At 36.6% G+C, this 72,089-nt stretch overlaps 2 protein-coding genes across 2 annotated transcripts; both read right to left on the reverse strand.

The window, feature by feature from the left end:
* Window positions 1–1,065: 1,065 nt before the first annotated feature.
* On the reverse strand, window positions 1,066–21,521 carry LOC146141402 (uncharacterized). Its single transcript, XM_083390105.1, has 17 exons — window positions 21,402–21,521; window positions 20,711–21,110; window positions 20,224–20,427; window positions 13,305–14,659; window positions 12,845–12,930; window positions 11,416–11,518; window positions 11,059–11,144; window positions 10,728–10,830; window positions 9,312–9,408; window positions 8,685–8,741; window positions 8,245–8,489; window positions 7,650–7,811; window positions 6,169–6,330; window positions 5,014–5,175; window positions 3,539–3,700; window positions 2,397–2,558; window positions 1,066–1,257 (listed from the first exon to the last, which is right to left on the reverse strand). Exons 1-17 carry the CDS (start codon window positions 21,495–21,497, stop codon window positions 1,066–1,068), a joined length of 3,834 nt encoding a protein of 1,277 aa, XP_083246231.1. The 5' UTR covers window positions 21,498–21,521.
* Window positions 21,522–50,105: 28,584 nt separating this feature from the next.
* Window positions 50,106–54,782, reverse strand: LOC146141403 (centrosomal protein of 104 kDa-like). The gene is made up of 12 exons (XM_083390106.1): window positions 54,750–54,782; window positions 53,889–54,042; window positions 53,103–53,251; window positions 52,669–52,843; window positions 52,384–52,573; window positions 52,011–52,119; window positions 51,785–51,842; window positions 51,406–51,484; window positions 51,208–51,316; window positions 50,955–51,093; window positions 50,632–50,775; window positions 50,106–50,293 (listed from the first exon to the last, which is right to left on the reverse strand). Exons 1-12 carry the CDS (start codon window positions 54,780–54,782, stop codon window positions 50,229–50,231), a joined length of 1,404 nt encoding a protein of 467 aa, XP_083246232.1. The 3' UTR covers window positions 50,106–50,228.
* Window positions 54,783–72,089: the final 17,307 nt, after the last annotated feature.

Here is a 72,089-nt window from a genome sequence, read left to right on the forward strand (position 1 = left end):
CGGAAGATAAGGAATTTATTTCCAATTTTGTTTGGCCTTTCCAAAGTGTGACGACCATTAATTTGTGAGTATTTCCATGAGAGTCATATAATTTAGCATCTAGTTTAGGTTGGCAAAAATAATGATCGTTTAAAAGATAGCATATTAGGCGAAATTAAAGTTTACAAAACTTTGATTAGGGTGTGCCGTGGTACGAACAAGGCCATGGATGCAAAGAGATTCAATAAACTAACAGCCGCGAAAAAACAAACAGGTTTTTGGGTAATACTTTTTTTAGTTGTAATAGTTACTGTTTCAAAATGATCACGGTTGCGCGCAGCTTTTTTCGAGTCATGATGACAAGTTATAGCTTAGATTTATCTGCGATAGGGATTACATTATTAAACGAACCTTAGGTTTCCGAGCCTTGAACTTAGATTTAATCGATGGATGGGAAACTTGAGTTGTTATTTAGAATGTGATTTATTAGCGAAAATTTGGTTTGAACTTATGTGGAAAATAAAGATTAAAATAAATTTACAAATAAAATGTGTGTTTTTTACAGATAATTTAGTGACTTTTCCTAATGCACATTTAATATGCTGTTCACGTATATTTATTTTGTAACATGGGAATTTTATCCATTTTTATCAGGGATTTATTTGCTGATATTTGGCTGAGTCATGCAAACTTTTGGAATAAAAACTACCATTTTTCCAAAGTGTTTTTAATATTATTCCAGAAACTGTCACTCCATGCCAAGATAAACAAAACTGCATTGGCTCAAAGCAACAAGTGTTTTTCTTGCGCTAGTAAATTAGTCGTAAAACATAAATATAAAAAGTTATGTTTTGCTCTTTAACACACTTTATATTTTAATTTTTGTTTCAGAGAAGTTTAACAACTACAGATATATTTATATTTTAGACGAAAAACCTAATTATTCCTTTTATCATAATAACAATATATTGTTCTCGCCCTTTTTTTATTTATTTCTTTTTTAGGCGCCTCTAGTGGTTGGTGTTAGACCAACTTACATTGTGACGTAACACAGTGGCTTCTCGTGTCAGTGATTTAGGTTTTTTATTATTTATTGTTGTTACTCACGTCACGTCCAAGTTCTCTCATTTTCGATCTGATCACCTCCCTGCCTTCGTCAGTGAAGCCACAACTAAACAAATCCTGGACCCACAACTGCTCGATGTTTGGGAGGACGCGAGAAAGCTCAAGAGCTCCTTCGTCGCCGATGCGGTTATAACTCAGATCCAGCAACTTGATCTGAAACAACGAAGTGACGAGCGGATTAGATTTAAAAGGTCGATTAATGTAAGCCACAAGGTCAAGGTCAAATCGTGCTTTCAACATGTTTTTAAGTAGAATATCAGATCCTTAGTTTCGAATCCAATTTAGACGTTTGTTTTAAAAGATAATCAATACAGAAACATGATATATGCAGCATTGCTCTACACGTTGTTCCCATAATTATTATTTCGTACCAACGCGGTTAGACACGATACAAAAACAGAAAAAATAAATAAATGAAAACATAAATAAAATATTGTTAAAATTAGGTGAGTTTATGGTTTGTTATTTTGTAGGGATGTTCAAAGTAGAATATGGGATCCTTAGAATATCGGGCTCCTCATCCTTATATTCGGATCCAATTTTGCCCTGTATGTCGGGTAATTGGAACCAATATAAATTACTCGTTTCACTGCAAGTTTGTAGCGGTGGCGAAAGAAATACTGCGCTTGCTTTAAATGTATTCATGTAGTGCGTTGTACGGGTTTTTGTGCGACCAATTACTTGCCAATAACCTTCGTGTATTGACTATTTGCAAGGCAAGTGTTATTGGGCGAGCGACTAACGTGTAATGCCAATGCAGGGATTTCGCAATTTCCTTGAATGCGACAAGTTGCAAAAGTAACATTCCATCGTAAAATGTGCAGGTTTTGGACAAAACGCGTTGCGAGGTTACTTAAGGTCAACTTTAGGCCAATATTCAGCGAAGTTACTCATAGCGTAATTGTTAAGTGATAACGCGTTACTAGCATTAACGACTTTATTCTTTACATCACAATGTTTGACCGTCTTATTGACAGATCACATTTGTAGTAAACTAAAACTAAATCACAACAATAACTTATAAATAACGAACAGAATTTGTGAAGAATTTATTAAGTTGTGTTTCATTTACTATATTGGCAAGTTATATGATTAATTGCTGAGTCGTTTAAGATTATATATATTATAAATATTTCACCAAAAAAACAAAAGGTAAATAATTTATTACAAATGCACAAGGATTCGAGACCTTTTATTCTAGAATACTTTTTTTTTGGGGGGGGGATTCCACTTTAAACATTCCTAGTCGCGGTAACATTGAACAATAAAATGCCGAAAATAAAGCACTTTACCTTGTGAGTCATTTTCCCGATTCCTTTGAAAATGTGTTCCAAACCTTGACTTGTCAGGTCGCAGTTCCCCAGATACAACCACTTGATGTTTGGGAGGACGCGAGAAAGCCCAAGAGCTCCTTCGTCGTCGATGAGGTTATAACTCAGATCCAGCAACATGATCTGAAAAAACAAAATGACGAGCGAGGTTAGATTTTAAATGGTAGGGTTACCATATTTTGAAACGACAAATTCTGGACAAACTTAATACGATTGAACTGGCAAACTCCAGATCAGAGGACGTCACAAGTTACGTCATAAAGTTACAAAACGCGACGTATTTATATTGAAAAGACGGAAAACACTCGCGTCACGCGTGTAAAACGAAAAATGGCTTCGTATAGTTGAACAAAATTTTTATTTTCGAGGGTGCGATGAGACACACGGCATTTCTATTGTAAAATTGGCAAAAAATTTAGTTCGTGGTGGGCCATGGATATACAGAACCGGGAAAAGTTTCTTTAGCAAAGATGACGTACAGTTCATTGAAAAAAATTATTGTGGTGCTTAACTGTGTGAAAAGCATAAGTACCGTCGTCAGCAGTGTTAGTAAAGCATTGCTGGCAGTAGAAGCTTTGTATTCTTTGCATCATAATATTTGGCCGGCTTATGGACGGAAGACGTTTGTAGTAAACTAAAACTAAATCACAATAATACCTTATAAAACGAACAGGATTTGTGAAGAATTTATTGTGTTGCATTTCACTTACTATATTAACTAAAAATTAAGTTGGGGCAACAACCTGGTTTGTATAATTATTATTTTTTTTTTGTTTTTTTCCTACAATAATGTATCGCAATTTAAACAACTGCTTTAAATGACAGTTGTTTAGAATGTAAATCATCTGTAATTTAATTTTTGCGATTACTATATCGATATGTCAGAAAAAAAATTTATAATTAATTGCTGATTTATATATTATAAATATTTCACAAAAAAAATAGAAGGTAAATAATTAATTACAATACACTAGAATTAAAAATTCTTTATTCGTTATTCTGTATTCGAAACCTTTTATTCTAGAATACTTCGGGATTCTACTTTGAACATTCCTAGTCGCGGTAACATTGAACAACAAAATGCCGACAATAAAGCACTTTACCTTGTGAGTCATTTTCCCGATTCCTTTGTAAATGTGTTTCAAACCTTGACTAGTCAGGTTGCAGTTCCTCAAATCCAACTCCTCGATGTTTGGGAGGACGCGAGAAAGCTCAAGAGCTACTTTGTCGTCGATGCGGTTAGCAGTCAGTTTCAGCCACTTGATCTGAAAAAACAAATTGACGGGCGAATTAGATTTTGAAAAGTAGGGTTGCCATATTTACTACGGTTGCATTAACCAACTCCGGATCAGAGGACGTCACTAGTTACGTAACAAAGTTACAAAACGTGACGTATTTATATCAAAAAGACAAAAAACACCCGCGTCACGCGTGTAGAGCGAAAATTGGCTTCGCATAGTTGACAAAAATTTTATTTTCGAGGGTGCGATGAGACACACGGCATTTCTATTGTAAAATTGGCAAAAAATTTAGTTCGTGGTGGGCCATGGATATACAGAACCGGGAAACGTTTTTTCAGCAAAGATGACGTACGATTCATTGATAAAAAGTTATTGTGGTGCTGAACTGTGTGGAAAGCATAACTACCCTCGTCAGCAGTGACGTCATCTTACGCCTTAATTCCTGTTGTGGCAAAATATTTCGTCACCTTAGCTGACCCTGAAACTCCTTTTACTGCTTTGCTTTGTTTATAACAACCAAGATGTGATTTAAGTGCGCGATATACCTTTGCATGAAACTGAGATAATTGTGGCTGGCTTGCAAACTAAACACTCTCCTTTCCATTAATTTTAATCATTTTTGAAGCATGAATATTTTGCAATTTCCTTAAATGCGACAAGTTGCAAAAGTAACATTCCATCGTAAAATGTGCTGGTTTTGGACAAAACGCGTTACGGGGTTACTTAAGGTCAACTTTAGGCCAGTATTCAGCGAGGTTACTCATAGCGTAATTGTTAAGTGATAACGCATTACTAGCATTAATGACTTTATTCTTTACATCATAATGTTTTACCGGCTTATTGACAGAAGACGTTTGTAGTAAACTAAAACTAAATCACAACAATACCTTATAAAAACGAACAGAATTTGTAAAGAATTTATTAAGTTGCATTTCACTTACTATATTTAATAAAAATTAAGTTGGGGCAACAACCTGTTTTTTATAATTATGTTTTTCTCTGTTGTTTTTTTTCTGCAGTTATGTATTACAATTTAAAAAACTGCTTCAAATGGCAGTTGTTTAGAGTGTAAATCATCTGCAATTTAATTTGTCGATCACTATATCGAGTTAGAAAACGTTTTATGATTGATTGCTGAGTCGCTAAAGACTGTATATATATTATGAATATTTTACCAAAAAAACAAAAGGTAAATAATTTATTACAAATGCACAAGGATTCGAAACCTTTTATTCTAGAATATTTTTTTTCTTTTTATTTATACTTGGGATTCTACTTTGAACATTCCTAGTCGCGGTAACATTGAACAATAAAATGTCGAAAATAAAGCACTTTACCTTGTGAGTCATTTTCCCGATTCCTTTGCAAATGTGTTCCAAACCTTGACTTGTCAGGTTGCATTTGAACAGATCCAACTCCACGATGTTTGGGAGGACGCGAGAAAGCTCAAGAGCTACTTCGTCGTCGATGTAGTTGAAACTCAGATTCAGCATCTTGATCTGAAACAACAAGTTGACGAGCGAGGTTAGATTTTAAATTGTAGGGTTGCCATATTTTGAAACGACAAATTCTGGACAAACTTAATACGATTGAACTGGCAAACTCCAGATCAGAGGACGTCACAAGTTACGTCATAAAGTTACAAAACGCGACGTATTTATATTGAAAAGACGGAAAACACTCACGCCCGCGTGTAAAACGAAAAATGGCTTCGTATAGTTTAACAAAATATTTATTTTCGAGGGTGCGATGAGACACACGGCATTTCTATTGTAAAATTGGCAAAAAATTTAGTTCGTGGTGGGCCATGGATATACAGAACCGGGAAACGTTTCTTCAGCAAAGATGACGTACAGTTCATTGAAAAAAAATTATTGTGGTGCTTAACTGTGTGAAAAGCACAAGTACCGTCGTCAGCAGTGTTAGTTACGCATTACTGGCATTAGAAGCTTTGTATTCTTTGCATCATAATGTTTGACCGGTTTATTGACGGAAGACGTTTGTAGTAAATGAAAACTAAATCACAACAATACCTTATAAAAACGAACAGAATTTGTAAAGAATTTATTGTGTTGCATTTCACTAACTATATTAACTAAAAATTAAGTTGGGGCAACAACCTGGTTTGTATAATTATTATTTTTTTTTGTTTTTTTCCTACAATAATGTATCGCAATTTAAAAAACTGCTTTAAATGACAGTTGTTTAGAATGTAAATCATCTGTAATTTAATTTTTCGATTGCTACATCGATATGTTAAAAAAAGTTTTTTGATTAATTACTGAGTCGGTAAAGGCTATATATATATTATAAATATTTCACCAAAAAAATAGAACGTAAATAATTTACGACAAATGCACTGGGATTCAAGACTCTTGATTCATTATTCTGGATTCGAAAGCTATTATTCTAGAATACTTTGGGATTCTACTTTGAACATTCCTAGTCGCGGTAACATTGAACAACAAAATGTCGACAATAAAGCACTTTACCTTGTGAGTTATTTTCCCGAATGCTTTGCAAATGTGTTTCAAACCTTGACTAGTCAGGTTGCAGTTGAACAGATCCAACCCCTCGATGTTTGGGAGGACGCGAGAAAGCTCAAGAGCTACTTCGTCGTCGATGCGGTTATTACTCAGTTTCAGCCGCTTGATCTGAAAAAACAAATTGACGAGCGGATTAGATTTTGAAAAGTAGGGTTGCCATATTTACTACGGTTGCATTAACCAACTCCGGATCAGAGGACGTCACTAGTTACGTAACAAAGTTACAAAACGTGACGTATTTATATCAAAAAGACAAAAAACACCCGCGTCACGCGTGTAGAGCGAAAATTGGCTTCGCATAGTTGACAAAAATTTTATTTTCGAGGGTGCGATGAGACACACGGCATTTCTATTGTAAAATTGGCAAAAATTTAGTTCGTGGGGAGTTATGGATATATATAATCGGCAAATGTTTTTTCAGCAAAGATGACGTACGATTCATTGATAAAAAGTTATTGTGGTGCTTAACTGTGTGAAAAGCACAAGTACCGTCGTCAGCAGTGACGTCATCTTACGCCTTAATTCCTGTTGTGGCAAAATATTTCGTCACCTTGGCTGACCCTGAAACACCTTTAACTGCTTTGCTATGTTTATAACAACCAAGATGTGATTTAAGTGCGCGATATACCTTTGCATGAAACTGAGATAATTGTGGCTGGCTTGCAAACTAAACACTCTCCTTTCCATTAATTTTAATCATTTTTGAAGCATGAATATTTTGCAATTTCCTTAAATGCGACAAGTTGCAAAAGTAACATTCCATCGTAAAATGTGCTGGTTTTGGACAAAACGCGTTACGGGGTTAATCAAGGTCAACTTTAGGCCAATATTCAGCGAAGTTACTCATAGCGTAATTGTTAAGTGATAACGCATTACTAGCATTAATGACTTTATTCTTTACATCACAATGTTTGACCGTCTTATTGACAGATCACATTTGTAGTAAACTAAAACTAAATCACAACAATACCTTATAAATAACGAACAGAATTTGTGAAGAATTCATTAAGTTGCATTTCACTTACTATATTTAATAAAAATTAAGTTGGGGCAACAACCTGTTTTTTATAATTATGTTTTTCTCTGTTGTTTTTTTTCTGCAGTTATGTATTACAATTTAAAAAACTGCTTCAAATGGCAGTTGTTTAGAATGTAAATCATCTGTAATTTAATTTGTCGATCACTATATCGAGTTAGAAAACGTTTTATGATTGATTGCTGAGTCGCTAAAGACTGTATATATATTATGAATATTTTACCAAAAAAATATAAGGTAAATAGTTAATTACAAATGCACTGGGATTCAAAATTCTGGTTCGTTATTCTGGATTCGAAACATATTGTTCAAGGATACTTTTTTTTTCACTTTGAACATTCCTAGTCGCGGTAACATTGAAGAACAAAATGTCGAAAATAATGCACTTTACCTTGTGAGTCATTTTCCCGATTCCTTTGAAAATGTGTTTCAAACCTTGACTTGTCAGGTTGCAGTTGTCCAGATACAACTCCACGATGTTTGGGAGGACGCGAGAAAGCTCAAGAGCTACTTCGTCTTCGATGCGGTTCCCACTCAGATCCAGCACCTCGATCTGAAAGGGAAACAAATTAACGAGCAGATTAAATTAACAAAGTGAGCCACAAGGTCGAATCGTGATTAATCATTTTAAAGCAATCAGAATTTTCTACTGATGGCAACCGACTTGAGTTTTTAGATGTTCTCCATGTTACCAAAACGTCTTCACAATGTAGTTTTATCACAAAGACTACACCACACCAACAGCCTTTGATCGATGTTTTATTATCTGTGGTTGTTACGTCATTTTGCTGACTACATTTTATTTAGTTGCGGCTTGCCCACTTGCCTAGAACAGGTGCTTTAGTTTTTTATTAGGGTTAATCTTAATTTATATTTTGTCATTTTTTACATACTGACGCCTAATCTTTATCATTGTTTAAAAGTAAAATATAAAAGTTGGTGGCGGTAATATTCAACAACAAAATGTCGACAATAAAGCACTTTACCTTGAGAGGCATTTTCCCGATTGCTTCGCAAATGTGTTCGCAACCTTGACTTGTCAGCTTGCAGTCCCTCAGAACCAACTCCTCGATTGGTTTGTCGACATGCTGGAGCATCCGCCCCAAAGCGTGGCATGAACTTGTACCGATGGTTCGGTTGTAAAAATCAGCCCTCACAGGGAAGTGCTTTGCGAAAGACTGGAACACTGCTTCATTGCATTCTTGCAAATCAACAATCATTTCAACAATACCTAAACACAACTTTATATTTATTAAATATTAAAAAAAAGAAACAAAGAAACAACAAACAAATGAGGTGTTAACCAGTAATGGGGATTGTGACATCACAAGTGCAAAAACAATGGTGTTTTGTTAACGGGTGTAAAAATTAAAATAAATCAGCCGAGTAAAAATATCACAAAGTAACCGAATGGTTATATTCTTACTTTTGGGGTTTCGTTTGAATTCCTCGAGAAAGTGTTCGTAGAACATCTCAGCCTTGACTGTGAACATGGAAATCATTATTAATAATCAGAACGGTTTACTGTTGTTTTAGCAGTTATGTGTGTCTTACTATAAATGTTTGACTTTGTCGCTATTTACTTGTTATTTACACGACTATTTAACCACAAGATGGCAGCAGACTAGTGAATGTTTTGATGTTAGTTGTCGCCTTGTCTAATCTCATTCTTATTGCTGTGTTTTATTAAATATGTTTGTTGTGTAAAATGTTTACAGTAACAATAAATACATAAAGTGGATTAAATCTTATAATTAACAATGCCAGGTTGGACAACTTAATTTATATAAAAAAGTCAGGATTTAAAAGCCAGTTTAAATAATAACCACTGACTGGATTAAATTGTCAGTTCAGCTGAAACATTAGCTTTCAGCAAATAACCTACATTTTCCGAAATTCTGCTGAAAACCACTAACATAATTAAAAACATGGTAATTAATTTGAAAGCATATTAGCACACTAAGTATATTCTAGTACTGCAATGTTTGGCCATTTCAGTTATTCTTGTTGAAAACAAGTTTAAGTATAGCCAAGTTTAAAAATTGCCACTTACTTTTATTTTGTTGGTTCTGCGAATTGTCGGTTAAGGTTTGATCGACACCAGATTGACTTGGTTGAGTGGCAGATGTTGATGGTTGTTGATTGACAACCTGCATACAAACATAGCTACTTGACCTTATACCACAAAAACTGTTAATAAATATTAAGTTAAATGTTTGTGCCAGCATTGTGGATCCAATACCTTGAAAGAGTAGTCAAATTTTTCAGGCCACAAAGTAGATTTTGGGGTCGCTGCGTACCACTTGCTTTTTTCATATTCTTTATTATAGTAAATATTAAATAAATTTGCAAGTTGGCTGCATATATATATATAGATACACATTGCATCATAACAAGCAAAATTATAACCCAATACTTTGTATAGCATTAAAGCCAGCTTTAATCAGAGCCCAATTCAATCAGTACACAGCTTATGCAAGTAAACATTACGCGCATGTTGTACTGTAACGCGAAATTTGGTCCGGCGCCAAAACTGGTCCGGCCTTCAAAATCTATTATTTATCCTTAAACAATAAGAAGCCTGGAAAAAGTCCACATGGTTGAAGTAAACTATGCTTAGAGTAAATATACTAAATATTACCGTAAAATCGAAAAGAAATTATCGAAAGCTAATGATCAGGGACGGATTAAGCCGGGGGCAAACCAAAAAAAATAGGCCCACCACCACTGGCAACTTAATAAGACCAACTGATATTATCTTTGTGAAAAAGGTATATTTCAGAGATATCATCACATCTTGTCGTTTAAACTAAATATAGCGAATATTACCGTAAAATCGATAAAATATATATGCTCTGCGTAGGATAAAGTAATAGCGATTTTTTCTTGGGGGTGGGGGGAGGTTAAAAAAGGACTTTTCATTCATTGTATATTTTGATTAAATAAGGTTAGATTATATATTCTCACATATTTCCTCATTTTATCGGTTTAAATTAATGCATTTTCAGCATATCACCGGGCGGTTGAAAATTTGATTTTAATAATAATAAAACTTTAACTTGCACTGAAGGGTTTAAAAAAGAGGGTGATATTTACTATATTTAGTTTAAGTATAGTTTACTTTAATCATTTGAACTGTTTGCAGGCTTCTTGTCAGATTTTAAAGAATAAATAAGGGATTTTAAAGGCCGGACCAGTTTTGGCCTAGCCAGACCTGTTTTAGAGGCTGTTCCAACGCCAAGTTTGAGATTTCAAGAAAATCAAAGATGATTTAGAAGGTATGTTAAGCATTTCAAAACGTTTTGGGCTTAAATATTTTTTGTATCGGAGAAATTGTTATTATGCATCACACCCATTTTGTCCCTAGCCCCTGTGCACTCAATAAATACAGCTTATGCAAACAAATATTAGACGCATGTTTTAAAACCTTCTACAAATATTATATCACACATATACAGAACATAGAAACCTGTTGGTCAGTTGGTTGCTGTGTTGCTTGTCTAGCAGTTGGCTGAACTGAGGTGTCTTGTCCCAACTCTGATCGTGGATAGGAACTTTCCTGGTCAGAACGACTGGAAAACAACCGCAACACTGATTACAAACACATTTTGTTTAACTACAGATTTCACAACTAGGTATGTTCCAAGAAAATATTGAAAATTCTAAAAAGTTATTGGTCATATCTAAAATGGAAATAAACAACAAGTTTTAATTCAAAACTTTTGTCATAATGGAAAGCGTGGCAGTACCAACTAAGCTGTACAGGAGAAATAAATATTTATTTTTTATTGGTGACAAACCGATAGTTTGAAGTGCATGGGGCTGCTGTGCTTTTTGATTGTTGATTAAGCTGAGACTTTTCAGGTTTGTTCCGATCAGTAGCAATCTAAAATAAAAACTGTTAAATTACAAGGTGAAAATAAGCCTATTTCAGTAAAGATTGTGATTTCAAAAATGAATTAGAAGGTATGTTAAGCATTTCAAAACGTTTTGGGCTTAAATATTTTTTGTATCGGAGAAATTGTTATTATGCATCACACCCATTTTGTCCCTAGCCCCTATGCACTCAGTAAATACAGCTTATGCAAATAAATATTAGACGCATGTTTTAAAACCTTCTACAAATATTATATCACACATATACAGAACATAGAAACCTGTTGGTCAGTTGGTTGCTGTGTTGCTTGTCTAGCAGTTGGCTGAACTGAGGTGTCTTGTCCCAACTCTGATCGTGGATAGGAACTTTCCTGGTCAGAACGACTGGAAAACAACCGCAACACTGATTACAAACACATTTTGGTTAACTACAGATTTCACAACTAGGTATGTTCCAAGAAAATATTGAAAATTCTAAAAAGTTATTGGTCATATCTAAAATGGAAATAAACAACAAGTTTTAATTCAAAACTTTTGTCATAATGGAAAGCGTGGCAGTACCAACTAAGCTGTACAGGAGAAATAAATATTTATTTTTTGTTGGTGACAAACCAATAGTTTGAAGTGCATGGGGCTGCTGTGCTTTTTGATTGTTGATTAAGCTGAGACTTTTCAGGTTTGTTCCGATCAGTAGCAATCTAAAATAAAAACTGTTAAATTACAAGGTGAAAATAAGCCTATTTCAGTAAAGATTGGGATTTCAAAAATGAATTAGAAGGTATGTTAAGCATTTCAAAACGTTTTGGGCTTAAATATTTTTTGTAGCGGAGAAATTGTTACTATGCATCACACCCATTTTGTCCCTAGCCCCTATGCACTCAGTAAATACAGCTTATGGAAATAAACATTAGAAGCATGTTGTAAAACCTTCCACAAATATTAAATCACACTAATACAGAACATACAAACCTGTTGGTCAATTAATTGCTGTGTTTCTTGTCTAGCAGTTGGCCGAACTGAGGTGTCTTGTCCCAACTCTGATCGTGGATAGGAACTTTCGGATCTCTGGTCAGAACGACTGGAAAACAACCACAACACTGATTACAAACACATTTTGGTTAACAACAGGTTTCACAAATAGTTATGTTCCAAGCAAATACTGTACCTTTAAAAAAGTTATTGGTTACATTTAAAATAGAAACACATTACCAGTTTTGAAAACAATAAACTGAATATAAACATATTAAGCTGAACCACATATACAACTGTGTGCATATACTGTTTTTTTTAAATAATTCTATGCAAACAAGATAAGAAACATTTTTTGTGGCGAGATACAAACTCACAACTAGAGATATGTAAAATATTTTACCGATAAGATTGGCTGATATTCTGCATCAAGCAGTATCGAAAAATTTTGCTCTATATTTTCTACTAAACAAGGCAGTAATGTTACTTTAGTAAATTTATTATTGTAAGTATGTGGTGCAATAATGAGACCCAACACTGACCTACTCATCGCAGCATCCATAGGTTGTCAGAGGCCTAATGGAAATCGTTTGTTCTATTAAGGATTGTAAGCAAGACAAGGCTAGTAAAATCAGGCTGTGATGAAAGTTTTAATTTAATACCTTTGTCAAACTGGAACCGTGGCTCTACCAACTAAGCTGTACAGGAGAAATAAATATTTATTTTTTATTGGTGACAAACCGATAGTTTGAAGTGCATGGGGCTGCTGTGCTTTTTGATTGTTGATTAAGCAGAGACTTTTCAGGTTTGTTCCGATCAGTAGCAATCTATAATAAAACTGATAAAGTTTCAAGTCATATTGTCCAGAAAATTTACCTAGTGCTACACACAAACTGGTCTTTAACTGTTGCAAAAATTTGATAAATTTTTAGATATTTGACAAAATGTCAACTAGAAATTTTTCAATTTTTGTTCATTTTGCCGTAATTAAACTGTTAATATAATGTCAATTAGAGGGTATGTTAACCATTTCAAAACGTTTGGGCATTATAGACTGTTTTTAGCATAACACCTGTTATTGTGCAGCACAACCATTGTATCAAAGCCCTCAATAATTAGCTTTGTCATGCAAGTTAACATTAGGCGCATGTTGTACAACATTCTACAAATATTATATCATACAAATAGAGAAGATACAAACCTGTTGTTCAGTTGACTGCTGTGTTGCTTGTATAGAAGGTTCTGGAACAGTGAAATCGCTGCCGAGTAGAAGTCCACATCCGAATCTTCTCACCATCGCCCAGTAAGGATGAGAGACCAATTTCTTAACTATCTGACTAAACTCGTCCAAACTCATGTTCTGGCTGATGTACAAAGCGCAGAGATATTCTTGAAGTGTTTGGTGATGGAATATTAGTTTCTGTTGACCTTTGAACAGCTTCTGGTTAAATCTTTCTAGCCCAGGGACAGATATTATTAAATCCTGCACATCTTTGTCACTCAAACCCTTTTCCTTTATTTGCTGATGGGTCATTACTACAGTGGAGTTCTTAGTAGCATTGTAGGCAAGTTCACCTAAGGTGCTATACATTGATTCAATATCTCCAGCCCTAGTATATTCTGAGTGCCTTAAGTTTTTCAGCAAAACAGTGAAAACCTGAGTGGTGTTGCGAAGTTCAGTGTCATCATCTGAACCCAAAGCAGCTAAAAGGGTCAATTGAAGCATAATTGGGATAAGACAAAGATCAAGCAACATGGGTGCTTGTCTGTTAAATGTGTCCCATATTCTCTGGGCTTCTCCACCAGCAAAAGCAAAAAATATTTCTCGCATATCTACAAACTCAAAATCTATCAGGTAAAACAGATTTTCAGGACGTAATTCTTTCTTGAGGAAAATAATGGAATGTGGCCTGGACGTAAGAGCTATAGAGGAACCAGGTAGGAATTTTTTGCCACAAAGATTGGCAATTATTTGTTCAACTGGCAAGCGAGTATAAACTGCATCATTCCTAGGCTTTACATTTTTAAGTGACCAAGTGGCTTGATCGTAACCATCAAATATAAAGACACATTTTGAAGGATTCCTTTTTATCCATTTAAAGACTTTGTCACTTGCTTTTTCGCCGAGATGTGGATAAGCATTATCAACTATCATCTCTTTTAAAGTTAACTTTTCTTCATTGGGAATCTCCAGGCATCTGTGGTGCATCACAAGCTTTGTATCAGATTGGGCAAGCTTCATAGAAAGAGTGGTTTTACCAGATCCAGGTCCCCCGACTAAAAAGCTATATTTTCCGGAATGCATAATTTTCTTTAATTGTTTGAAACTAACTTTACGTGACCTCGCAAAATCTCTATTTGTCTTGCGTGATGTTGGGTGGTATTCTTTATTTTTGACCAATTGACCCTCATAAAAGTTATCAATGTTCGCTAACTGAGGGTTGATATTTCGTGGAAAAGTCTCTTCGTTGTATTTTAGGCCCATTGGGTTAATTACCTTGAAGTTTTGTTGCAGAAGATCTGATATTTTCTTCACAGTTTCATTTCCCAACTGACCTTAATCAAAGATAAGTTTTAGATTTAGTGTGTTTCTTTAAATTGATGCAAAATTGTGAATTTATTTTTTCATAAGCCCAATTTAATTGTTTTAAGCTAAAATTTAACGATTCCCTTTTGATTATAAATGCCTTATTATCCCTAAATTTTGATAACATATAGAATGTGTTGTTTTAGATTTGGGTTAATTTTGTGTGTTTGTTACTCGAAACTATTTATTTTTTAAAGATTTTAGTTTCATATATTATGCTGAAAACTTCTTTAACTGTTGGCTGTCTTTGTAATTATAACCATTATTTTTTGCTGTTTTCTAAAATCGTTTCTTAACGTTGAACACAACAGAAACTTGTTGGTTGCAATATATTGAAAACCACATTTGCTAAGTTAAGGTGCTAAAGCTAAAAGATGTTACTTTGAACGAACTCAAGTCTACCGAGGCCAAATTTCTCAATTAACTCAAATCACCAGGTTTCGAAAATGTGAAATTTCAAGTGAAGTGGCCATTGCTCTAACTGTGCTATGCTTGTACTTTGCGAATGTTTTAAGAAAAAAAGGGGCAGAGAAATATGGTTTGTTAAAATAAGAGTGAAGATTAAAAAGAGTAAAAATAAAGGTAGTATCTGTAAGGCTGTATGATAGTTGCTGATGAAACATGTGAAGGTAAAATACACCCCGATTACTGTATCTGAATCTGTAGAACAGATATTCTCTATAAACTGAAGATCCTTGACAAAAGCACAGTGCGAAGTGATAACCCAGCAAATCATTTCATATTGAATAAACGCTTTCAATTGAACTATTTAATCTACCAAAAACTTTTGTCGGATCGTGGTTTTGTCATAAGTGTAGATTTCAGTCAGCTTATTGACAGTGTGGCACAGGTAGCAATAAAAATATCCTTTTACAGACTGGTAACTAGAGGTTTGAAAGCTCGATTCTGATCTCAGAGCGCCATAGCCAGAGTTACCGTCTTCTGGGTCACAAAACAAGCATGCTGCTCTGTAATGATGTAACAACCAACTCTTCGTAATTATTTATTGCATGTTTTCATGTTATGCTTCTAAAGAAATTATTGTCAAAAGTTCTCCCAAAGTTTTAATAACAGCTTATAATGGTTTTATTTTTTCTTGGCATCAAGATAAGTAGTTTCTCTAAAAATAAGCTAATTTACAAAACGTAGTAAGTTTATAGTAATTTTCATCAGCGAATTTATATATTTATCAGTAATTTTTTATGTTGATCATAAAAAAACATAAAAAGTTATTCTTTCTATAAATTGTGTTAGTTTGCCATAACAAGCACGTATGCCCCTATAAAACACATTATTTTAATTTTGATGCTTTCAGTTAGGAGCTGACTGAGGTGATGTGCGCCTATACAGACGTGATTCATGTGTAAACGGACGTGATTTGTGCATATACGGACGTGATTTGTTCGTATACTGACGTGATTTGTGTACGTATACGGACGTCATGTGTGCGTATACGGACGTGATGTGGGCGTAAAAAAACTTAATTTCTACACGTATACGGACGTAATGTGTGCGTATAAAGACGTGATGTGGGCGTATACAAACTTAATTTTCATTCCAACTTAATTTGTATACGTATACGGACGTGATGTGTGCGTATACGGACGTAATGTGTGCGTATACAGACGTGATGTGGGCGTAAAAAAACTTAATTTGTATACGTATATGGACGTGATGTGTGCGTATACGGACTTGATTAGCATGCGTATAAGGACGTGATGTGTGCGTATACGGACGTGATATATGTGCGTATACGGACGTGATGTGTGCATATACAGACGTGATGTATGCGTATACGGACGTGATGTATGCGTGTACGGATGTAATGTGTGCGTATACGGACTTGATTTGTATGCGTGTAAGGACGTGATGTGTGAGTATACGGACGCGATGTATTCGTGTACGGACGTAATGTGTGCGTATACGGACTTGATTTGTATGCGAATAAGGACGTGATGTGTGAGTATACGGACGTGATGTTTGCGAATACAGACTTGATTTGTGCGCATACAGACGTGATGTGTGGGTATACGGATGTGGAGTGTGCGTGTACGGACGTGATTTGTGCGTATAGAGACGTGATATGTGCGTATACGGACGTGATGTGTGTGTATACAGACGAGATGTATGCGTGTACGGACGTGATTTGTGCGTATAGAGACGTGATATGTGCGTATAAGGACGTGATGTGTGAGTATACGGACGCGATGTGTGAGTATACGGACGCGATGTATGCGTGTACGGACGTAATGTGTGCGTATAAGGACGTGATGTGTGAGTATACGGACGTGATGTGTGCATTAAGGACGTGATTTGTGCGTATACAGACGAGATGTATGCGTGTAAGGACGAGATGTGTGTGTGCATTAAGGACGTGATTTGTGCGTGTACAGACGTGATGTTTGCGTGTACGGACGTGATATGTGCGTATACGGACGTGATGTGTGAGTATACAGACGAGATGTATGCGTGTAAGGACGAGATGTGTGTGTGCATTAAGGACGTGATTTGTGCGTGTACAGACGTGATTTGTGCGTGTACAGACGTGATGTTTGCGTGTACGGACGTGATATGTGCGTATACGGACGTGATGTGTGGGTATACAGACGAGATGTATGCGTGTAAGGACGAGATGTGTGTGTGCATTAAGGACGTGATTTGTGCGTAAACGGACGCGATGTGTGCGAATTCAGAATTGATTTGTGCTCATACCGACGTTATGTGTGCCTATACGGACGTAATGTATGCGTATATGGACGTGATTTGTGAAAATGATGTTTATTGGTAGACAATAGACATATAATACATAGTTATCCTAATGTGTTTAAAGAACTTGGTTTTCATTTTTTTCACTTCTCAGTCAAAGTTTCGAATTGGTGGAAAAACATTCTTAAAAGAAACTAAGACAAACTAATCCCACAATTTAAAAAAGCCACGATCCTCACAAATATTCATGTTAGCATTTCACTGTACTCAGCATGAGAATAAGCACATTTCACAGAAATAAGCACGGAATTGGCAACCCTGCTATAAAGCTAGTCATTAATAAACAATATTTAAATAGAGTAAAAATCTATCTGTTAAGGTTTAGAAGATTGTTAATAAGGAATTCAGACATTTTAGGCCAAGGCGGCTAAATCTCTAACAAATTAGCTAAACTTTATCATTCTTTAACCGTAATGCAATGGAAAATTATTCTATGCTTATTTCATGCTGTTTAAAAAGAGACAAACACAAGAATTAGTTTTGCCGGACACAAACACAAAACTTACGCTCAGCTATGCAAACTTGTTGGCAACTAGGGAGCACAAAATGTATAACACTGCAATTTTGTGTTTTTTTCTCTCCTATAATTAGAAATACCACGTGGTTTCTCTGGAGCCAAATTAATCTAAAAAAACGCGAACTTTAAACATATATTTTTTAGGTGCCTTTTAGCAACGGATTTGCAAGTTGCTTCCAATTTGGAGGCCATAAAGTACTCATGACTCTTTTTAATTAAGGTGTTTTTTAAGGTGTCAAATTTATCCAGCGGTTTGCCAAATTTTGGACTTTTGTATTTAAATGAAACACTTGCGGTCTCTTAAAACTACTTAGCGGTCACCCAAACCAAACAAAAAACCCTGTACATGTCAACGTTTAATTTTAAGCAAAACTTTAACGTTTAACCATTTTATAATTATTATGTCAGAGTGATAAAAACTATAAATTTGAGTGATCCTATTAATGCTTAATCAACGCAATTAGAATAAAAACTTTAAGATTCTTTGGTTTAATACCTCCGAACTCTAACAGTTATTATATGATATATAACTACGTAGTTGGAGTATTTAAATATAGTTTCTCAACCTTTTCTGTCCGCCTACCAACTAGTGGCCTGGTTCCAATACTAACCAGTCTTCAAAATTTACTTGAAGTAAATAAGCCAAAAAAGAAAAGAAAAATATCGCCCTCAACACACATCGCAGATTTTAGATTATATTCCGATTTAATGTGGCTAATGACAAAACCCCCACTATGCCTATTAAATTACAGTTGCGTTAACTTTTGTAAACTCGGCATAAGAGCTTAAAGCCGCTCACTGACTGAAAAGCCTTAACGTTCAACTTGTGCTACGTGCACCACATTTCGTGAACCACTGTCGTAATTAAACTTTAAAAACGCACCACTTTTAAACGGTATAGAAATCTGTACAAACACTATTTGTATTTGGATGGTACATAGTTTGTTAAACTAACATCAGAAATGCAACAGTAACATCTTGCTCAACACCAAAAAACTTTCAAAAGTTAAACTAATCCCTAATGCTTTACAATTACGTTATGTCAATGTTTAAATATTAGGTACACTGTACAAAGGACAGTTTAAAAAAGGTTGAAAAACATATTTCCACCTTGCAACCAATTGATAACATTGTATAATGTTTTGTGTTTTCAGCGAAATCAAACAATTAATCGGCTGGACAAAATGTCACTTTACTACTTGTATAATGCAGACCGTGGAAAAAAGCATATTGCAACTGAATTGAAAATCCTTTTGCTTTAAAATTATGATCAAGGTATAAATGTTTAGAAGACTGAAACTACTTGTTACTACTTTATCATAGAAAAATTAGTTCTCTGTATTAAAATAAAAGGTTAATCTATTTCTTACCAACTAAAACATTCAGACAGACTGATTTTGGCAAGCCTCTCTGAAGGAATCTTGTTTACTATTTCTAGTATATTGGTACATTCTTTAATAAAAACAAATTTGCACCATAAACAATTTTTTTACCTTCCTGATAATTTTTGTTCTATTATGTTTAGCGGAAATTTGCAAAGTTTAACGTTGTTTAAGAATTAACAAAGGTAAAATATTTTAGTTAATATGATATTGGAGAAAGTAAAGACTAGCAGTTCAAAGTCATTACTATTACAATAGTGACTATATGGATTAAAACAACATAAACTTTGGTGCTTTATAAGTGCATTTATCAGTAAACAATAACAATTATTCAGGTTTCTGGTTAGGCGCAACATCCTAATAATGTGCTGGAAAATAGACCACTTAATTTAAGGTAGAAAAACTTTAATCTTTAAAACGCAATTTTGTAAAAAAATTTCTTAATATTTATTTTATCTGAAATACCTTGTTGAAAAGTTGATGGTCCAACTGTTAGAGGTGTTTCCCCTTGTTGAGAAGTTGATGGCTCGAGAAGTTGATGACACAGAGGTGCTTCACCTTGGATAGCAGATTGTGGCACTACCACTGTAACATTTGTATAGTTTATATGACGCTTGAGAATGAAAAGACTATCAGTCCCAAGTCATTCCTATCACAATAGTGACTATATGGATTGAAAGAATATAAACTTTGGAGCTTTATAAGTGTATTTATAAGTAAACAATAACAATTATTCAGGTTTCTGGTTAGGCGCAACATCCTAATAGTGTGCTGAAAAATAGACCACTTAATTTAAGGTAGAAAAACTTTAATCTTTAAAACGCAATTTTGCAAACAAATTTCCTAATATTTATTTTATCTGAAATACCTTGTTGAGAAGTTGATGGCCAAATACTTAGAGGGGTTTCCCCTTGTTGAGAAGTTGATGGACCAACACTTAGAGGTGTTTCCCCTTGTTGAGAAGTTGATGGCTCAGTACTTAGAGGTGTTTCCCCTTGTTGAGAAGTTGATGGCCCGAGAAGTTGATGACATAGAGGTGCTTCACCTTGGATAACAGATTGTGGCACTACCACTGTAACATTTATATAGTTTATATGACGCTTGAGAATGAAAAGACTATCACTTCCAAGTCATTCCTATCACAATAGTGACTATATGGATTAAAACAATAAAAAATTTGGTGCTTTATAAGTGCATTTTTCAGTAAACAATAACAATTATTCAGGTTTCTGGTTAGGCGCAACATCCTAATAGTGTGCTGAAAAATAGACCACTTAATTTAAGGTAGAAAAACTTTAATCTTTAAATCGCACTTTTGGAAACAAATTTCCTAATATTTATTTTCTCTAAAATACCTTGTTGAGAAGTTGATGGTCCAATACTGAGAGGTGTTTCCCCTTGAATAGGAGATTGTTGAACAACAACTGTAACATTATGTTGAATGCTTAGTTGCTGATGTACCGTCTGATTTACCGTCTGATGCTGGATACTGGCCTGCTGTTGTAGTCCTTCTACTGCCTGATGTTGTATCATCGCATGTTGCTGTTGTAGTCCTTCTACTGCCTGATGTTGTATCATCGCATGTTGCTGTTGCAGCCCACTCACATCTTGACGTTGGATAACAGCTTGTTGTTGTTGTAGATCTTCTACGTTCTGACGGTTTATTTGAGCTCTCTGTTCGTGCATTCCTGCAACAGTCTGATGTTCAATTGTAGCATCTTGGTGTTCGATTTGTTGATCACCAGCAATAAAGTTCTACAAAAAATATTTAAAATATTTGTAATTAGAAAAAAATATAATTTTAATGTAAATGTTTAGCGCCTAATATAATTTAAACATTTTCTACCAGGTAGGTAAAGAAATTTTAATTCCAATATTTTATTCATATTTTTCTGAGCAAAGGTATGTAAGAAAAATAAAGGATATAATTACATTCTGCACGCGTGAAAGATGTGACTATTTGAGGCTAAAAAGCGATATCTTGCTTAGTTAGGTTGATTTATTAGTTTCCAATTATATTGATAAAGTGCTACAAATTCAACTTACTTCACAAGTGATGTTGGTTGTATTTTCTTCAGCCATTTTCAAATACACGAGTTGAAACAATACATTATTTACATTATCTAAACAAACAGTAAGCATTGTGTGTTATATACAAGTTCTAACATCATTATGGCTTAACCGTTTTCCAAATATTAACTAGCAAAAATGATAAATTTGCAAAAAACAATGATAACAATTAACAACTGAAAGCCGGTGGTAATATTGGTACTTGTCCGATAATATCGGAGTCGATACACGATACCAAGTGGTAGTATCGGTACTCGTCCGATAATATCGGAGCCGACACCCGATACCAAGTGGTAGTATCGGTACTCGTCCGATAATATAGGAGTCGATACAAGATACCAAGTGGTAGTATCGGTACTCGTCCGATAATATAGGTGCCGATACACGATACCAAGTGGTAGTATCGGTACTTGTCCGATAATATAGGATTCGAAGCCGATACCCGATACCAAGTGGTAGTATCGGTACTTGTCCGATAATATAGGAGTCGATACAAGATACCAAGTGATAGTATCGGTACTCGTCCGATAATATCGGAGCCGATACACGATACCAAGTGGATGTATCGGTACTCGTCCGATAATATAGGAGTCGATACAAGATACCAAGTGATAGTATCGGTACTCGTCCGATAATATCGGAGCCGATACACGATACCAAGTGGTAGTATCGGTACTCGTCCGATAATATCGGAGCCGATACACGATACCAAGTGGCAGTATCGGTACTCGTCCGATAATATCGGAGTCGATGCACGATACCAAGTGGTAGTATCGGTACTCGTCCGATAATATCGGAGCCAATGCACGATACCAAGTGGTAGTATCGGTACTCGTCCGATAATATAGGTGCCGATACACGATACCAAGTGTTAGTATCGGTACTCGTCCGATTATATAGGAGTCGATACAAGATACCAAGTGGTAGTATCGGTACTCGTCCGATAATATCGGACCGGAGCCGATACCCGATACCAAGTGGTAGTATCGGTACTCGTCCGATAATATAGGAGTCGATACAGGATACCAAGTGGTAGTATCGGTACTCGTCCGATAATATAGGAGTCGATACAAGATACCAAGTGGTAGTATCGGTACTCGTCCGATAATATAGGAGTCGATACAAGATACCAAGTGATAGTATCGGTACTCGTCCGATAATATCGGAGCCGATACACGATACCAAGTGGTAGTATCGGTACTCGTCCGATAATATCGGAGCCGATACACGATACCAAGTGGTAGTATCGGTACTTGTCCGATAATATAGGTGCCGATACACGATACCAAGTGGTAGTATCGGTACTCGTCCGATAATATCGGATCGGAGCCGATACACGATACCAAGTGGTAGTATCGGTACTTGTCCGATAATATAGGTGCCGATACACGATACCAAGTGGTAGTATCGGTACTCGTCCGATAATATCGGATCGGAGTCGATACAAGATACCAAGTGGTAGTATCGGTACTCGTCCGATAATATAGGTGCCGATACACGATACCAAGTGGTAGTATCGGTACTTGTCCGATAATATAGGATTCGAAGCCGATACCCGATACCAAGTGGTAGTATCGGTACTTGTCTGATAATATAGGAGTCGATACAAGATACCAAGTGATAGTATCGGTACTCGTCCGATAATATCGGAGCCGATACACGATACCAAGTGGATGTATCGGTACTCGTCCGATAATATAGGAGTCGATACAAGATACCAAGTGGATGTATCGGTACTCGTCCGATAATATAGGAGTCGATACAAGATACCAAGTGATAGTATCGGTACTCGTCCGATAATATCGGAGCCGATACACGATACCAAGTGGATGTATCGGTACTCGTCCGATAATATAGGAGTCGATACAAGATACCAAGTGATAGTATCGGTACTCGTCCGATAATATCGGAGCCGATACACGATACCAAGTGGTAGTATCGGTACTCGTCCGATAATATCGGAGCCAATGCACGATACCAAGTGGTAGTATCATTACTCGTCCGATAATATCGGAGTCGATACACGATACCAAGTGGTAGTATCGGTACTCGTCCGATAATATAGGTGCCGATACACGATACCAAGTGGTAGTATCGGTACTCGTCCGATAATATCGGAGTCAATACACGATACCAAGTGGTAGTATCGGTACTCGTCCGATAATATTGGAGTCGATACACGATACCAAGTGGTAGTATCGGTACTCGTCCGATAATATAGGTGCCGATACACGATACCAAGTGGTAGTATCGGTACTCGTCCGATAATATCGGAGTCAATACACGATACCAAGTGGTAGTATCGGTACTCGTCCGATAATATAGGTGCCGATACACGATACCAAGTGGTAGTATCGGTACTCGTCCGATAATATCGGAGTCGAAGCCGATACCCGATACCAAGTGGTAGTATCGGTACTCGTCCGATAATATAGGTGCCGATACACGATACCAAGTGGTAGTATCGGTACTCGTCCGATAATATAGGTGCCGATACACGATACCAAGTGGTAGTATCGGTACTCGTCCGATAATATCGGATCGGAGCCGATACACGATACCAAGTGGTAGTATCGGTACTCGTCCGATAATATTGAAGTCGATGCACGATACCAAGAGGTAGCATCAGTACTCGTCCGATAATATCGGATCGGAGCCGATACACGATACCAAGTGGTAGTATCGGTATTCGTCCGATAATATCGGATCGGAGCCGATACCCGATACCAAGTGGTAGCATCAGTACTCGTCCGATAATATCGGATCGGAGCCGATACACGATACCAAGTGGTAGTATCGGTACTCGTCCGATAATATTGAAGTCGATGCACGATACCAAGTGGTAGTATCGGTACTTGTCCGATAATATAGGTGCCGATACCCGATACCAAGTGGTAGTATCGGTACTCGTCCGATAATATAGGTGCCGATACGCGATACCAAGTGGTAGTATCGGTACTCGTCCGATAATATAGGTGCCGATACACGATACCAAGTGGTAGTATCGGTACTCGTCCGATAATATCGGATCGGAGCCGATACACGATACCAAGTGGTAGTATCGGTACTCGTCCGATAATATCGGAATCGATGCACGATACCAAGTGGTAGTATCGGTACTCGTCCGATAATATCGCAATAGACATATATTTTCAAAAGAGTTTAAAAAACTCCTTTGGTATTTTAGCTGATTTGGCTCACAGCTCGGCGCAACCAAAAGCCATAATATTTGATAAAAGCGACATCCGCAATTTACAGACGTTTCTGCAATAACTCATGCCATCATCAGTGTCAAAATCAAGTGAACATAAAAGCGATAAAACGTAAAAAGAAAGGAAAAAAGGACAAAAAATGGCAGCGAAAAAAGGCGATGTATGGGTCAGTTCATACTGCTATGTGTTAAAAAGATATAAAGGTGCCGAAGTTGTATCTATGTTGAGTTCTGGTTTATGATGTTGGATCATCAACGTCTGTAAATTGCGAAATGTCGCTTTTATAAAATATTATGGCTTTTATATTTTTATTGAAATTACTAAAAAAAACGTGTATTGTGTTCGAAATAAACTTGTTTACGTATAATTTTTTTGAAAAAAATTTTACCACCGTCTTAAGACCGGTCTATATTTTTTAAATATAAAAAATGATATTTGAAAAATATTAATATTCAACATTAATATTCGCCATAAAAATAAAATTAAAAATTACATCCCAGGTTAAAACCATATTTTTTGAGCAGCGCAGGAGTAAACCTTTCAATGATGCCTCGCTTGCTATAAATTTGTTGGGGAGTAAGGGTTTAATTCGGCAAAAACAGATATTATTATTCATGACATATCGCGATAATTTGTCAAAGTTTCTTGGATTAAAAATCACAATCAAACAAAATTTTAAATATATAAAGCGGTCTTAAGACGGTGGTAAATCTTTTTTTCGAAAAAATTAAACGTGAATAAGTTTATTTCGGAGTTGAAATTGTCTGCCCTCAGCTTGTATTTTGCTGACTTGGCACACAGCTCGGCGCAGAAGTTGCGTTAGTCCTGGCATAACAACACCCGGTAAAAACGATCTTCGTTTAGTATTGCAGGTGGCGAAAGACGTGCTTGTAATTTACCATAGTCTCGTACATCGGACGTACGAAAGTGCGCAGCTGATAATCGAAACACGATTTACCAAAATCAATCACACATACTTCATCGTCTTGGTTTAGTGTTTCGCCTAAAGTTAACGATTGCACACTAAACAGTTTCGACGCACGTGTTCGCTTTGCGTCTGACGTAATTTGCGTGGATAGGTTGCCGAAACGTTGGTTAACAATTACAATTACCAGAGGAGCTGTTTTTGATTTATATTACCATGCCTGGTAGCAACAGTTTATATATGTACTTTGCGTGTGTTTGCTTATTTTTTATGACGTCATTTCAATCCCTGTTTATGACGTCATACCCGTCACTATTTTGTTGACGTCATTGTGCATTAACGTCCGATGAAAAAAAGGGAAATTCACTAAGTTTTAAATTCGGGAACCCCTTTTTTTTGATTTTCTAGATACGCCCTTGATTAAACCAGAATGGGCAAGTTGGTTACAAAGGGCCGCATAAGATACAATGTTGAATTTTGTAAATCTTCAAGGTGATACAATGTTAGCTTTTAGAGTAGAATACATAAAATACCGTAAAGTAGACACTACATACCCCAGTACGTGTTTTGTCACGTGATACATTTCAAATAATTGATTATATTGTGGTTTGCCTCATGCATTAATGATAAAAATAAAAATACACAAATCTAAAGGCTTATAAAAACACAATGAACAGTTTGAATGTACTCTTTTGGCGGAATCTGTTTCTCTGTTTTAACAGTTCCCTTTGTCGCGTATTAACGCGAGACAGTCTGTTTAACCGGGGCGTTTTAACCAGATCCCTTTTCAGGAAATATTGCTACCGGCGGTATTTTAGCTTCATATTTGCGCAAGAGTGTGTTCGAGAACAACTGCTTTATAACGTAAATTACGTCATTCTAATGCCTCCAACTTAAAACAAATATTCTGATGCTGCCACTGTGTTCATATTGGTTTTACGTAGTGGGGTCTGAAAAAGTACTTTGGGCCGCGACAAAAAAGTTGGCGACCACTCCATTACACGAATGCACGTAATATATCGCGCATATTGCAAAATGCAGCAAATGGTTGTTACAGATAGATACCGTATTTAAACTGGGCAACGCCAGGTATTTCGTCTAGTATATTATCTGAAAACAAACAAACAAAAAAGATGAGATGTTTTGGCGGCGATCGGAAAACATGTGGTCTGACCATTTCAAGAAATCCAATTGGATGTTCGTCCAAACCATAGCGTCATTTAAATAAGGTTTAGTAATACATAGACCTCAATTAACCCATCCCAACCATAGCGTCAACTGAACAGGTCGGGGTGGTGATTGACTGCCGCACAATAACCCAGGGTTTCAATCAGCACGAAATAACACTCGCAAAAAATATCTGCGTCTACCAATTGTTTTACACAAATTATTAAACCTGTCTTTCCATTTCTTAGTTTACATAGTGATTGTATGAAATTCATAACGTTCAAACTTACAGTTTGTAAATAAAGTTATTTGATGTTTAAAGATAGAAAACCTTTCGTTCAATTAAATTTAAGAACATAACTTACTTCTGTTTGGACAAACTTCTAATATAAATAATAAGAAAAAATAAAACGTATTTTACAACAAACTACATTCTCTATATTTTAACCGAGTTTCCAGCAATCGTAAGTATTTATCCTGCCATAGCTGAAAGTAGGAAACTCAATTACCGTAAATTAAACCAACATACAGGCGAGTTAGGGCTGACAAATGTAAAGTTTTTCTGCCACAAAACAGTTCCTGACAACAGAGGAAATAACCTGTGCTCTTAGTTACAATAAAGGGCGCTGGTGTAAAATCCTACCACAGCGTCCGAACAATTATTAAATCAACGCACATTATTTGTGTTGGAGTGCCGGTTAGTGGTTGGTGAGGGTTGGTTCAAGTAACATTATATCTACTATTTAATAATACCGCTTAACTTACAGTAACCCAAACACTAACCCCCAAATAATGTGCAGTGTGGTAGGATTCTAGATCAGCGTCCACTAAAGTTCCGTTCGGCTGTGCTTGGCTGCTATACAACACAACAGGACTCAAAACCAAAACAAGCATCTCGTCAATATATAACAGCACACCCGGAATATCCGCCCTGCTCGCAACTATTGCCATTTCTTACGGTTCACCCTTATTCACCCCTTTTGGTTGGTTCACCCATGCAAAAATTTTATTCACCCTGGGGTGAACCATTCACCTATTCACCTGATTAAGAAACATTGCCTTAGATCAGAGTAGTATATTTTGGAAAAGGCTATTTGCCCGGCAATAGGTTACCGAACTTTGGAGTAAGGTAACCGACCCATTTGTCATATATGTAACAATGAGCCGGTCTCGGAAGTTCGACAAACGGCTATAGCGTTAGTTTGAGGAAGTAACTCCTTGTAATAAGCCTTAACTTACAGCATTGAAACAATTAGTAAATCAACGCGCAATATTTGGGTTAGGGCGTCGGTTAGTGTTTGGGTGAGGGTGAGTCATATATTATTAGATTTATAATTTAATATTATTTTTATTGTTTAATAATACTGCTTATCCTAACCTAACCCAAAAGCTAACCCACATCCTAACCCAAATAATGTTCGTTATTGTAGGTCAACTAAATAACGTCTGGCTGATTTAAGGCGACATTTAAGGCTCAACCAATTTAAGTATAGCGTTAACTGAACAAGTCGGGTTGTGTTCCACTGCCGCACAATAACCCAGGGTTAATATTAAATTTTAATCAGCACTCGCCCAGACGAAATAACACTCGCAAAAAATATCGGCACTATACGTCCACAAATTTTCATTCTACAATATGTTGTAGACCCGGCAAGCCAATGTAATTCACCCAGCCGGCCGCCTGTTTGACAAACTAGATACGAGTCCATTTCAAATACTTTTTGACTATTTAACTACGTAGGCTAAGTGCGAAAAATTTTTGCGCTTCGCTTGAATGATCTTTCAACGTCCGGTTTGTTTACATTTTGATCCTGTCTTTTGAACTAGATCAGCGCTTCTCTACCGCTGCGCCGTGAAAGGCTGCCAAGTGCGTCGCGGACAAACGGAAAACGTATTCAAAAGTGCTGAACATATAATTTTATCCACTTTATTTTTGGCAATGTAACAAAAACTTGCAGTTGAAAAGAAATGAAATTTAAAAGAAACGCCGATGTACCAAAAAACAAATCGCGCTTGTTTCGCTTGCCATGCTTGTCCAGACTTTAAAATGTTAACAAACACTAAGCTAGATTAACTTTAAATGTTAGTGCGTTCCCTCAAAGTAGTTTTATTACACTTTCCATTAGTACTATGGATTAAAACGTGTGGACTCGAATTTTAAAACTAACAAATGCTTTTTTCGCGCTTTGCGCCTACACTTTACTACCTTCTTAAATGTAATTAAACACGTTTTTAAGTGCAATGAAAGATCCAAAGCCCGCCTGATTCACAGTTGTTCTAACATATTAATAACACTACTTTAAGTTTATTTTCTGCTTAAAGAGAAATAGAAATTTTCGTGCGAAATAAATTTACGAACAGAACTCGTTTCTGTTATGACAAACCTCCAACATAAATAATAATAAGAAACAAATTGTATTCTAAAGCAAACTACATTGAGTAAAATTAAACCAACATACAGACGAGTTATGGCTGACAAATATAAAGTTTCTCTGCCACAAAACAGTTCCTCATTCCATTCACTACAGGGGCGAACGAAATATCCTAACGTCGCGAGAGACAAAGATTTCTTGAGACAAAGACAAGCCCAGTTGAAATAACCTGTACTCTTTGTTACAATAAAGAGCGCTGGTGTAGAATCCTACCACAGAGTTCAAACATAAATCAACGCACATTGTTTAGGTGTCGGTTAGTCTTGAGGTGATGGTGGGTCAATTATTATTATACTTATAATTTATTTATGATGCTTAACCCCACCAAACACAAACGCTAACTCCCAAATAATATGCAGTGTAGTAGGATTCTAGACCAGCGCCCATTAAAGTTCCGTTGTGCTTGACTGCTATACAACACAACAGTCCGCAATGTGCACTCTCCATATGTGCACCTAACAGTTCATATTCCAAGGTGCACTACGGCGAAATATGCACCTTAGTACCTTAGAGCAGTGCTTCTTAAACTTTTTTAGTTTTGTTCACCCCTAGCGTTTATCTCCAGATTTATTTACCCTTGTCTCATGATATGATAAAACTATCTGGTATATATCACACCTGGATTATCCGCCCTGCTCGCAAGTTATCATCCATTTCTGACGGTTTACCCTTATTCACCCCTGCAAAAATTTTATACACCCGGTGGTGAACCATTCACCTGATTAAGAAACAGCCTTAAAGCACAGTATTATATTTTTGAAAAGGCTATTTGCCCGGCAACCGGTCACCAAACTTCAAAGTAACGTAACCGACTTATTTGTCATATATGTAACAATGAGCCGGTCCCGGGAGTTCAATAAACGGCTGTAGAACTAGTTTGCAACTAGGAAGTACCTTTTTGTACTAGGCTTTAGCTTACAGCGTTGAAACAATTCATTAAAGCCACTTTTAATATTTGGGTTAGGGTGTCGGTTAGTGTTTGGGTGAGGGTTAGTCCCGCACCTTAACCCAAGTAATCTGCGTTGTGGTAGGATTGTAGACCACCTGCAAGTTCAAATGCACATTTCGTGCACATTGCATCCTCAGTGAACATAAATGCACATTCGCGCGACGTGCACAGATTTTTTACCGTAACCCTAAGAACCCCACATAGTTGGTTTATTTCATAGTTTTAGGTTGGAGAGATGTTACTTTGAATACAAAAGTTGTCAATATGTTATGGATTCGCGCAAAGCTAGAAACGCCTTTGTATTATTTAATTCGCCAAACTTTTATTTTCGAAGGTGCGATGAGACGCGCGACTTATTTTAAACATTCGGCCAAATTTTGTATTTCTTTAAAATAAAGTTTCAACACATCAATGTTACAGGTTCTTGTTAATTATTACCCAGGACACCCTTAATTAGTTTAACATAAAACTTATTGACTAAAAAATGAAAACTTGTTAAAAAAGTTTTAAAGCAAACTTGTAAAGGTCACAGTCAAGGTTGCGTACAAACGTTTTAGAGAAGGTCTGAAAAGCTTTTCTAGATGTTCGAGCAAAAACCTTAAAATTATTATTACATTGTGGTCTGCTTTTCTAGATGATCTTGCCCTCAGATAGTATCATACCGCAAGCAATTAGACATTTTTCAGGATGCAAAACAAGAAGACAAAAAACAAGCGATAAATCTTAATAGCGCAACCACACAAAACCTTAATTTAATAGGTTTACATCATTTTAAAAATATTCGGCCAAAGTGCATTTCGTGTCCGAAAGCTTGGCTGTTTTCTGCGTTAAAAACTGTTGAAAATAATTTTACTTAAAAATAAATGGGTGATTAATTGTCGATTATTTTTCAACCATACAAAATATTTGCCGAAAAGGTTTTGCTTTTTTTGGCAGAAACCATTTAATGAAAATAGGTTAGGACAGACTAGGAAAGTAATTCATTTTGTTTGCGTAAGTTGTTATAATTGGCCACCAATGACTTTGGGCGAGGAAAAATGCCTCGTGGCCGCCCCTGGCTTCCACACGTTTACCGCGCTCCAACGCGTAACACAAAGTTCTGTAACAAAACACCTGACTCGCTAAATGTAGCAGACATAACAATACATAGAAGCTATATTGGCTAGAGACGACCTTTTGTGAATAAAGCGCGCTTTTGTATTCGCTTAACCACCTCTGAATTCGTCAAGCTAAACGCCTTTCATCCAATGGCATCATAAAATAGTACAGGGCAACATTTTTCAAGTCACAGGCCAAAGCCAAACTTAAAAATGTCACGGCGGTAATGGACCACACGGAATATTTTGTTGTTGCAGATATAGTTTTAGGTTTTTTAAAATAACAACCGTTAAACGCGAGCGAACCTAGAGTTGTTTTGCGATTAAAAATGGGTCCAAATACATGCAAAAAAGCGTTCGCGAAAAGTTACGTTTGTCTAGTTTGTGGTGTAATTATAATGGGATTGTTAAACTTTTAATGTTATGTCCAGAATTTGACCGCCGGCCGTAGTTTGAAGATGTGTGCGTAAATCGTGTAAATATTTACAATAAAGCATAACATGTAATGTTTCAAAAACTGCAATCTTCTCACAAAACATAATCGGCTTTAAGTGTGAAATATGAACAGCTTTATCTCACGCAGCAATATTTTAACAACATGAACTCAAAATGTTAGCTGCTAGCATTTTAGTTCCGTGTTCAGCACATGAACTTTGTCAAAACAACAGTTGCAGTAAACAGGTTAAACATTATGTATTGTTGTAATAATTTTTAGCTATTACTAGATGTAGTTGCTACAGGTAAGTAAGGCGCTGGCTCTTAAGGCGAGAGCTGACGGCTGCCTAAGTCTCTTACATATACTTAGCCAAGCCTGACACCAAAGGAGCAGGCCGCTAAAATACCTGTCCTTAACTTCTTGAATTTTATACAGAGTCATTTTATTCAGTTGATATTGCTTGTTGGAATATATTAACAAATCTCAGTTCACACGATATAATAACACAATAATTTCGCCTTAAATGCGAGCATTGGTTCAAATTCAAAACAATGGCCGTATTATTGTAATCAACTGCTATAGCTTTTATAACATTGGCAATTACTAGGGGTAAGAAGGTGCTGGCTCTTAAGACAAGAGCCGACGGCTGCCTGAGTCGCTTACACGTCCTTGTCAAAAACTGACTATTCACAAAGTCATTAGAACAAAGCATATTCCACAGACATATTCACAAACCTCAGTACACACGATAACACAACACAGTAAAGAAAGCCGCTAGTCTACTCTATAAGACCTATATAACAGAATAGCATAAAGTGGAATGAGTCCAATGGACTTCCAGTCAGCTTCACGGTAAACGACCCATTTGACCCATTTGTAACCGACCAATTTGTCGTATTATGTAACAATGAGCCGGTCTCGGAAGTTCAATAAACGGCTATAGCGTTAGTTTGAGGAAGTACCTCCTTGTAATAAGCCTTACCTTACAGCGTTGAAACAATTAATAAATCAACGCACAATATTTGGGTTAGGGTGTCGGTTAGTGTTTGGGTGAGGGTGGGTCATTATAATAAAGAGCGCTGGTCTAGAATCCTACCACAACGTTCAAACAATTTAAATCAACGCGCATTATTAGGGTTAGGGTGTCGGTTAGTGTTTGGGTGATGGTGCATTGGTCGAGTATTATTATATTCATAATTTAATAATAATGCTTAACCCACCAATAGGGATGCTCAAAGTAGAATATCGAATCCTTGGATTCGAATCCAGATGGGATTCGAATCCAATTCTGCCATTTATTTCGGGTAATTGGAACCGATATAATTTAATGTTTTACCGCGGATTGTTGCGCCTAATTGCACAAACGCGTGTGGTAAGTTGGCCTGTCGCCGCGGCGACCAATTTACAGGGCTTGCTTTAAATGTAACCTCTGTAGCGCTGTGTCAGCGTATTTTCGGGCGACCAATTACCGCGTCTCGCGATAACTTTCGTCTAATAATTAAGTGTCAATCAAGCATTATTGGGCGAGCGGCTAACGTGTAATGTCCGGTGTGGAGTTCGCAATTGCCCTAAATGCGTTAAGTTGCAAAAGTAACATAGCGTTGCAAAACGTGCTGGCCGTCCACAAAATGCGCTATGGGGTTACTTAAGGTCAACTTTAGGCCAATATTCAGGGAAGTTATGCAGTTATGCACAACGTAATTGTCAAGAATTCGTTATGTCAATAATAACTTTGTATTCTTTGCAGTACATCATTTGACTGCATAACAGATCATGTTAGTAAAAAAAGAAGCAATAAGACTTAACAATGCTTTCAAAATCAGGACCGAATTGCTTAAGACTTCTGTGTGCAGTGTTGCATTTTCTCACTATTGGCAAAAATATAAGTTTTGGACACAACCTGGACAGTTGACATATTACAGTTTACAGAACGGCTTCAGATGACAGTTCTTAAGAATGTTAAACATATGAGAAAGTTTTTTTATTATAATGTACACATGTTAGAAAATTGTTTGGGCGATTTATTGCTATGAATGTGGGCCCTGTAGGGTAGATTAAGAGTAATACCTTCACCAAACAAAATCGAGGTTAAATAATTTAATAAAAATATACTAGGATTCTCTATTCTGGATTCGTTATTCTAGATTCGAAACCTATTATTCTAGAATACCTTGGGATTCTACTTTGAACATCCCTACCCACCAAACACAAACGCTAACTCTCACCCTAACCCAAATAAAAAAAAGAATTAAACTCTAACGTATTTTTTAACATCTTTTAACGCTACATGGTAAAGTAAATATGTATTAAATATGTTAAAATACAGTCAATCCTCGCGCTAAATGTTTGCTATTTTAGACATTGTCGAATATCTTTAACTTCGTCTAATTTCCGCCAGCCACGTTCCTATATGTGGAACGTGTTTTCGAACCCAGCGCAAAGTTTTGGGGGAAATGGCCTCGTGGCTCGCCACTGGCTTTCATAAGTTTGCTTGAGCTCCAACGCGTAATACAAAGCTCTGTAACAAAACACCTGAGTCGCGCAATCTCGAGCGAACCTAGAATTGTTTTGCGATTAAAAATGGGTCCAAACACATGCAAAAAAGCGTTCGCGCAAAGTTGCGTTTGTTTGGTGTAAAGTTTAAGTCCACACAGCGTCGTCAAAAACACATGAAAAGGTGTCAAAAAAACAACACTTTCGGGAAACGCAATAAACGAAATCCTTAATCTAGTTTGTGGTGTAATTTGAAAAATAGCACCGGTAAACTTTTAATGTTATGTCCAGATTTGACCGCCGACCATAGTTTAAAGTATGAGTACGAAAATCATGTAATTTTTTACAATAAAGCATAACTTTTTATCGGTGTAAAGTTTGAAAACGGCAATCTTCCCACAAAAAATAATCGGGCTTAAATGTCAAATATGAACAGCTTCATCTCACACATCAAAAAAATTGATAGTAAGTCAATAAGTTGTGTATTTAACAAGAAATCAAAATGTTAGCTGATAGCGTTTTAGTTCCGTATTCAGCACATGAACTTTGTCAAAGAACAGTTGCAGTAAACAGGTTAAACTTTATATATTGTTGTAATAATTTTTAGCTATTACTAGATGTAGTTGCTACAGGTAAGTAAGGCGCTGGCTCTTAAGGCGAGAGCTGACGGCTGCCTAAGTCTCTTACATATTCTTAGTCAAGCCTGACACCAATGGAGCAGGCCGCTAAAATACCTTTCCTTAACTTCTTGAACTATAGACAGAGTCAGTTTACTCAGTTGGTATTGAGTATATATTCACAAATCTCAGTATACACGATATTATAACACAATAATTTCGCATTAAATGCGAGCATTGGCTCAAATTCAAATCAAATGCCGTATTATTGTAATCAACTGCTATAGCTTTTATAACATTGGTAATTACTAGGGGTAAGAAGGCGCTGGCTCTTAAGACGAGAGTCTACGGCTGCTTAAGTCACTTACACGTCCTTGTCAAAACTGAGTATTCACACAGCCATCAAACACTGCATATTCCACAGACATATTCACAAACCTCAGTACACACGATAACACAACACAGTAAAGAAAGCCGCTATTATATAAGACCTATATAGTAGATTAGCATAAAGTGGAATGAATCGCAAAACGCCAAACACACTCGGTCACGCGTCAGTTGACGTTGGTCACGTGCACTGTGACGTCAAATTAACAATGCAGGGTAATATTGCTTGACAGAAGCTGCATTAATATTGTCTTCAATAAACAAGCCAGACATAGAAACGGGGCGGTTATTAAAGTAAAAAGAGATCTGTGAGATCGACATCAAGATATGGCTTTGGTGCGCGAAAAAAAAGTGTGGGACACAAAAAATGTGAGGTCGTTTTTTTTAATTCAAAGTAAATTTGAGAACTGTGACTCTACAGATTGTATTTCACCAATTAACAATGGTAAAACAATAAGGACACTCCTAACGGAAATACCGCTCATCTTATATCAGGTGTGCACCTGCCACAGAATGCAGACTGACCTCCAACCATGGTTTAACGTGCAACTACAGGGAGAATAAATACCAGTCTGCAAGCCTCCTATCTTTAAAATACTGTGAGGGTTTAGAAATTGAAATGGCTATTTATCCGGATCGCTCAGAAACACATACACCCATTAATGATTAAGCATTGCTTTTGAGTTGGGGTTTGCATTTGGGTTTGGGTGCGAGTTTTGCAATATTTCCATGATTTGTTGCCGTAGCATCTGCATTGGAAAATCCAGCTATTATATCAATATTTATTTAAACGTTCAAATGCTACCTACTTCTTTAGTGGCTTTACTATTAGTTATACATCTAACTAAAACCTCCAGCCATTATGCTACAAAGTTGTATCATCTAATTGACTGTAACCATCTTAACACATTCTTTCCCAGGAAAGTTCCAGGGCCGACTCACTCGTCTCATCTGCGGGGATTCGAGCCCCGAAACCCGGCCAAGCGTCGCCCCTTAACTCTGTTGACGCAAGTCTATCAGCCCTGTCGGATTTTCCTTGGCTCGCCACTATTAATCGTGCAGGGATGGCGCTAGAGAGAAGTAGCACTTGGCTGGAATAAGCAGACTCGAATGAGCTGTTCGTTATTGTAGGTCAATTAAATAACGTCTGGCTGATTTAAGGCAACACTTAAGGTTCAACCCATGCATCCATAGCGTCAACTGAACAAGTCTGGTTGTGTTTCACTGCCGCACAATAACCCAGGGTTAATATTAAATTTTAATCAGCACTCGCCCAGACGAAATAACACTCGCAAAAAATATCTGCACATCGTCTACAAATTTTCATTCTACAATATGTTTTAGAACCGGCCAGCCAATATAATTCACCCAGCCCGCCGCCTGTTTGACAAACTAGACACGAGTCCATTTCAAATACTTTTTGACTATTTAACTACGTAGGCTAAGTGTGAAAAATTTTCGCGCTTCGCTTGAATGATCTTTCAACGTACGGTTTGTTTACATGTTGATCCTGTCTTTTGAACTAGATCAGCGCTTCTCTACCGTTGCGCCGTGAAAGGCTGCCAAGTGCGTCGCGGACAAACGGAAAACGTATTCAAAAGTGCTGAACATATAATTTTATCCACTTTATTTTTGGCAATGTAACAAAAACTTGCAGTTGAAAAGAAATGAAATTTAAAAAAAACGCCGATATACCAAAAAACAAATCGCGCTTGCTTCGCTTGCCATGCTTGCCCAGACTTTAAAATGTTAACAAACACTAAGCTAGATTAACTTTAAATGTTAGTGCGTTCCCTCAAAGTAGTTTTATTACACTTTTCATTCGTAGAATGGATGACGACGCGTGAACTTGAATTTTAAACCAAACAAATGCTTTTTTCGCACTTTGCGCCAACACTTTACTACCTTCTTAAATGTAATTAAACACGTTTTTAAGTGCAACGAAAGATCCAAAGCCCGCCTAATTCACAGTTGTTCTAACATCTAAATAATATAACTTTTAGTTTATTTTCTGCTTAAAGAGAAATAGAAATTTTCGTGCGAAATAAATTTACGAACAGAACTCGTTTCTGTTAAGACAAACCTCCAATATAAACAATAATAAGAAACAAATTGTATTCTAAAGCAAACTGCATTTAGTAAAATTAAACCAACATAGAGGCGAGTTAGGACTGACAAATATAAAGTTTCTCTGCCACAGAACAGTTCCTCATTCCATTCACTACAGGGGCGAACGAAATATCCTAACGTCGCGAGAGACAAACATTTCTTAAGACAAAGACAAGCCCAGTTGAAATAACCTGTACTCTTTGTTACAATAAAGAGCGCTGGTGTAGAATCTTACCACAGCATTCAATCAATAATTAAATCAACGCACATTGTTAAGGTGTCGGTTAGTCTTTAGGTGATGGTGGGTCAATTATTATTATACTTATAATTTATTTATGATGCTTAACCCCACCAAACATAAACGCTAACTCCCAAATAATATGCAGTGTAGTAGGATTCTAGACCAGCGCCCATTAAAGTTCCGTTGTGCTTGACTGCTATACAACACAACAGTCCGCAATGTGCACTCTCCACATGTGCACCTAACAGTTCACATTCGAAGGTGCACTACGATGAAATATGCACCTTAGTACCTTAGAGCAGTGCTTCTTAAACTTTTTTAGTTTTGTTCACCCCTAGCGTTTATCTCCAGATTTATTTACCCTTGTCTCATGATATGATAAAACTATCTGGTATATATCACACCTAGATTATCCGCCCTGCTCGCAAGTTATCATCCATTTCTTACGGTTTACCCTTATTCACCCCTGCAAAAATTTATACACCCTGTGGTGAACCATTCACCTGATTAAGAAACAGCCTTAAAGCACAGTATTATATCTTTGAAAAGGCTATTTGCCCGGCAACCGGTTACCGAACTTCAAAGTAATGTAACCGACCCATTTGTCATATATGTAACAATGAGCTGGTCCCGAAGGTTCAATAAACGGCTGTAGAACTAGTTTGCAACTAGGAAGTACCTTTTTGTACTAGGCTTTAGCTTACAGCGTTGAAACAATTTATGAAAAACCGTTTGGGTAAGTCCCGCACCCTAACCCAAGTAATCTGCGTTGTGGTAGGATTGTAGACCACCTGCAAGTTCAAATGCACATTTCGTGCACATTGCACCCTCAGTGAACATAAATGCACATTCGCGCGACGTGCACAGATTTTTCACCGTAACCCTAAGAACCCCACATAGTTGGTTTATTTCATAGTTTTAGGTTGGAGAGATGTTACTTTGAATACAAAAGTTGATAATATGTTATGGATTCGCGCAAAGCTAGAAACGCCTTTGTATTATTTAAGTCGCCAAACTTTTATTTTCGAAGGTGCGATCAGACGCGCGACTTATTTTAAACATTCGGCCAAAGTTTGTATTTCTTTAAAGTAAAGTTTCAACACATCAATGTTACAGGTTCTTGTTAATTATTACCCAGGACACCCTTAATTAGTTTAAAATAAAACTTATTGACTAAAAAGTGAAAACTTGTTAAAAAAGTTTTAAAGAAAACTTGTTAAGGTCACAGTCAAGGTTGCGTACAAACGTTTTAGAGAAGGTGTGAAAAGATTTTCTAGATGTTCAAGCAAAAACCTTAAAATTATTGTTACATTGCGGTCTGCTTTTCTAGATGATCTTGCCCTCAGATAGTATCATACCGCAAGCAATTAGACATTTTTCACGATGCAAAACAAGAAGATAAAAAACAAGCGATAAATCTTAATAGCGCAACCACACAAAACCTTAATTTAATAGGTTTACATCATTTTAAAAATATTCGGCCAAAGTGCATTTCGTGTCCGAAAGCTTGACTGTTTTCTGCGTTAAGGAACTGTTGAAAATAATTTCACTTAAAAAAAAATGGTTGATTGATTGTTGCTTATTTTTCAACCATGCAAAATATTTGCCGAAAAGGTTTTGCTTTTTTGGGCAGAAACCATTTAATGAAAATAGGTTAGGACAGACTAGGAAAGTAATTCATTTTGTTTGCGTAAGTTGTTATAATTGGCAACTAATGAATTTTGAAGAGGGGAAAATGCCTCGTGGCCCGTCCCTGGCTTCCACACCTTTACTGTGCACCAACCCTTAACACAAAGTTCTGTAACAAAACACCTGACTTGCGCTAACTGTAGCAGACATAACAACGCAGATTCACACCGGTTCGCACCGCAGCAACCTTAGTTTACATGAAGCGATGTGTAGACTGAAGCATACACTCGTAGAAGCTACATTGGCTAGAGACGACCTTTTGTGAATAAAGCGCGCTTCTGTATTTGCTAAACAACCTCTGAATTCGTCAAGCTAAACGTCCTTCATGCAATGTCATTATAAAATAGTACAGGGGCAACATTTTCAAGTCACAGTCCAAAAAGCCAAACTTAAAAATGTCTCGGCGGGTCGCAATTTATTAAACGAAATATTTTATTTGTTGTAGATACAGTTTTACGTTTTTTAAAATAACAATCGTTCATCTCGAGCGGACCTAGAGTTGTTTTGCGATTAAAAATGTGTAAATACATGCAAAAAAGCGTTCGCGCAAAGTTGCGTTAATCTAGTTTGCCGTGTGATATGAATAGCACCGTTAAACTTTCAATGTTATGTCCAGAGTTTGACCGCCGACCATAGTTTGAAGATGTGTGCGTAAATCTTGTAAATTTTTACAATAAAGCATAACATTTTATTGGTGTAATGATTCAAAAACAGCAATCTTCTCACAAAACATAGTCGCCCTTAAGTGTCAAATATGAACAGCTTTATCTCACACAGCAATATTTTAACATGAACTCAAAATGTTATCTGTTAGCGTTTTAGTTCCGTATTCAGCACATGAACTTTGTCAAAACAACAGTTGCAGTAAACAGGTTAAACATTATGTATTGTTGTAATAATTTTTAGCTATTACTAGATGTAGTTGCTACAGGTAAGTAAGGCGCTGGCTCTTAAGGCGAGAGCTGACGGCTGCCTAAGTCTCTTACATATTCTTAGCCAAGCCTGACACCAAAGGAGCAGGCCGCTAAAATACCTTTCCTTAACTTCTTGAACTTTATACAGAGTCATTTTATTCAGTTGATATTGCTTGTTGGAATATATTTACAAATCTCAGTTCACACGTTATAATAACACAATAATGTCGCCTTAAATGCGAGCATTGACTCAAATTCTAAACAATTGCCGTATTATTGTAATCAACTGCTATAGCTTTTATAACATAGAACACTGCATATTCCACAGACATATCCACAAACCTCAGTACACACGATAACACAACACAGTAAAGAAAGCCGCCAGTCTACTCTATAAGACCTATATAATAGAACAGCATAAAGTGGAATGAGTCGCGAAACGCCAAACACGCTCGGTCACGCGTCAGTTGACGCTGGTCACGTGCACTGTGACGTCAAATTAACAATGCAGGGTAATATTGCTTGATAGAGGCTGCATTAATATTCCCTTCAATAAACAAGCCAGAAATAGAAACGGGTGGTTATTAAAGTAAAAAGAGATCTGTAAGATCGACATCAGGATATGGCTTTGGTGCGCGAAAAAAAAGTGTGGGACACAAAAAATGTAAGGTCGTTTTTTTTAATTCAAAGTAAATTTGAGAACTGTGACTCTGAAGACTGTACACCAATTTACAATGATAAAACAATAAGGACACTCCTAACGGAAATACCGCTCATCTTATATCAGGTGTGCACCTGCCACAGAATGCAGACTGACCTACAATCATGGTTTAACGCGCAACTACAGGGCGAATAAATACCAGTCTGCAAGCCTCCTATCTTTAAAATACTGTGAGGGTTTAGAAATTGAAATGGCTATTTATCCGGATCGCTCAGAAACACATACACCCATTAATGATTAAGCATTGCTTTTGAGTTAGGGTTTGCATTTGGGTTTGGGTGCGAGTTTTGCAATATTTCCATGATTTGTTGCCGTAGCATATCTGCATTCGAAAATCCAGCTATTATATCAATATTTATTAAAACGTTCAAAATGCTACCTACTTCTTAAGTGGCTTTACTATTAGTTATACATCTAACTAAAACCTCCAGTCATTATGCTACAAAGTTGTATCATCTAATTGACTGTAACCGTCTTCAACACTTTCTTTCCCAGGAAAGTTCCAGGCCAACTCACTCGTCTCATCTGCGGGGATTCGAGCCCCGAAACCCCGCCAAGCGTCGCCCCTTAACTCTGTTGACGCAAGTTTATCAGCCCTGTCGGATTTTCCTTGGCTCGCCACTATTAATCGTGCAGGGATGGCGCTAGAGAGCAGCACTTGGCTGGGTTAAGCAGACTCGAACGAGCTGACAAAGATTTACCCACTAAATCGCACAAAGCAAGCATAAGCCAACGCTATCACCTAGTGGAGAAGTGATTCCTGAACTTTTTGACATGCGCAGATTTTGTTATTTTACTGCATGGACGACTTTTAGAATTGTTATTTCAACTCAAATTTGAGGTTTCGACTCAGATTCGAGCGAAAGATTTTCGCTTATAGACCAAACCCAGGGTTAATATTAAATTTCAATTAGTACTCGCCCAGACGAAACAACACTCGCAAAAAATATCTGCACATCGTCTACAAATTTTCATTCTACAATATGTTTCAGACCAGGCCAGCCAATGTAATTCATCCGGCCCGCCGACTGTTTGACAAACTAGACAAGAGTCCATTTCAAATACTTTTTCAAATACAACCTGGATTGTTTACGTTTTGATGCTGTCTTTTGAACTAGATCAGCGCTTCTCTACCGTTGCGCCGTGGAAGGCTGCCAAGTGCGTCGCGGACAAACGGAAAACGTATTCAAAAATGTTGAACATGTAATTTTATCCATTTTATTTTTGGCAATGTAACAAAAACTTGCAATTGAAAATAAATAAAATTTAAAAGAAATGCCGATATACCAAAAAAAAAATCATTTTTTTGTAAATTAGCAAAATAGAAGATTTTCGTGCGAAATAAATTACGAACAGAACTCGCTTCTGTTAAGACAAACCTCCAATATAAATAATAATAAGAAACAAATTGTATTCTAAAGCAAACTACATTGAGTAAAATTAAACCAACATACAGGCGAGTTAGGGCTGACAAATATAAAGTTTCTCTGCCACAAAACAGTTCCTCATTCCATTCACTACAGGGGCGAACGAAATATCCTAACGTCGCGAGAGACAAACATTTCTTAAGACAAAGACAAGCCCAGATGAAATAACCTGTACTCTTTGTTACAGTAAAGGGCGCTGGTGTAGAATCCTTTCACAGCGTTCAAACAATTATAAAGTCACGCGCATTATTAGGGTTAGGGTGTCGGTTAGTGTTTGGGTGCATTGGTCGAGTATTATTATATTTATAATTTAATAATAATGCTTGACCCCACCAAACCCAAACACTAACTCTCACCCTAACCCAAATAAAAAAAAGAATTAAACTCTAACGTATTTTTCAACATCTTTTAACCCTACATAGTAAAGTAAATATGTATTAAATATGTTAAAATACAGTCAATCCTCGCGCTAAATGTTTGCTATTTTAGACATTGTCGAATATCTTTAACTTCGTCTAATTTCCGCCAACCACGTTCCTATATGTCAGGGGTTTCCAACCTTTTTACGTTCTCGTACCACTTGCACGATCTGTACTGCCACGCGTACCACAGGTTGGGAACCCCTCCTATATGTTTCCGACCCCAGCGCAAGGTGATTTATGACGTTTCAAAATGGCGCGCGAAAACGACGTTAAGTGATTTTCATTTTGCAATGCAGGGTTAAAAGATACTAAAATATACGTTACGTTGTTGTAATAGGCAACAAATGCAGTTTTGGGGGGAAATGGCCTCGTGGCCCGCCACTGGCTCCCACACGTTTACCGCGCACCAACGCGTCACACAAAGCTCTGTAACAAAACACCTGAGTCGCGCTAAATGTTGCAGACACAGATTCACACCGGTTCGCATCGCAGCGAGCTTGGATTACATGAAGCGGTGTGTAGACTGAAGCATACACTCGTAGAAGCTACATAGGCTAGAACAGACTTTTTGTGAATAAAGCGCGCTTCTGTATTTGCTGAACAACCTCTGAATTCGTCAAGCTAAACGTCCTTCATGCAATGTCATTATAAAATAGTACAGGGGCAACATTTTCCAAGTCACGGGCGAACGAAATATCCTAACGTCGCATGAGGCAAACATTTCTTTAGACAAAGACAAGCCCAGACGAAATAACCTGTACTCTTTGTTACAGTAAAGGGCGCTGGTGTAGAATCCTACCACAGCGTTCAAACATAAATCAACGCACATTGTTTAGGTGATGGTGGGTCAATTATTATTATACTTATAATTTATTTATAATGCTTAACCCCACCAAACACAAACGCTAACTCCCAAATAATATGCAGTGTGGTAGGATTGTGGCCAGCGCCCACTAAAGTCTGTTTGGCTGTGCTTGGCTGCATTGGAAGGTGCACTACGGTGAAATATGCACCTTAGTACCTTAGAGCAGTGTTTGTTAAACTTTTTTAGTTTTGTCCACCCCTAGCGTTTATCTCCACACTTATTTACCTTTGTCTCATGATGTGATAAAACTATCTGGTATATATCACACCTGGATTATCCGCCCTGCTCGCAAGTTATCATCCATTTCTGACGGTTTACCCTTATTCACCCCTGCAAAAATTTTATACACTCTGTGGTGAACCATTCACCTGATTAAGAAACAGCCTTAAAGCACAGTATTATATTTTTGAAAAGGCTATTTGCCCGGCAACCGGTCACCGAACTTCAAAGCACGGCAACCGACTTATTTGTCATATATGTAACAATGGTCCCGGAGGTTCAATAAACGGCTGTAGAACTAGAAACTAGGAAGTACCTTTTTGTACTAGGCTTTAGCTTACAGCGTTGAAACAATTTATTAAAGCCACTTTCAATATATGGGTTAGGGTGTCGGTTAGTGTTTGGGTGAGGGCCAGGTTGGTCGTTTAGTGTTTTGGGTGAGGGCAAAGTTTGGCCTGCGTGGGTGATTTATCCCCCGCGCAGCAGCACCTTCAGCCGCGGTCGCAGCCGCGCATTTTATAGAAAATGTGTTCAGCCGCGCAAATCTCAAGCAAACGCGCAAAACTCAAGCAAACGCGCAAAACTTCAGCCGCGCAAACTTCTGTTATGGAACTAAATTACCTAAAAATGAGTAATACTGCTAAAAATTAAATAAATGCGGGTTTTAACAAACTTTACTATTTACGAGAAGTATACTAACAAAATAGAAACGTTAGTATGGCTCCTGCAAAACTGACGTCACATTTATTCACTCATCACTCGTGTATGCCTGAAAATGTGTCACCTTAAATCAGGCCTGCACAACTAAAATGGTACAAGGGCCACAACAAGCACAATAAAAATTGGCGGGCCGCATACTGAAGTTGCATAACATTTTTTAACGCTAGTTTATAAGACGTATATAATACAATGCATCATATAGAAATCTCTGCAAAACACTAAAAACGCACAGTTCGGCGTTTTGGTCACGCATCAGTGGACAACGGTCACGTGTATAGTGACGTCAAATTAGGCAATATCGAGTAATATTGCATATTAAATGCTACACTGTCAAGCTTTTTAAATTGCGCCCGCATACCAACCAAAAATTGCTCAGTGCTTCAAGTATTCTATGAACGCTGTAAACCTGTAAGGTTATTATAATGTCGCAACTTACAACGTTCGGTAGCCTGGTGGTTTATTTTCAGCCGCGCAAGTTTAAGTCGAAATTTTATTTTCAGCCGCGCAATTTTTCAGCTGCAAAACATTTACCCCGCGCAATATCCAAAGTTTCCAATCTGGGGTTTGGGTTAGTCCCGCACCCTAACCCAAGTAATCTGCGTTGTGGTAGGATTGTAGACCACCTGCAAGTTCAAATGCACATTTCGTGCACATTGCATCCTCAGTGAACATAAATGCCCATTCGCGCGACGTGCACAGATTTTTACCGTAACCCTAAAAACCCCACATAGTTGGTTTATTTCATAGTTTTAGGTTGGAGAGATGTTACTTTGAATCAAAAGTTGTCAATATGTTAGGGATTCGCGCAAAGCTAGAAACGCCTTTGTATTATTTAATTCGCCAAACTTTTATTTTCGAAGGTGCGATGAGACGCGCAACTTATTTTAAACATTCGGCCAAAGTTTGTATTTCTTTAAAATAAAGTTTCAACACATCAATGTTACAGGTTCTTGTTAATTATTACCCAGGACACCCTTAACTGGTTCAACATAAAACTTGTTGACCAAAAATTGAAAACTTGTTAAAAAAGTTTTAAAGCTAATTAAAGCAAACTTGTCAAGGTCACAGTCAAGGTTGCGTAAAAGTCGTATTGCGACATTTCTCGCGTGCCCTGTTGTTACGTCACAGCTTGTAAACAGGTTGGCCGACGACTGGGCAGGTCCGGATTAGCGAAACGTTTTAGAGGAGTTCTGAAAAGCTTTGTTTAAGCCATAATAACCCTAAAAATAATATTGCAAATCTTATTAAAATATTATTAGTCTGCTTTTCTTGATGATCTTGCCCTCGGATAGTATCATACCGCAAGAAATTAGACATTTTTCAGGATGCAAAACAAGAAGATAAAAAACAAGCGATAAATCTTAATAGCGCAACCACACAAAACCTTAATTTAATAGGTTTACATCATTTTAAAAATATTCGGCCAAAGTGCATTTCGGGTCAACAAAGAGCCAACAGCTTGACTGTTTTCTGCGTTAAGAAACTGATGAAAATAATTTCACTTAAAAAAAAAATGGGTGATCGATTTTTGCTTATTTTTCAACCATACAAAATATTTGCCGAAAAGGTTTTGTTTTTTTGGGCAGAAACCATTTAATGAAAATAGGTTAGGACAGACTAGGAAAGTAATTCATTTTGTTTGCGTAAGTTGTTATAATTGGCAACTAATGAATTTGGGCGAGGAAAAATGGCCTCGTGGCCGCCCCTTGCTTCCACACGTTTACCGCGCTCCAACGCGTCACACAAAGTTCTGTAACAAAACACCTGACTCGCGCTAACTGTAGCAGACATAACAACGCAGATTCACACCGGTTCGCAACGCAGCAAGATTAATTTACATGAAGCGGTGTGTAGACTGAATCGTATACTCGCAGAAGCTACATTGACTATAAGAGACGAACTTTTGTGAATAAAGCGCGCTTTTGTATTTGCTAAACAATCTCTGAATTCGTCAAGCTAAACGTCCTTCATCCAATGGCATCATAAAATAGTACAGGGGCAACATTTTTCAAGTCACGGGCTAAAGCCAAACTCAAAATGTCTCGGCGGGTCGTCATGCTTAAACGAAATATTTTGTTGTTGTAGATACAGTTTTACGTTTTTTAAAATAACAACCGTTAATCTCGAGGGGACCTAGAGTTGTTTTGCGATTAAAAATGTGTAAATATATGCAAAAAAGCGTTCGCGCAAAGTTGCGTTAATCTAGTTTGCCGTGTGATATGAATAGCACCGTTAAACTTTCAATGTTATGTCCAGAGTTTGACCGTCGGCCATAGTTTGAAGATGTGTGCGTAAATCTTGTAATTTTTTACAACAAAGCATAACGTTTTATTGGTGCAATAATTCAAAAACGGCAATCTTCTCACAAAACATAGTCGCCCTTAAGTGTCAAATATGAACAGCTTTATCTCACACAGCAATATTTTATATATTTTTGTAATAAGTGTTAGCTATTACTAGATGTAGTTGCTACAGGAAGTAAGGCGCTGACTCTTAAGGCGAGAGCTGACGGCTGCCTAAGTCTCTTACATATTCTTAGTCAAGCCTGACCCCAAAGAACAAGCCGCTAAAATACCTGTCCTTAACTTCCGGAACTTTATAAAGAGTCACTTCATTCGGTTGATATTGCTTGTTAAAATATATTTACAAACCTCGGTAAACACGTTATAATAACACAATAATTTCGCCTTAAATGTGAGCATTGACTCATATTTAAAACAAAAGCCGTATTAATATAATCAACTGCTATAGCGTTCAAGAATGGGTAGTTGCTACAGGTAAGAAGGCGCTGGCTCTTTAAGGCGAGAGCCGACGGATGCCTAAGTCGCTTACACGTCCTTGTCAAAACTGATTATTCACAAATTTAATAGAACACTGCATATTCCACAGACATATCCACAAACCTCAGTACACACGATATAATCACACAGTAAAGAAAGCCACTAGTATTTAAGACCTATATAGTAGAATAGCATAAAGTGGAATGAGTCGCGAAACGCCAAACACACTCGGTCACGCGTCAGTGGACATTGGTCACGTGCATAGTGACATCAATTTAGGCAATACAGACTACAGGGTAACATGGGGCAAGTTTTTAGGAAGGGTCTTCATTAATAGCTAATAGTTGGGTGGTGTCTGCTGAAATAAGCAAGCAGAATCGGAAAGTCTTGGTTGTGCTTGGTTAAACTTAAAGCTTGCACCACCAGATACCACACACATAAAATCCAGCAATTACAAGGATAAGTCCGGGGAGTGCTTCTAAGGCAGACTTGGACAACTAGATTTATTTTAGCTTGATAAAATTAGATTAGAATTAAAATTAGAGCATTTCAGTTTTTTCCAAATTAGATTAAACTTAGAATTAAATCATTTTAAGTTTTCTCGAATTAGATTAGAATTAGAATTACCGAATTCTTAAAAAAATCGAATTTAAACTAGAATTACATTTGATTATTTACAGTCAATTTCATTTAAATCGAGAAGCATTCTACTAAGAATGTGAATGGTCAATATATGTGCTAATTTTGATTTTTTTAGCATAACATTTGCTTTTCAGACTGTGAAAATTACGTTCCAACCAAAGAGTTTGAATTCAAATTCTTTGTTTTGACTAAGAGACTAAACATGCCGTTGGACAAAGTAGAATTTTTGGTGAAATCCGAAAGATTAGAACTAGAATTAGAGCAAACAAGCAATTCACAAATTAGATTAGAATTAGGATTAGCCGCATTTTGCTCTAATTCATTGAATTAGAAAACTTGAATTATCTAGTTGCCCAAGTCTGTTCTGAGGTGTGTTTTTAAAGGAAGTTATCCGGAATACGAAAAGTTTGCCAATCATCTGGACGGGAATTCCCCTGTGCGATAAACCAGTCCATAGAATACTAAAACAGAATGTAAAGCTGAAATTTGACACTCTGGCCTCTAAACCAGTGCTTTAACCTCTTTTGGAACAGTACACAATTTTACGTTTACTGAAGAACTTGTACACTCCATTCCATGCAATGCACAAACTTATAGAAGCACACGCCATGTTGATCTGCAAAAGGAACTAGTAACCAGGGAGTCGAACCGTGTGACTTTTCAAGTTCAGGTTCGCTTCGAATAGAATATACGTTGCTTTAAATCTCAAAATGTGGGTCGATAAATGTAGAGAATAAACTTTGAATTGTAAGTCATTTAATCTAAGTTCCGTTGTGCTAAAAAAAAACAGCAACTCGTTATTATTGAAATATGTAACAAAAATAAAAAATTAACGTTGCATTTAATTACTATTGACGTTGCATTTAATTACTATCCTGTAAGCATTACATTTTCTAACTGGCCCTTGTTTTAAAAAGGTTGCCAACCCCTGGTCTAAATGTATCGTTTTAAACATGTTTAAAGCAACAATAAATACACCTTCTTTTACATTTTCTTACCAATATTTATTTATAGTAAATGATAAAATTTATAGTAAATCAAAAATATATTTCTTTGATGAAGAGAAATAACAAGATTGTGTAAGATTTTAACAAAAAGATACGAAATGGTGTTTTATTTCCTACCGTCATAATAATTTACAAGGTCTGTTAAAGCATAATAACATAATATTAAAGTATTTAAACAAGATTAATAAAACAATAAATAATTTTTTTACCGCAAAAACATTCGTAGTATACATGTGTTTAACCTATTCTTCTCCTAAAACATTTTTAATGAGATTTAATATAGCAAACTAAACGAATGTCGCATTTTACAGTAGTTTTTTGAATATTTTATCAAGTGCAATTGCAAATTAAAGATTCGTTTTTTTTGTATTTCGTGTACTTCAATTAAAATCAACATTTTTTTTATTTTTTTTTTATTTTTTAAAGAAACATGAACACAGTTTCAGTTAAAAAAAGCTACCGGCTGAAAAGCATTGAAAAGTTGTTTTTCTAGCCTGCCTTACGTGAATATCCTTAATTTAGCGACAGATTCGGTGAGTCTGCGATGACTTTCGGTGTACTAAAGATACGTAAGCCGTAATGGTTGGTCATAAAGCAGCTTCAGAAGGGCTTGATTACAGTTATTACAGTTGTCGACATATATGTGTGCGTGCATCTTTCGTTCAATACTTACCGAGTAATAACTTACGAATATACACCTTAACAAAACTTTAAAATAATTTGCATTTTAGTAGATCATTTAAAGTTTATTTACTAAAAGCAACGAACGAGAGTGGAAAATAAATTTATTAAAGTAAAACACAAAAGAACATAGCACGGGCGAAACTACAACAGAAACTACAGAGTGAAAAATAATAGCACAATAGCAATAAACTTTGTTCAGCAAGTAAAAGAACAAATTATGCGCCGACACTGTAAACTACACTATTGTTTGTATCACATCTAAACAATTTCTTGCAACACTTGGAACAGAAGTTTTAAAGATGGATTTTAACTAGATAGTTAAAAATTGAAGACCAAAAATGGCGGATCGGCACCGATACCACCCTAATACTGGACGATAACCGATAGTATCGCTTGGTATCGGATATCGACTTCGATATTATCGGACATGCTTATCAGTAACCTAAAGATTTATAAACTGCTTCTTTTACAAACAGAGGAATGAATAAAACAGTTTTGAATACTTTTTGATGAAAAGTGTAAATTAGTTGCGTGCAATGGGATTGTGTGATGAAAAGTTACTTCGACGTTTTAAAACAAACTGCATAAGACACATTGCAAATCTACGGGAATCCCCTAAACCGATGCTACCGACTACGGTGAATCTTTTTACTTTCGGGGAGCTCGCTTCTTGCCTTTTGTCGCGTTCTTCTCGGCCTCTGACTTTGCTCGAACTGGAAAAACACAAAAAAGTGAAAACTTAAATAATCATAACCCAGCTCCTCTGGTAATCGTAATTTTCAACCAAGGTTTCGGCAACCTATAGAAGTCGCCTTATGTCACCTATTTAAGGGTGATTGACACAAAACGCAGGTTGGACAGACATACTTTTTGTAAAAACAATTATTTCAGTCAGTATAAATAGTAAGTAATATTCTGTTATTTACTGACCCCTAAAATCTCGGTATTACCCGATGGGAAAATGGTAGGACACTATCAGCAGTGGCTAGCAAAGCCCACTGGTACCAAGTATGAGGCTAACCATTAATTTAGCTTGTAATAAACGTCTTACGCCTGTTGATCGAAGGCAGCCTCCTCGGGTTCGAAGCACAAGCGTCCCTCTTTGGCCCCATCAAGTGGTTCTTCCACGAGTCCTCGCCCGGGATTATATTGTGATGACACAATGGACAATGTTCGTGTTTACCTTCCGTCGTGACTGGAACAATAAAAATTTAATTATTTCATCAATTTTCAAGTTTTGCCAAATTTATTGGTGTACGGACGCATTCTTACGTTACGGTTGATTTTCTTCGTTTACAGACCTATATATTTGTACACCAATGTTTGCGGACCGAGCGCTACTTATCATGACGGATTTTCCTACTTTCAACTCACTTGTGCAATTCTTATCAGCGATGTGCTTGTCCAGTTCAGTTTTGAGGATGGCTTCGGTGCACCGGGGACATTTGCCGTAATCCGCTTTCCGATCGCATTCCGTCAACAAGTGCTCGTTCAAACCAGATATCTCGACAACCTGAAGCAATTTGGAGGTTGCAGTAAGAATATCAAGCCCATACAGAAGTAGGTAGTATGTTGAACGCTTATTCGAAATGTTCAAAATGTATGGGCTTTGATCAAGTTTATTTACCTGTTTGCAGTTTTCGCAACGCTTGAGCATGGGGCAATGTTTCCAGTAATGCAAATCCAATCCTTCCTCGGTGAATTCTTCGTCTCGCTCGCCACAGAAAATACACATGCTGCAAAAACAACAAGTTGTCAAATAAACTTATGGGGTTAGCATTAGCAGTTCACGAAGTGAAAAATTACAAAATTACAGAAAACTTACTTGTCCAAAAAGGAATCGTCGTTCTGCACACTTTGGTTCAAATTGATGGAATCTGTGAAAAAAGGCTGGGTGTTGAAAGCTGCAGTAAGTCGATAAACCTTATTTTAATGCATTCAAAGGTAAGTGACAAAATACCTTGGGCTACTTTGGCCGGCGATTTCTTCGTCGGTTTCGCGTCTGGAACGTGGCCTCCCTAAAAAATATAAAAATAACAATTACGAGTAAAGGACACCAACATACTTATATCCGACATGCATTGATCTATAGTTTGGTTTAAATTATAAAAATTGTGACGGTTCAAAATTTATAAATTTTATGTCTTACACCAAAACAATACCATCTCCTTTTTAGACAAAAAATCTATTTTGATTTTAGACACAACTCGCCTGTTTGTTTATCTCACGAAGTTGATTCACCTGTGCTTGTGATTCCTCAACCTTAACATAATTTTCAAAGGTTGGGTATTTTACTTTAAACCTAGTTCAAAGTGAGCTGCCAATACGATCTTAATGTCATAAAAAATAAAAATAAAAGTAAAGAAATGTACGGGGATAAGAATTTTAAGGTTAACTTTTACTGCGACTCATAATATCCCCCAAACACACCTCCCTCTTCTTCCTGGCCTCATCTTCTGCAGCCCTCGCCTGCATCTCCGCACGCTGTTCCGCTTGAGTGGGTTTGCCGTCCACCCGGTCCATTCCGTCGAAAATGTGCCTGAAAAAAAAATCATTTTGTGAACATTTTTAGGCAGTTGTGACTTGAAATTTTAATTTTCAATCAAAAAAACACTGTCAAACATTATTAAACAATTCGCTAAAAGGATAACATTTTTGTTTTATTGTTTATTAAGGATCCAAGCCTGTTCCAACACTGCCATTTTTATTCACGCTTATTAATGTCGTAAATTGTATTTCTTATCCATATCGCAAAATCCAAACAGAACCACAAGGTTACAAAAGTGTTTTTATAGCGTCTCACCTGTGCAGCGGGTTTTTCCTTGTTTTAGCGTCGTCTTTCGGAAGGTAAGCCTTCACGGGCGAACCTGCTAGCTTGTACACTTGCAGGATGATGCGGATGGCAGATTCGCGAACTGCGCCAGAGGAATGCTCCAGTGACGGAACGGCAAACTTCATTACGCTATCGACCGAAAGGGAGGGCGGCTCCAGTCCTGGAACAGCCAACACAATATAATTTTTACTGTTAGCTTAATTCACTTTTTAGGTGATAAGTCTATTTTACAAGTTAAAAAACATGTTTATTTACCGAATTTGTTGATGAGCTTCTCGACCATTTCGACTCGGCTGATGGCCAGTCTTGTCGCCATGTCACGCTTGAACGGTGGCATGATGTGGTGCGGAACGAGCTGGAGTTGGTGGACCATGACGAACTCACTCATGCGATCAATGAAGTCCAACGCCGCTTCACGAGATCGAGCCGCCTTTAGGGAAATGTTCGATTACATGTCTTTCTTGCTCCTTTAACAGATTTAAACAACTCTGTTCACAAAGCCGAAATACGACCTAAATCTACCGGAATAAGACTTAAATATATCGGGCTAAGACCTAAATTCATCGGAATAAAGTCAAATAGACTAAAATGTCACGATTTATTCTTAAACAAGTGAAAAATAAGGATTTTCAAAAAACTTTTAAAAACTAGGTAAAAAAATCAGGTTTATTCGGTGAAAAGTCCTTTACCGACTCGCCGGTCTTCTGTATAAGGTTGGGCATCGTTCTGTTGACGGCGTGCGCCGTTTCGGCCTTACCGAGCTTGTGCTTCGGGATAAAGTCGACCAAGATGAGTTCTAGCAGCTTGAGTGAGGCGTGGAACACGGCGTGCACCTTGTCTGCATCGCAGTATGTTGTGTGAGAAATCAACCCTTTTTTTATAATTTTTTAATTTTTTTTTGTCATTATTTAAAAAACATTTAACTTTTTAAAGATAAATACGAACTGAAGCCATTATCAGATAGCTAGAAATCAACTCTTTTTTTTTTTATTTTTTTTACAATTTTTTTTAATTCTTTTTAATTTTTTTAATTCTATTATAATTTTTTTGAAAGATAAAGAACTACTAAAGTCATTACCAGAAAGCTAAATCATGATTTGCCACACACTTATATGAAGTAATTAAATACATTAAAAGACCTTTTAAAGAAAGATTGTAGTTTGTTAAGAACCTAACATGGTTTAAATAAAATTTACAAAACAGTAAACCTTTGGTATTAAATAAAATTAAATTAAATAAAAGACTTTAAGAAAAATATTGAGAATTTACATAAAACCGAATATTGAATCTGTTGGAGTGTTTTATATAATTTAAAAACAAAAGATTTCAAAAATACTATAAAATAAAAAAATGGTTTTCACTATGCAAATTAATTGGAGTTTTTTTAAAATATAAATACTTTGCGGTAACGCTGTTAGCCTGTTATACCATTGTGGTTGAAGTTTTTTTTTCAGCATGTAATAAACATTTCTAACCCTTTATAGACTTCTTTATAAGGAAAGTAGCAGCCTTAAGGTTGTTTCTCAGTTCATCTTTGGGGGCGTCCACGGGGGCGTTGGCCAGCAGTTTGTAAACAGCGAGCAAGGCATCTTCGCGGAACGACCACATCTTGGAGTAAGCACCGGAAACCTTCACAAATAAGATGATTTGAAACAATAGTAAACAAGCTCATATAAGCTCGTGATTCGTTACCTTTTTTTGGCTTGCGTCACGCTACAGGAATTATACATAGTCGGAGCACCCTTGTTCGCATCTTGCTGAGTGGTTAACTGTAATCTTATAATAAACGAGTTCGAAACAGCACATTAACTGTGCAACAAGGTTGAAAAAAACTTTAGATTTTTGCACACTTTTCGTACACAAAAAGATTGTATCAAGAAGCCCACCAATAGAATAGAGCAAAAAATTGAAATCCCAAGAATTTGAAAATCTCTCGGCACCCTTGAGCATTAAAAATAGCACCCAAGAGTGCGGCGGCACCCCGGTTGGGCAATACTGAAATATGCTGTTGCTACAAGAATATTTTTTTAACATTTTATTGTCTGTCGATGATTCCTTATGCATACAAAAGTGTTTCACTTTCAAAAAGGTCTTAGGTTTATTAAAAAAAACATAATATTGCTATACTCAACAGTACATCATTCATTTTTTTTTAGTTTAAAAAGTAGTTTTTCAATTTGTAAAATTTTTTTAATTTGATAGTTCAAGCATCTTTTCCAAGTCGCTTTGGACGGATACATGAAAATGTTTCTAACAATAACCAGTCCTACATAATAAGAAATACCAACAGTTCGGTAGTAAAACACATATTACAGCCGATACAATGGTATTGTTACATTGTTTGAGTATTCCACTAAATCAATAGCCATTATTAATTCACAAAGGCAACAATTAGCCCTTGGGGACAGAGTAAATACCAAAAGCCTGTTCAAAAATAAGAGGTGAGTGAACATTTGCAATTCCATTTCAATAAATGCAGTTTGAAACCAAACAAGTCATTTTTTTATTTTAACTATTTTTCTAAAAAAAAAAAAGTAAAAAAAATTCAACGCTTGCTCCTACAAAACATATCATTGTGAGGTTATACAATGTTTTGTAAACAGAATTATTGAAGATTTTAAGGTAAATAAAGCTGACCACCAGGCGAGGATTCTAGCACTTCTAAAAAAAAGCTCTCCGGCGCTTATTAATTTTATCCAAAGTTTCCGCCACCAATAGAAGAGTGATTTGCAAACGGCATTCCACACAACCATAGTGCTCCGCAAAAACTTACTTTTTGACAAACGTAATACTGGTTGAAAATCGCTGGTGTTTTAGGAAAGTTATAACCACTTTAAATGTTTCATCCTGACTTGCATTTTTGTTGTAATGATGTAAGTCAATGACTTGACTTTAGTACTTTTAAATCACTGTTTTTTAAATGACTTGACTTGAAGTCTTTTGAGCAAACGACCTGGGTTGAAATTAAGTATTTTCATTGAGTATTTATTTGGCATAAATCGGTTATTTATCTTAAGTTTTGAACATAAATCAATTTTATGCTATACATTGCATTTTTCTTGTTTTTAGTTAAAGTATTGCTTATAATCGGACGAGTTTACCCAATTTTAATAGCTTAACAAGTTATTTTTTATGACAAGGATTTGACTTGGAATTAAATTGCTTGACTTGTTATTATTCAAAAAGGCGCTGTGACGAATACATACTTTTCATCGCCTTATATATCAAATATAGACTTTACAAGGGTACTAGACTAGTTGGTTACACAAAACAGTGCAAATATCTTTTACATTTTTGACGTTATACGTTTATCATAAAATACATAGCGCACACGCAAAAAAAATATAGATTAGCTTAATAATAAATTGCAAAGCCAAAAAGGTCGAGTAGATAGACATCATCTTGATAAGAAAAAAAATGTGCATGTAGTTTAAGAAAAATGTGCATGTAGTTAAAGAAATTAAATGCTTTATACTTGTTCCAGTCATAAATCAACTGCTGTACTGTAAGTTCACTTTTTCATTTGCTTTCTTGCCCAGATACGATCACGCCACTCTGGGCCACTGTGACGTAACAAGCGCGCTTGAGTTCAAACTTCAGCATTACAGCCTACCGGCTCTCTCTCTCGCTCGCCCAGACAGCAACTTTCACAATTAGCTGCGCATTTCGCCTTCGCCTTAGCAACCCTCGCTAACCTACCCACGCGGCCGCCTTGTTTCTTTTAACATATGACGACGTAGTCTGCAAGTCTTAAATCGAGCTGCGATTTTTCTTTATCGCTTACCCCACTCGAGCCCCTTTTTCTTGCAACATCGCGCTCCAAACAAGGCGCTCTGCCTTGCGCTCAATCTAACACCTACAAACTTCCCACTCAATTAGTCGCATTTCACACCGACAAACCAATTCCAAGACCTTTGCCGTACAACCAAGCTGAAAAAAATCACGCCATGTTTGGTCTAAACAGGTTTAAAGCAACAAGAAATGCAGCTATTTTGCTAAAGCGCTTTTCGATTACTCTGGATATTGCAACACTTTCGTGCTTTTGATTTTCTAGTTTGTAGTTTGTGGTAGTTTTTAAAAATGTCTCTTTACAGATTTTTTTCATCATGGCCAATTGCAGATTAAAGCTTCGTTTTTCAGGCATTTCGTGTACTTTAATCAAAATCAACATTTATTTAAAGAAACATGAACACAGTTTCAGTTAAAAAAAGCTACCGGCTGAAAAGCATTGAAAAGTTGTTTTTCTAGCCTGCCTTACGTGAATATCCTTAATTTAGCGAAAGATTCGGTGAGTCTGCGATGACTTACTTCGGTGTACTAAAGATACGTAAGCCGTAATGGTTGGTCATAAAGCAGCTTCAGAAGGGCAAGATTACAGTTATTACAGTTGTCGACATATATGTGTGCGTGCATCTTTCATTCAATACTTACCAAGTAATAACTTACGAATATACACCTTAACAAAACTTTAAAATAATTTGCATTTTAGTAGATCATTTGAAGTTTATTTACTAAAAGCAACGAACGAGAGTGGAAAATAAATTTATTAAAGTAAAACACAAAACAACATAGCACGGGCGAAACTACAACAGAAACTACAGAGTAAAAAATAATAGCACAATAGCAATAAACTTTGTTCAGTAAGTAAAAAAACATTGCAAATCTACGGGAATCCCCTAAACCGCTGCTACCGACTACGGCGAACTTTTTTACTTTCGGGGAGCTCGCTTCTTGCCTTTTGTCGCGTTCTTCTCGGCCTCTGACTTTGCTCGAACTGAAAAACACAAAAAAGTGAAAACTTAAATAATCATAACCCAGCTCCTCTGGAAATCGTAATTTTCAACCAAGGTTTCGGCAACCTATAGAAGTCGCTTTATGTCACCTATTTAAGGGTGATTGACACAAAACGCAGGTTGGACAGACATACTTTTTGTAAAAAACAATTATTTCAGTCAGTATAAATAGTAAGTAATATTCTGTTATTTACTGCCCCCCAAAATCTCGGTATTACCCGATGGGAAAATGGTAAGACACTATCAGCAGTGGCTAGCAAAGCCCACTGGTAGCAAGTATGAGGCTAACTGTTACCCTTATTGTTTGTAAACTGATAAAGACTTCAGTGGACATCAACTTTCACTAACCATTAATTTAGCTTGTAATAAACGTTAAATCTTACGCCTGTTGATCGAAGGCAGCCTCCTCGGGTTCGAAGCACAAGCGTCCCTCTTTGGCCCCATCAAGTGGTTCTTCCACGAGTCCTCGCCCGGGATTATATTGTGATGACACAATGGACAATGTTCGTGTTTACCTTCCGTCGTGACTGGAACAATAAAAATTTAATTATTTCATCAATTTTCAAGTTTTGCCAAATTTATTGGTGTACGGACGCATTCTTACGTTACGGTTGATTTTCTTCGTTTACAGACCTATATATTTGTACACCAATGTTTGCGGACCGAGCGCTACTTATCATGACGGATTTTCCTACTTTCAACTCACTTGTGCACTTCTTATCAGCGATGTGCTTGTCCAGTTCAGTTTTGAGGATGGCTTCGGTGCATCGAGGACATTTGCCGTAATCCGCTTTCCGATCGCATTCCGTCAACCAGTGCTCGTTCCAACAAGATATCTCGACAACCTGAAGCAATGCAGAGGTTGCGATACAGCACAAGTTGTTCTCTTATTAATTAATTAATTAATATAAATCTTTTGGGAAAACATCTGATTTTTATAGATTTAGATTCAATAGGTAAATCAATCTGACGACAATGTGGCAGCCCCGGTTTTACTAAGGTTGGCCAGTTCAGCATTTGTCTAAAATAAAAAAAAAACATCATTTTTCGGTAAATCAAAGTTTATTTACCTGTTTGCAGTTTTCGCAACGCTTGAGCATGGGGCAATGTTTCCAGTAATGCAAATCCAATCCTTCCTCGGTGAATTCTTCGTCTCGCTCGCCACAGAAAATACACATGCTGGAAAAACAACAAGTTGTCGAATAAAAACTTTTGGGGTTAGCATTAGCAGTTCACGAAGTGAAAAATTACAAAATTACAGAAAACTTACTTGTCCAAAAAGGAATCGTCGTTCTGCACACTTTGGTTCAAATTGATGGAATCTGTGAAAAAAGGCTGGGTGTTGAAAGCTGCAGTAAGTCGATAAACCTTATTTTAATGCATTAAAAGGTATGTAGCGGCCCTGTAATTTCCCACATACGTGTACACGAAGTGAACCTTTTTCTTATTTTCTCTCCTCTCGTTTTTATGCGCGCTGTCACCGGTCGTTTGGCCTTTTCGTTTTGGTCGCTGAATAAACTGGTTGTCGCCTTACTAAAATCTTTTCTTAACGTTTAACACAACAGAAACTTGTTGTTCATGTTAGCTAAGTTCAGGTGCTAAAGCTAAAAGCTGTTACTTTGAACAAACTCAAGTCTAAAAAGTCCAAACTTCTCAATTAACTCAAATCACCAGGTTTGGAAAATGTGATATTTCAAGTGAAGTGGCCATTGCTCTAACTGTGCTAAGCTCTGTACTTTGCGAATGTTTTAAAAGAAAAGGGGCAGAGAAATAGGGTTTGTTTAAATAAGAGTGAAGATTGTTATTTTTTTTTAAGTGTAAAAATAAAGGAAAAGTTTGTAAGGCTGTAAAAAATACACCCTGTTACCTGTATCTGAATCCGTAGAACAGATATTCTCTATTTACTGAAGATCCTTGACAAAAGCACAGTACAAAGTGATAGCCCAGCAAACAATTTCATATTGAATAAAAGTGTTCAAATGAACTACTAAAACTTCCAAAAACGTTTGTTGGATCGTGGTTTTGTCATAAAGTGTAGATTTCAGTCAGCTTTTGAACATTGACAGACTGTTAACAATAAAAATAAATTTTGAAGGCTTGATTCAGTACTCAGAGCACTATAGACAGATTTACCATCTTCTGAGACCATAAATAAGCCTGCTGCTTTGTACTAATGTAACAATTTTAACAGCTTGGCTTATTTATGCTTGGCATCAACAAAAATAGTTTCTCTGAAGATAAGTTACAAGAACAAAATAGGTTTACAGTATTATTTACATCAGCGATTTTTTTTTACACCTTATGAAAAAATTACCTAAAGTTATTCTTTCTATAAATTGTGTTTAGTCTGTAATAATTCTGTAGTAATATGCACGTGAGAATAATGATGACGACTTTTATAGGTTGGTTAACAATAGACGTGTTTTTCACGGAAAGCATCGGCGCCCAAAGCGTATAAAAACGTTTTGCCTAACGAATGTACAAACCGTCAGGTAATAAGCAAGGAAAATCGTAATGTTTAAAATTTTTTTGCGACACTAAGCAATATAGAAGGGGGATATAAAAGCACAATCTGTGGGTGCGCATGTCTACTTTCTTACTTGGAAATTGTTTCATCGATAAGTTGTTTTTTGCGAACTCCTGTGCAAAAATGCAGCTCAAACCAGGTTTAAAAAAAAACATTTCTGATTCTTTGGCCGACATAGTCACCAAGTCACCAGTATTCTGCCATACTGGCATAAAGTATATAACGCTACAAGTCTCTTCTGTTTTTTCGTATATTTTCCGCCATTTTTTGGCATCTTTAGAGACAAATAGAGTCCCATGCACTGTGTTAATGTCTTCAACGAAAGTTAACAAACTTAGTCTAATATTTTTGTGATTCGGTCAAAAGTATTCCATCTTTAAAATGAGAACGAAAGACCGACGGTTTTCCAAACTCTGAAATATGCCGATTCACATGTTGTCAACCTAATTGGTAGTGTGTTTCTCCGATTTATATCTTCTTTGCAATATTGCCGTGGAACCACAAGTAACACATCGGTAACTTAAAGCCTTAAAAAGCCACACAAACATTTTACGTTTTGTTGTGCAAAGTTGTTAAGTACTTTAATCTTAACCTTTGGGTCAACGCTCTCCGCAACTTGATAAACGCCAATTTACGGACGTGATGTGTGCGTATACGGACGTGATGAGTGCGTATGCAGACGTGATGTGTGCGTATACGGACGTGATTTGTGCGTATCTAGACGTGATACATTCGTAGGTAACAGGTTCAAGAAATAAATTTTCAATAATTTTAACGATCTTCGAATTAAATTCAAAATGTTAATAAGCTGAAAGCACAGATTTGATAAATAGAAAGGTTACTTTTCTGAGTATGATAAAGATTAAACTAAGTATAGAACTGTTGTAGGCAAGTGGTGCACTACGCAAACCGCAACTGCTGCAACTAAATGACGATGCAATCAGCAGTTGCGGCTTGCGTAGTGCACCACTTGCCTAGAACAGTTGGTTTAGGTTTTTATAGCGTATTCTTGACTTATGTTGTGTTATGTTTTTAGATACTGAAGATGCTCGATAGCGAAATATATTTCTCTTTTTAATACATACAAACAAACTGATTTTCGATTTGCTAAGTTTATACTTAGTTTAATCTTTATCATTGATGTACAACCAGAATCGTTTGTTTTCACCATTAGGATTCAGGCAGAGTTTGTTATTCGAAAGAATACTTTGATTCTTCTGAGTATGTGTTTCACATTTTGCTAAATGCGAATAACTGTAAAAAGTTTATGCTTGGACTAATTTTAAAGTAACAGCAAGAATATTAGTTTAGTAAATTTAAAGCCAGTGTTAGTTCTGTTTAAACATATATATAGATAGATCTATATATTTACCTTTGGCCTCTATTAAACAATCTAAAATATTCATCTTTGATTGAGAACACCCCTGCAAAAAAGTTATAAAAGGGATAGAATTTAACTGAAAATAAGTGAAATAAAAAACACAAATACTAACCATTTTGTTTTTGTTGACATGCCCAATTTATAAAAACTACTAACGTCTAAATATTAACAAAATAATAAAAAAACGAATAAGAAAAGCAATTGCTTAGGAAAGATTAATAACATACTTTGACATTTTTGCACGTAAGATATAACCAGAAGCTACACAGCACAAAAGCCAGCACAAATAAATACAAAGGCAAAATAAACATATTTAGGACAAAAATTAAAAAAAAAAATATACCACAATACTAAGAATTGTTTATACATTATAAATGAAAAAAAAATTCAAGAATTCAAAAAAAAATCGCCGCGATAAGGATTAGAATCGAGCAGTCTGGAGCAGTATCAAGATGGCCGCGTAAGATATAAATAATTCGTCACTGTTAACTACATTTAAATAAAGGGAAGTTCTAAATACCTATAAAGCAACAAATAAAAACAAACATAAACAAGATTTGCAATTAACATTCGCAAAAAGTTATAATGCCCCGTGGAAAATGCTTGAAGGGCGTTTTAACAGACAGATAATTTAAATGCTGGCTGCATAAAGATTTATCTACAGATTTCAGGCAATGTTACTGACTGATCAATTTACGCACTACTAGAAAAGCAATATCAGACCGTGGGAAAGGGGTTCTTAACCTTTTTTCACTTATTATCAAAAGATCAAAAGTCTCATTACCCAAAGCTTAATTTTATTTATTTTGCTATTTTGCCATACCAAAAAAAATAAAAAACAGCGTTATTCAACAAATAAATCTCGCCCGTCTCACTCTAAATGTGCACTTAGCTATACTTCTCCAAACAACTCCACTAAGAATACCTTGAAAAATAAACGATAACAGCAATGCAGCCAACAAGCTTGGTCATAAAAAAGCTGTAACTAACTGATTAAAAAAATTAAAAAAGTTAGGCTAGCGGATACACAAAAACTCTTAATACTCTGTCACATAAAAATAAAATACGTAAAACCGGCGACAAAAATGATCATTATGACGAAACAATTCTAAACATTATAAAATATCACTGTGCTTGTGAGGAAATAAAGCAACCGTAGCACTTACAGCTGTGACTTTGTCTGTTACATCCATAATTCTAAATATTCTGGTTCACCTGATTACCCACCTGTCATCCTGAAATTACCCACATGTGGGTAATTACCCATAGGTAAAGAACCGCTGCTGAAGCAATATCAGACTGTAGGAAGTATATTACTATAACAGAATTGCAAACACTTAAGGTCCGTCTCCTCTGGGTAAACAAAAACGTCCGACTCAAGACAGAAACGTTTTATTTAAAGTCACTTATCAATGCGGGAGTTTTTGACCACAACGACTCGGGACAATATATGACCTACGACCAATTGGCAGTTAAGTACAAATTCCACCCAAACAATATAGATTTTAAAACACTTGCACGGAAATGGTACGCCATGATATGCGGTGGTGATAAACAGTCAACAACTTGGTGGCTTCATACACTTTTAACCACGCAAAATCGGGGCATTGCACGAACAAGTAACAAATACAAGCCCAGATGAAATAACCTGTACTGTTTGTTACAGTGAAGGGCGCTGGTGTAGAATCCTACCACAGAGTTCAAACAATTATAAAATCAACGCACATTATTTCGGTTAGGGTGCGGATTAGTGTTTGTGTGTGGGTGGGTCAAGTATTATTATATTTATAGTTTAATAATGCTTTACCCCAAAAACACAGTCACCAACTCCCAAATAATATGCAGTGTAGTAGGATTCTAGACCAGCGCCCATTAAAGTTCGTTCGGCTGTGCTTGGCTGCTATACAACACAACAGGACTCAAAATTAAAACGTCCACAGTGTGCACTTGCCACATGTTCACCTTGCCACATGTTTTAGAGCGCAGTAGTATATTTTGGAAAAGGCTATTTGCCCGGCAACCGGTTACCTAACTTTGACGTACTGTAACCGAACCATTTGTCATATATGTAACAATAAGCCAGTTCCGGACGTTTAATAAACGGCTATAAAGATAGTTTGCAACTAGGAAGTACCTTCCTGTACTACCACTACATCTATCAAACAAGTATTAAAGCCAATTACAATATTTGTGTGAGGGTGTCGGTTAGCGTTTTGGTGAGGGTGTGCCAAGTATTTTATATTCAGTAATTATCAATAAAACTTTACCCAACCCCGCTCAAACGCTAACCGACACCCTCACCCAAATATTGTTCGTTGTGGCAGGATTCTAGACCACCTGCAAGTTCAAATGCACATTCCGTGCACATAAATTGCACATTTGGCCGATGCGCATTTTTTTACAGTAACTCAAGAACACCACACACTTCGTTTATTTTGTTCTACGTTGGATAAGTTACTTTGAATACAAAAGCTAAACAGCAGATATGTCAATTTGTTATGAATTCGCGCAAAGCTAGAAACGCCTTTGTATTATTTAAGTCGCCAAACTTTTATTTTCGAAGGTGCGATCAGACGCGCGACTTATTTTAAACATTCGGCCAAATTTTGTATTTCTTTAAAATAAAGTTTCAAAACATCAATGTTTCAGGTTCTTGTTAATTATTACCCAGGACACCCTTAACTGGTTCAACATAAAACTTGTTGACTGAAAAGTGAAAACTTGTTAAAACAGTTTTAAAGCTAATTAAAGCAAACTTGTCAAGGTCACAGTCAAGGTTGCGTAAAAGTCGTATTGCGACATTCCTCGCGTGCCCTGTTGTTACGTCACAGCTTGTAAACAGGTTGGCCGACGACTGGGCAGGTCCGGATTAGCGAAACGTTTTAGAGAAGTTCTGAAAAGCTTTGTTTAAGCCATAATAACCCTAAAAATAATATTGCAAATCATATTAAAATATTATTAGTCTTCTTTTCTAGATGTTCTTGCCCTCAGATAGTATCATACCGCAAGCAATTAGACATTTATCAGGATGCAAATCAAGAAGATAAAAAACAAGCGATAAATCTTAATAGCGCAACCACACAAAACCTTAAATTAATAGGTTTACATCATTTTAAAAATATTCGGCCAAAGTGCATTTCGTGTCCGAAAGCTTGGCTATTTTCTGCGTTAAGAAACTGTTGAAAATAATTTTACAAAAAAAATGGGTGATTGATTGTTGCTTATTTTTCAACCATACAAAATGTTTGCCGAAAAGGTTTTGCTTTTTTGGGCAGAAACCATTTAATGAAAATAGGTTAGGAACGACTAGGAAAGTAATTCAATTTGTTTGCGTAAGTTGTTATAATTGGCAACCAATGACTTTTGAAGAGGGAAAAATGCCTCGTGGCCCGCCCCTGGCTTCCACACGTTTACCGCGCTCCAACGCGTAACACAAAGCTCTGTAACAAAACACCGGAGTCGCGCTAAATATAGCAAACATAACAACGCAGATTCACACCGGTTCGCAACGCAGCAAGCTTAATTTACATGAAGCGGTGTGTAGACTGAAACATACACTCGTAGAAGCTACATTGACTAGAGACGACCTTTTATGAATAAAGCGCGCTTCTGTATTCGCTTAACAACCTATGAATTCGTGAAGCTAAACGTTCTTCATCCAATGGCATCATAAAATAGTACAGGGGCAACATTTTCCAAGTCACCAGCCAAAACCAAACTTAAAAATGTGTCGGCGGGCCGCAATGCATTAAACGGAATATTTTGTTGTAAAAATATAGTTTTTAGGCTTTTAAATATAACAACAATCAATCAGGGGCGGATTTAGATTTGTTTTGCGATTAAAAATGAGTCTAATTATATTGAAATAAGCGTTCGCGCAAAGTTACGTTTGTTTGGTGTAAAGTTTAAGTCCACACAGCGTCGTCAAAAACACAATGAAAAGGTGTTTAAAAATATAATACTTTTGGGAAACGCAATAAATGAAATCCTTAATCTAGTTTACGGTGTGATTTGAATAGCACCGTTAAACTTTTATTGTTATGTCCAGATTTGACCGCCGACCATAGTTTAAAGTATGTGTACGAAAATCATGTAATTATTTACAATAAAGCATAACTTTTTATCGGTGCAATGTTTGAAAAACGGCAATCTTCTCACAAAACATAATCGGCTTTAAGTGTGAAATATGAACAGTTTATCTCACGCAGCAATACTTTAACATGAACTCAAAACGTTATCTGTGAGAACTCAAAACGTTATTCCGCAATTAGCAATCCGTACTTTCATAAACAGTTGCCATAATGTGGCATTGCGTATTTCGCATTACCTTGTTTGGCTCATATAAAGGACGTTGGGAGCCTTTAGTTCCTTTGGCATCTTGTTTAGTCATTATAAAACTGACAAAATAGAGCAACAGTTGCAGTAAAACATCAAATACAGGTTCCGTCAACCAAATATATTGGTATAAGAATTTTAGCGATTATTAGATGTACTGGCTATGGGTAAGTAGGCACTGGCTCTTTAGGCGAGAGCCGACGGCTGCCTAAATCGCTTACACTTTCTTTGTAAAGCCTGACTGCAAAGAAAAAGCCGCTAAAATACCTGTCCTTAACTTTTTGAACTCTGGAAAGAGTTACTTCCCTCAGTTGATATTGCTCGTTGAGTATATATTTACAAATCTCAGTACCAACGGTAACAAACGCAATGATTTCTTCTTAAATGCGAGCATTGACTCAAATTCAAATCAAATGCCGTATTATTATAATCAACTACTATAGCTTTTATAACATTGGTAATTACTAGGGGTAAGAAGGCGCTGGCTCTTAAGACAAGAGCCGACGGCTGCCTAGTCGCTTACACGTCCTTGTCAAAACTGACTATTCACAAATTTAATAGAACACTGCAGATTCCACAGACATATTCACAAAATTCAGTACACACGATAACACAACACAGTAAAGAAAGCCGCTATTATATAAGACCTATATAGTAGAATAGCATAAAGTGGAATGAGTCGCAAAACGACATTGGTCACGTGCACTGTGACGTCAAATAAACAATGCAGAGTAATATTGATTGATAGAAGCTGCATTAATATTCCCTTCAATAAACAAGCCAGAAATAGAAACAGGTGGTTATTAAAGTAAAAAGAGATCTGTAAGGTCGATATCAGGATATGGCTTTGATGCGTGAAAAAAAAGTGTGAGACACAAAAAATGTGAGGTCGTTTTTTTAATTCAAAGTGAAAAGAAGGACTATGACTCTAAAGACTAAGTGTGAAATAGGAACAGCTTTATCTCACGCAGCAATTTTTTAACAACATGAACTCAAAATGTTATATGTTGGAATAGTAAAACATTAAGGACACTCCTAACGCAAATACCGCTCATCTTATATCAGGTGTGCACCTGCCACAGAATGCAGACTGACCTACAACCATGGTTTAATGCGCAACTACAGGGCGAATAAATACCAGTCTGCAAGCCTCCTATCTTTATTAAAATACTGTGGGGGTGTAGAAATTGAAATGTTTTTTATCCGGATCGCTCAGGTACACATACACCCATTATTGATTAAGTATTGAATTTTGAGTTATGGTTTGCAGTTGGGTTTAAGTGCGAGTTTTGCAATATTTCCATGATTTGTTGCCGTAGCATCTGCATTGGAAAATCCAGCTATTTTATCAATATTTATTAAAACGTTCAAAATGCTACCTACTTCTTTAGTGGCTTTACTATTCGTTATACATCTAACTAAAACCTATATTCATTATGCTACAAAGTTGTATCATCTAATTATCTGTAACCTTCTTCAGCACTTTCTTTACGAGGAAAGTTTCAGGGCCGACTCACTCGTCTCATCTGCCGGGATTCGAGCCCCGAAACCCCGCCAAGCGTCGCCCCTTAGCTCTGTTGATGCAAGTTTATCAGCCCTGTCGGGTTTTCCTTGGCTCGCCACTATTAACCGTGCAGGGATGGCGCTAGAGAAAAGTAGCACTTGGCTGGGTTAAGCAGACTCGAACGAACTGACAAACATTGACCCACTAAATTACACAAATCAAGCATATGCCAACGCTATCACCTAGTGGAGAAGTGATTCCTGAACTTTTTGACATGCGCAGATTTTGTGATTTTACTGCATGGACGACTTTTAGATTTGTTATTTCAACTCAAATTTGAGGTTTCGACTCAGATTCGAGCGAAAGATTTTCGCTTATAGACCAAACCCAGGGTTAATATTTAATTTCAATTAGTACTCGCCCAGACGAAACCCAACACTCGCAAAAAATATCTGCACATCGTCTACAAATTTTCATTCTACAATATGTTTCAGACCAGGCCAGCCAATGTAATTCATCCGGCCCGCCGTCTGTTTGACAAACTAGACACGAGTCCATTTCAAATACTTTTTCAAATACAACCGGTTTGTTTACGTTTTGATCCTGTCTTTTGAACTAGATCAGCGCTTCTCTACCGTTGAGCCGTGGAAGGCTGCCAAGTGCGTCGCAAACAAACGGAAAACGTATTGAAAAATGTTGAACATATAATTTTATCCATTTTATTTTTGGCTATGTAACAAAAACTTGCAATTGAAAAAAAATAAAATTTAAAAGAAATGCCAAAATACCAAAAAAAAAATCATTTTTTTGTAAATTAGCATAATAGAAGATTTTCGTGCGAAATAAATTACGAACAGAACTCGCTTCTGTTAAGACAAACCTCCAATATAAATAATAATAAGAAACAAATTGTATTCTAAAGCAAACTACATTGAGTAAAATTTAACCAACATACAGGCGAGTTATGGCTGACAAATATAAAGTTTCTCTGCCACAAAACAGTTCGTCATTCTATTCTCTACAGAAGCGAACGAAATATCTAAGCGTCGCGTGAGACAAACATTTCTTAAGACAAAGACAAGCCCAGATGAAATAACCTGTACTCTTTGTTACAATAAAGGGCGCTGGTGTAGAATCCTTTCACAGCGTTCAAACAATTATAAAATCAACGCACATTATTTCGGTTAGGGTGTCGGTTAGTGTTTGGGTGCATTGGTCGAGTATTATTATATTTATAATTTAATAATAATGCTTGACCCCACCAAACCCAAATACTAACTCTCACCCTAACCCAAATAAAAAAAAGAATTAAACTCTAACGTATTTTTCAACATCTTTTAACCCTACATAGTAAAGTAAATATGTATTAAATATGTTAAAATACAGTCAATCCTCGCGCTAAATGTTTGCTATTTTAGACATTGTCGAATATCTTTAACTTCGTCTAATTTCCGCCAACCACGTTCCTATATGTCAGGGGTTCCCAACCTTTTTACGTTCTCGTACCACTTGGACGATCTGTACTGCCACGCGTACCACAGGTTGGGAACCCCTCCTATATGTTTCCGACCCCAGCGCATGGCGATTTATGACGTTTCAAAATGGCGCGCGAAAACGACGTTAAGTGATTTTCATTTTACAATGTAGGGTTAAAAGATGCTAAAATATACGTTACGTTGTTATAATAGGCAACAAATGCAGTTTAAGGGGAAATGGCTTCGTGGGCCCGCCCCTGGCTTCCAGACGTTTACCGCGCTCCAACATGTCACACAAAGCTCTGTAACAAAACACCTGAGTCGCGCTAAATGTTGCAGACACAGATTCACACCGGTTCGCATCGCAGCGAGCTTGGATTACATGAAGCGGTGTGTAGACTGAATCATACACTCGTAGAAGCTACATAGGCTAGAATAGACTTTTTGTGAATAAAGCGCGCTTTTGTATTTGCTAAACAACCTCTGAATTCGTCAAGCTAAACGTCCTTCATCCAATGGCATCATAAAATAGTACAGGGGCAACATTTTTCAAGTCACGGGCCAAAGCCAAACTTCAAAATGTCTCGGCGGGTCGTCATGCTTAAACGAAATATTTTGTTGTTGTAGATACAGTTTTACGTTTTTAAAATAACAACCGGACCTAGAGTTGTTTTGCGATTAAAAATGTGTAAATACATGCAAAAAAGCGTTCGCGCAAAGTTGCGTTAATCTAGTTTGCCGTGTGATATGAATAGCACCGTTAAACTTTCAATGTTATGTCCAGAGTTTGACCGCCGGCCATAGTTTGAAGATGTGTGCGTAAATCTTGTAATTTTTTACAATAAAAACATTTTATTGGTGTAATGATTCAAAAACGGCAATCTTCTCACAAAACATAGTCGCCCTTAAGTGTCAAATATGAACAGCTTTATCTCACACAGCAATATTTTATAAATTTTTGTAATAAGTTTTAGCTATTACTAGTTGCAGTTGCTACAGGTAAGTAAGGAGCTGGCTCTTAAGGCGAGAGCTGACGGCTGCCTAAGTCTCTTACATATTCTTAGTCAAGCCTGACCCCAAAGAACAAGCCGCTAAAATACCTGTCCTTAACTTCCCGAACTTTATAAAGAGTCACTTCATTCGGTTGATATTGCTTGTTGGAATATATTTACAAACCTCAGTACACACTTTATAATAACACAATAATTTCGCCTTAAATGTGAGCATTGACTATATTTAAAACAAAAGCCGTATTAATATAATCAACTGCTATAGCGTTCAAGAATGGGTAGTTGCTGCAGGTAAGAAGGCTCTGGCTCTTAAGGCGAGAGCTGACGGCTGCCTAAGTCGCTTACACGTCCTTGTCAAAACTGACTATTCACAAATTTAATAGAACACTGCATATTCCACAGACATATCCACAAACCTCAGTACACACGATATAATCACACAGTAAAGAAATCCGCTAGTATTTAAGACCTATATAGTAGAATAGCATAAAGTGGAATGAGTCGCGAAACGCCAAACACACTCGGTCACGCGTCAGTGGACATTGGTCACGTGCATAGTGACGTCAATTTAAGCAATACAGACTACAGAGTAACATGGGGCAAGTTTTTCGGAAGGGTCTTCATTAATAGCTAATAGTTGGGTGGTGTCTGCTGAAATAAGCAAGCAGAATCGGAAAGTCTTGGTTGTGCGTGGTTAAAGCTTGCACCACCAGATACCACACACATAAAATCCAGCAATTACAAGGATAAGTCCGGGGAGTGCTTCTAAGGCAGACTTGGACAACTAGATTTATTTTAGCTTGATAAAATTAGATTAGAATTAAAATTAGATCATTTCAGTTTTTTCCAAATTAGATTAAACTTAGAATTAAATCATTTTAAGTTTTCTCGAATTAGATTAGAATTAGAATTACCGAATTCTTAAAAAAATCGAATTTAAACTAGAATTTGAACTAGAATTACATTTAATTATTTACAATCAATTTCATTTAAATCGAGAAGTATTCTACTAAGAATGTGAATGGTCAATATATGTGCTAATTTTGATTTTTTTAGCATAACATTTGCTTTTCAGACTGTGAAAATTACGTTCCAACCAAAGAGTTTGAATTCAAATTCTTTGTTTTGACTAAGAGACTAAACATGCCGTTGGACAAAGTAGAATTTTTGGTGAAATCCGAAAGATTAGAACTAGAATTAGAGCAAACAAGCAATTAACAAATTAGATTAGAATTAGGATTAGCCGCATTTTGCTCTAATTCATTGAATTAGAACACTTGAATTATCTAGTTGCCCAAGTCTGTTCTGAGGTGTGTTTTTAAAGGAAGTTATCCGCAACACGAAAAGTTTGCCAATCATCTGGACGGGAATTCCCCTGTGCGATAAACCAGTCCATAGAATACTAAAACACAATGTAAAGCTGAAATTTGACACTCTGGCCTCTAAACCAGTGCTTTAACCTCTTTTGGAACAGTACACAATTTTACGTTTACTGAAGAACTTGTACACTCCAGTCCATGCAATGCACAAACTTATAGAAGCAAACTCCATGTTGTTCTGCAAAAAGAACTAGTAACCAGGGAGTCGAACCGTGTGACTTTTCCGGTTCAGGTTCGCTTCGAATAGAATATACGTTGCTTTAAATCTCAAAATGTGGGTCGATAAATGTAGAGAATAAACTTTGAATTGTAAGTCATTTAATCTAGGTTCCGTTACGCTAAAAAAAACAGCAACTCGTTAATAATGAAATATTTAACAAAAATAAAAAATTAACGTTGCATTTAATTACTATTTATATTTGGTTAATTTAATTTAGAACATGGCATAATTGATTCTGTAACATACAAGTTGTGACGTCATGCTTAACCGCTTTTATTTGCAGGTTCGGCTTCGGCTAAGGTTGATGATTTTTCAAATTATTTGGTTCAGTTCCGGTTCGTCTCCTTTAAAATCGTTCAAAAAACGGTTCAGGTTCGGTTACGGTTCGAAAAAAATCGCCCCAAATCGTTCATAAAGTTCCGGTTCGGTTCCGGTTCGACTCCCTGCTAATAACCGTTAAAGAGCTAGTTACTCACAATAACGATTATCAAGAGAAATATTTGGTTATAATGCCACAAATGTAATCTATAGCAGGGGTGGCCAACACGCCACTCGCGAGACTCATGCGGCTCTCTTCACCCAGTTCAATGCGACTGTTACCCTCATGTTACACTAATGATGTTTAAATGTTTCGATTTCGTTTGGTTAAGTTACGGAATATTGCCGGTTCAGTTTTAGATTGTTTGCGTTAAGAGTTTTAACAGTTTTGAAACAAGACAAACTCAAAAATCTGCCCAAATAACATTGATAAATGACATTATATCGAAAAATGTGTCTTTCAAATTAACATATTTTCTATTTAACGAATAAAGACACTTTTTTCGCACTTCGCGCGATCGCTTTGTGGAAGTGATCAAGAAATAGATCGATAGGCTATTCATGTCGTTCCATTTGTGTACGGTGTGACTCTTTGCGGTTAATCAAGTAACAAATGCGGCTCTTTGTAACTGATTGGTTGGCAAGCCCTGATATATAGTAACTTACAAGCTACATACACTTAATTACATGGTGTGCAATGTATTGTACAACCAAGTCAGGCTGGTAATAAACCT

The sequence above is a fragment of the Ascidiella aspersa genome, chromosome 5 (genome assembly GCF_963924565.1).
Source record: "Ascidiella aspersa chromosome 5, kaAscAspe10.2, whole genome shotgun sequence".
Classification (NCBI taxonomy): Eukaryota; Metazoa; Chordata; class Ascidiacea; order Phlebobranchia; family Ascidiidae; genus Ascidiella; species Ascidiella aspersa.

Bases quoted from the DNA above. Each gene is read 5' to 3' on its own strand.
- LOC146141402 (XM_083390105.1), bottom strand. From the start codon at position 21,497: ATGCTTACTGTTTGTTTAGATAATGTAAATAATGTATTGTTTCAACTC. The intron at 10,831-11,058 runs GTTTGTCACCAA...GTTGTTTTCCAG, and splicing joins CCATGCACTTCAAACTATCG to TCGTTCTGACCAGGAAAGTT. The intron at 7,812-8,244 runs GTAAAGTGCTTT...TTTCCCTTTCAG, and splicing joins TCGGGAAAATGCCTCTCAAG to ATCGAGGTGCTGGATCTGAG.
- LOC146141403 (XM_083390106.1), bottom strand. From the start codon at position 54,782: ATGGCTATTGATTTAGTGGAATACTCAAACAAT. The intron at 52,844-53,102 runs GTAAAGGACTTT...ATTTCCCTAAAG, and splicing joins TACAGAAGACCGGCGAGTCG to GCGGCTCGATCTCGTGAAGC. The intron at 51,094-51,207 runs GTAAATAAACTT...AAATTGCTTCAG, and splicing joins GTTGCGAAAACTGCAAACAG to GTTGTCGAGATATCTGGTTT.